The sequence below is a fragment of the Scleropages formosus genome, chromosome 15, assembly GCF_900964775.1.
Source record: "Scleropages formosus chromosome 15, fSclFor1.1, whole genome shotgun sequence".
Lineage (NCBI taxonomy): Eukaryota > Metazoa > Chordata > Actinopteri > Osteoglossiformes > Osteoglossidae > Scleropages > Scleropages formosus.
In genome coordinates this window covers 1,359,234-1,411,914 of record NC_041820.1, presented here as the reverse complement: position 1 = coordinate 1,411,914, position 52,681 = coordinate 1,359,234, and the positions used below count along the sequence as shown (strand labels likewise).

Sequence of the window (52,681 nt, the reverse complement as noted above, 5' to 3'; positions counted from 1 at the left end):
CCGAGCCGCTTCTCTGCTGACCACCTACCACCTCCATGAACCTGCGCCATAGCATCCAACACGGTCACCTCTGTATGTCCCTTCAGTTCCATGCACAGTTACTGCGTAATCTGGTGTTGGACACGCTGACTGAGCTCCGACAGTGACGTGTGTGTATGTGCGTGCGTGTATAAAGCTCACTTTGTTCACGACGACCTTCACGTCACCATGGAGTAAAGCATCTGCCGATGGAGCAGATGTCGAGGCATCGGTGCAGCTCGTCTGCACTGAACCGCGATAAATCATCAGCGACGTCGAATTTTCACTCCTCTCTCGCACGCACACCTTGACGAGAGCCAGAGAGCAGCACTCCTAACCAGCGTGGCCCTGGGCACACAGACCGTCGCACTTCCTGTCACCCACCTTTACGCTTCCTGTGCACTTTGCGCCAGGCTGCCGCACACCTGTCCTTTATGGCCCTCGTCCCCAGGCGGTCGGCGGCACGGCCGGCGCTAGATGTGCGATCTGGTGTCTGCGTAGCGCCGTCCCGCTGAAAGCGTCCCTGTCGTGCGTGCGACAGTCGCCGGGGCCCCATGCAAATACTGTCCATCTGACAGCCAGAAGAGACCGACCGCTCCACGGCGGGCGGCTGCACCACAACTCACAGGTGTGCATCCGCTCGGTACACCACTAACTCTACTTTACCTATTTATAGAGCAGGGTCAGTCTTACTGCATCGATTCAGAGCAAGTACTTTGACCAAGGGCACTGCGGTGGGAATGGGATTCGAACCCAGGTCGCCCCAGTCGCAAGGCAGTGGCTCCAAGCAGCAGGCCACCCACAGAGCGAACCTCGGTTGGTTCCGCTCATTTTGGAACCACAGGAAGTCCAGTTTCCCGACAGCGGTGCCACCAGCAGCCCGTTCGGGCTGCGGTCAGGAGGAGGCGCTGTGCTGGCTGAGAGTACTGCCCCGTCGGACTGGGATGTGGTCTTCGTGACCGTGACCGAATTCCGGTCGGGTTCACACCTGCGTCCTTTGAGCAGAAGGCAGCAGCTCTAACTGCTACGCCACCTGCTGCCCCCAACTGGTAACATACAACATTTGTCATACTTCAAGTGACCTATGACTGAGTGCCAGGGCGCCCAGGATGTGCCTTATTTCCCAACCGGTACTTCCGGGATAGGCTCCGCACCCCCACGACCACTGGACACGGGTCACTCATCATGAATGAGTGCTGAATTTCCAACTGTGCTGTGACACATTAATAGAAAAAGCTTAAGAAACTTCCACTAATACAGAAATGTATTGTCTTCGTAGCGAAAAGCAGCTGAAGTCGGACCCCTAGCGTGGTGCGCGCGCACTGAGGAGGCGCCGCATGCATGTGAACGCGGAATTATAACGATGATTAAAGCCGAATAATGATCGGTGTCCCCCCCCCCCCCGACCGCATTGTGTTAAGCTGACGCCACTGCGTTCGGCGCGCGAGGCGGGCTCGTGGGAGGGGGGCAGTTTCGCAGGCAGATACCGGAGACCCGTCCCGCTGCTCTCACATTCTCACCTCGGCAAGGGCGTTCCGACCGTCGGGGGGGGGGAGCACTCTCGATTCAGACTCGCGCTCGCTTGCCCGCCCTCCCGCAGATCGGAGTCCACGTTCCTCGCGCTGCCTGCGGGACTCGGGATGTGACTGTGGCGCCGCCGCGCGGGGGAAGGAAGCAGCAGGAAGAGCCGGGAGTCGAGTTCGCTCGCGCCGCGGAGGGACACGCGAGAGGGAAAAGGTAAGAGGAGACGCCGGCGGGGCAGTAAAGGAGCGCGGCGGCGTTCGGCGTCTCCGTACTGCGTTTGCGCGAACGCGGATCGGCTGCAGAACTTGGAACTGCGGCAGCCCCTCCTCCCCCCTCACCGCCCCCTCGCCCCCCTCCCACTGCCGCAGCCGGACTGCAGCGCGCCGCCGGGCCGTTTCGTGCTCGAGCCATTCGGGCCAGAAGCCGGTTGTTCTTCCCCACCTCCACCACCACCACCTCCTTCTTCTTCTTCTCCTCCTTCTTCTCCTCCTCCTTCCCTCAGGTCATTGTGCCGCGCGGATGTGCCTGGGCTCGCGCACCTCCTCTCCCGCCGCGGCACACTGGCGTGCGGTGGGACTGTGAGGCGCGTGACGCCACAGCTCGGCGAAACGGAAGGTTTTTCGGTGAGTTTTGCTCCGCTCTTGATCACGTAAAGTTTATTTTTTTTGCCGAAGTTGTGCTGCTCTGTGTCGGCGTGACACCCTGGAAAAGAGGTTTTCGACCAGTTTGGCTCCCCGCCCCGGTCGGTCGGTGTCAGTATGTGAAGTTTTTTGTTAAGTTGCGGTCCTCCGCTCTCTGTCGATATGGCTGTGCCGCGAAAAAAGGTTCTGGTGACTTCGATTTTTCTGACGATGATGTGTAATTGTGAAGCTTGTGAGTGTGAGTTTTCCTCCTTTGTCGGTGAAACAGTGTAAAGTTTTGTTTTTCCCTAAGTTGTTGGGATCTTCTCGGTATATAACGACGGTGGTGAACACGGCTTTTTTTTTTTTCCCTTTTTTTTTTTTTTTTTTTTTTTGGTTAGTTCAGGTCCTCAGTGAAAATTCCTCTGAAAGAGTGGCAGCTATCAATGAAAATTAGTCACTTTTTCTTTAAGTTTTGAACCTCTCTGTCGATCTGTTTCTCGAAAGTTTTCGGTCAGTTTCGATCCTGTCGGTTGCGTTCCCAGCACAGTTGGGCTCGTCGGACCCGTGTCGTCGTCTTCCCCTCTCTGCTCCTTCCTGATGCTTTTCCATTTTTCCAAGGGAAGAAGGAATTTTTCCCCAGCCCAGGAACCACGTCTTCGGGATCAGTTCTTCTGGTGGTGGGACGAAACGAGAATTCTGCAGCAAAAGACAAACTAAACTTCAGCCGTGACTCAGGCGGCTTCTTAGCGGCCTGCCCTCGACGTTCAAGTTCGCTAAGTGTGTAACGACAGATGAGACCAAACTCTCCTTGAATTGTGTCCTGTACCTGCTGCTGTCCTTAGTTTGTAATCCGCCGCTGTTAATAATACCGAGGTTACCCACAATGCCAGTGGGGTGTGTGATGCTGGGCACTGATCTGCCACTCGGTGTTTCACAGGAAATCATGCCACAGGCTTATGACTGTCGCACTAACTTAAAGCAAAGTGATTTACATTTACATGTATTCATTTAGCACACGCTTTTCTCCAAAGCCACGTACATCTCAGAGAAAATACAATTTGTGCATTACATTAGGAGAAAGGGACACAGATAGTTGCAGATGTAGTGAACCTAGTTTGTTTCTTTCTGCTTATGCACCGATGTTTATCGCTCAAGTAGTAGGTGCACAAAATTATCATCTTTTTATGAATGCTACCTCGATTTTCAGCTCTGTCGACTATAATCAGCCATGATAATGGACATTTCTATTTTGCGAAACTTTCACATTTATTTTAGCTGATGCTTTTCTTCAAAGCAAATTAGTGTTAATCTACCTGGAATTGCGCATTACCCAGCTGGTTAGGGGTCCTCCCACCGGAGCAGTTTAGGACGAGTACCTTGCTTCAGGGTATTGCAGCCAGACGTAAGACCCGAACCTGTGGCCTTTGAGTCCAAAGGTGCCATCAGCTCTAACCACTATGCTACCAGCTGCCACTTTTCATCCACATTTGCGATCGTTGCTGTAGGCCTTTCAGTTGCTGGACACTCTGTTCTTGCTTGGCACAATGGGAACTGGTCCAGCAGACAACAAAAAGTTACAGATGTAAGCAAACATTTTGCATATCCTACCAGGCTGTGGGCCAACAGGGCTTCTTTTTTGGAGACGGGTTGCTTACATCACAGTGATCTTCTGTAGAACTGATTGTGCAGCACCATAGGCTCTGTGTTTGCTTAGAGGTATAGGGCTGCTTTACGTGAAGGTTTCAGGATTAAACCTGCCAGGTCTGCAGTTCTGCCTGCAGCACCACATTTGGTGGGGGGGTCGTTTCATACATGCATACTGCTAATGATGTAACTAGGGTTTGTGGAGAGGGTGAGTCTACCTGCTGTTACCTGCCCAGATGCCTGGGTAGACAAGTCAATTGCTTTACAGTCAGTCCCAGCCTCTGCCTCCATCCCCCACCACCGCCTATCTGCCCACACTGAGGAGCGTGCAGGTAGTGTCAGCAGGCAGGAACCATTGGGCAGGAGGAATGTGCCCTTGTTACCCTTGGTTTTATGCATGTTGCTGGCAAATGTGTTGAGTAAAGTTTCATCCTCTTTCACTCTAACGTGCTGTTTTTCATCTTTTGTAATAGTACTTCATTGTCTGGACTGTAGGGGTGGAGGGTGTGAATTGGACATTTAGACTTAGGAAGTTCTAAGGTGTGCCAAAGAGTTTGGTTACCTGGACTTCTCCATTTGGCTGAACTGTGAGGTATGGGGCAGGCTGCCTGTACAATTGGCAATGTGAAGAAAAGGAGCATGCCGTCGGCAGCCGAGGATTTGGAATCCACTGAGTCACTCCGGCTCATCGCTGGCTTGACCCCATGCTAACCATGTTGTCCAGCTGTGTTGCCCATGCAAAGTAATCATTTCCCGTCTTGTTTTATGGGCCTGGCTTCACGTGATTAGTTTTCCATGTGCCAAAGGCATGCATCTGAATGCGAGATGCCGTTTACAGTGAAACCATAGACTGGTCATTATGGGTGTGCTATAGGTGTAATTATTAGGCTAGTGGCTGGTCTCCTGAATTGGAGAGTGCATAAACCACTAGTCCAGGGATTAAATTGAAAACTGTGGTTTTTAACTAGCATTCCTGTGAGGTTGCTTAGGAATGCTCATTGGGTGTGTATCCCCCATCGTCTGTGTGGGTACCTAGAAGGACATACTGATGAGCTGTGGCTCGTTGTTGGAATCTATCTGGTAGATAAGTCGTTTAAATGCAAATGTGGCTCTGTCTGTGGAAGTTGTGGAGCAGTGACTTTCAATATAGCACTACCTGAGGAAGTGAGGATGTGGTGAGGTGATGAATGGCAGTCAGACAGTGTTTGCTGGGAGCTCAACCGTACAGTTTATGGGTCCATGGTTAAGTCTTTTGCATTTACATTATTCATTTGAATTTTTATTCAAAGCGATATACATCTGAGAACAATACAAAGTTTCCCACAAAGTAATTGTTCTTAAATTCTTCTCTATGACAAAATGCATCCTCTTGTTTTCATTGCTTAGGGGAATCTTAATTTCTGTTTCTAACAGTGTTTAATTGTTCAGTTTTTTTATATTACACCATAAATAATTTTGCTCAGAATAACTACATTTATCAAGTTTTAGTTGGACTGAATTTTCATTGAGTTTCTCTTAACATTTTCAGGTTTAACTGTATACAATGTATATATTGTAGTCAAACCTGCATATTGAATAAGGGCCCCCAGAGGGAAGGTCCTAACCTATCTGTCTTGCTGGTGTCTGCTTTTTCTGTGGAGAGTTGACTTGTCCCCACCCTGGCCCGCAGCAGACTTCCTCTTGGCTGTTGAGAGTCCGAGGCGTGGCGTCTGCGTGTAAGTATTGGGCCTTGGGTAATCCATCGCCACGGTGTGACAGTGCTTTGTTTTTATACAGGGAGCCTGCAGAAATGGCTGAACACCCTCTATGAGGACTGTCCACTTTGTCTTAGGTGCTCAGTTTAAGGATTTAAGGAGTCGCATCTAATTTTGGGTTTTGCTTATATTGTAATAGCTCTCTAGAACAATGCCTCTTGTTCTGAGGCATTTGACCTTTAGTGTCACTACATTTACATTTATTCGTTCAGCTGATGCTTTTTTCCAAGGGGACTTGCAGCATTAGGCTACTTACGGTGATTTACCCATTTATTCAGCTGGGCAATTTTTACTACAGCAATTTCAGGTAAGTATGTTGCTCAAGGGTAGTACAGCAGTTGGTGGGATTCAAACTGCTAACCAACAGTTCTAACCACTCTGCTACCTGCTGCCCCAAAGTCTTTGTTTTGCCTTGCTGTGTCCTGTTGACATTGAAAGGCAAAGGAACAGCCCACCTAGCTGCCACACCCCAATATGTGCTTTTTTTTGTCATCAGCCAGTGTGGTTGCATACCTGTGCAGGTCTGATGAAACAGGGTACTTGGTAGTCTTCCATTGTTACCTGGGATACAAAATTTTGTTGACTTTAGTGCTGGTTCATCCTGTAATTTTGCCAAGCTTGCTATTCTCTTTTTGAGTTGGGAGTGTTTGGCAGCTAGGGTTCACCACAGTTCATCACCCCTACTGCTGCTGTTAGGTTTCAGTATAAGAACAGTTCTCCTGACCTAGGACTGTCTGAGTGAGCAGACTTGGCTTATAAGTGTGTTCTGCTTCTCCCATGTCAAAGTGGGTCTACAGCCTCTGTCCTGCCACACCAGAGCTGCTCTGTGGAACATCCTCTCACAATTTTTTTTTTTTTTCCCCCCTCTTTTTCTCTATGAGAAAAAGAATCGGGTCAGATACTCTCACCCAGATGCCCTTGTGCATTTTGTCCAGTGTGCATTGTTCCTTTTTATTTGGCAGAGTTTGGAACAAAATTAGTATACTGACGAGCACAATGAGACGGCCTCCTTTGTAGTAATTATGTAAATCCCGCAGCTTTTTTTTTTTTTACTCCAAGTAATAAAGTAATATTTTCCCCTAGATATACAGGCATGTCAATTAGGCATTGCTGTAGACTGTTTCTTGAGTTATCGTGATGCTCCTTTAGTAAAGGAGTATGGTTTCCAGATGACGGCAGGCCACTCGTGGGTTCCAGTGATTTTTTTCAAAAGGTGTCGTGCGGTGTTAGAAGATAAGTCAGCTCCAAAGAAGTTGGATGTTGTGATATCCATGGGATATTCTCTGTTGGAATGGTAATCTCACCCTCCTCCTCTTCCCCGTTCTTTTCTTCTGAAGGTCCTCATGGCAGGCATGGCTTTGTCAAGCGATAGCTCTCCAGCCATTTATCGGGGCATTGCCCAGTTTCACATGTAGACACTGGTCTGCTAAGTTTGTACACAGAAGCCCTGATGAGTGCAGTTCTTTGCCTCTACTGTCTGCAGTCAGCCTGTCCAGTAGGGGGTGAAAGCTATGATGAACCTTACCCAAAAAGGCATTGGGCCTTGATCAGGCATTCTTGAGGAATGCAGTATAGTTTTTTTAATATAGTTTTTTAAAATGATTTTTTAGAAAGACTCACTGGCTTCTGATTGCTTGTTATCAGATCCAGTTTGGTTTCTTTATAGCTTGGTAATGAAACGAAGAACCTCAAGATAATTGTTCTTAATCAAAAGCACATTGACTGAAAGGAGTTGGTTACTTTATTTTACTATTTAGAAAAAAGGTTTCATGGAAGATGTCCCAGTCCTCCTGAGTGGATCCTGAAGAGCAAAGAGGGTGAACAAAAAATGGAAGACACAATGTGTGTACTGGATATTCAGCTGGGCCAAACAGTCAGGCTTAATGTAAATTTACATCTGTTCATTTAGCAGATGCTTTTCTTCAAAGCAATTTCCAGTGAACACTGTAGTACTTAGCTGACACCTTTTCACCCAGGGTGACTTGCAGTGCTAGATATGCTACCTGCAGGGAGTCACTCATCTATAAATTAGTGAAACAGTGTCGCACGCACGCGCGCGCACACTGAGTGATTTATGTGTCCAAGCTGACACAGATGTGGATTCGCCCTTGAAATGCAGCTTTCCCTGGTACAAATTTTGGGGAAGTCTGAAGTGAACCTCTGAACTCCTAGATGGATACATGACCACCTCAACCAGCATTACTTCCCATGTGCTGGCAATGGATGGTTTGGGTTCAGTTTCTGAATATAGGGGCCCCTCCAGAACTTTTTAGTGTGCAATTGTGCACTTGCAGAAGCCAAACTAGTTCAATTTTCACAAGTTTTTGGGAACACGTCCATCTTTGGCTGTGCTGTGGAACAAATGAAGATGGCCATGGCAGGTATTGAGCTGTTTTAGAGTAGGAACTTAGAACTGTGAGTGTGATAGATTTACAGTCTCTGACTCCTCACAGTTCCATCTTCTGGAACAGACTACATATGACACTCTACATTTTGCTGTTGTCTGGCTGTGTACTGGACTTTTTTTTCCTTCATCTGTCTCCTATTTAGGTTATAAATGAGGAAGAATATTGGGTGCGTAGTGTGGGGAAGCAGGACCACTATGCCTCTTATTTAGTTTGTGTTTGAGGGCCTCATCCATCCACTGTGAAGTTGCACCATTTTTTTGTGGATGTTTTCATTACTGTGGTCATTAGTTTGATGGCATGAGCGCATACATTACAGGCATGCTCATCACAGTGATCAGTCTGTCATCATTATAATCACTGTATACCAAACATCCATAGTTAAAATGAAGTTAAAATTTGGATGACAAGCCAGGACCTCCTGTGGTTAGCTCGTTCTTGCTGTATGGGATGAATGAAGTTGTCAGTGCTGGTATGTTACCAGCAGTGTGTGACCAGGGTTCCGGTACCACCACCTTCTGGCTCACTAAGCAGAAGAGGTAATGGCTTCCTGGAGACAGACAGGAAGTGCTGGGGATTTTTTTTATTATTATTATTATTTCTGGGAGGTGGGAAGGAAAACCTTTCATTTTTTGTCAAAGCTGTGTTGTCTTCCCTCTGTTGGAAGTCTTTCCTTTTTCTAAATGTAAAGGCCCTATGGTCACTTTCATGCCAACTGAGCCTTTTAAATGCTGTGTTAGTGATGACTGCCTTGGCTCGGGCTTTGCTGGGTGTTGTGCTTGGGTCTGTGGACTGGCTATATTCCAGTCTTCCCTCTAGACAATCTGACCTGCCAGAGTGAACATATGTAAGGACATGTCACTGACAGGTTTCCAGGTTGCTGAGGGTGGGTGGGTTGCTTCTGAAGGCATTTCCTGTAAATTGCCCTAGTGCAAGGCTTTTGTGTATTGGGCATTGAGGACAGCCCCATTGCCTAGCCTCTTTGTTTCTCAGGGCCTAAGATCACTCTTTGTGCCCTTCTCAGTACCCCTACATTTCTTGGGATCCTCTACAGAATCCTGTCAAGCAGGACAACCCAGGCTACTTTAGTGTTGCCTGTGCAATACAAAAATAGAGCAGTTTCCCTGAACCACTTTCCCTTACAAGGCCTGGCTAGGTCAGGTGTGCGTGTGCTTACGAGAGAGAGGGACGGCTGAGGCTGGGAGTAGAAGCCTTGTAGCATAGCCTTTGGGTGGGGGGTTTTGCATATTTGGCATACTTGAACTTCTTTCACTATGGTTCAAGGTGCATTCCTCCCCATTGGAAGGTGGAGATGACTGTGTTGAAACATATGCACCCTGGATTTTAGTTCTGGAGTTTATGATGGTGCCCTCTGTAGGACTTGATGGACATTCTTGGTGTCATTGTGGATTGCAGAAAGTTTTCCTGTGGCGCTTCTTTGTGCAGCCAGCTCTGAAACTGTCTGTCTCGAGTTCATCCTTGTCACTGATGAGTGCTAGAGAGCTGAACTGGGGCTTGGACCAGACTCGCATGGTTTACGGCAAGGAGACCCAGGTTCTCACCCTGGTGCGAAAACCATGGATTAGGAAACCAAGTGAGTCTTTGTCTAAGCATCTAACTGTGTTTTTATTGACATGTCGTGCTCAACTCTCCTGGAGGTTGACTCATTGCCGTACCGAAGGTCTGAGCAACGCTTGTATCATACATTGTTTTTTCAGCATGTGATTCTGTGTGTGTGACGGTGCCCAAAACCCTACTGATTTGTGGATGGGGAACATTGTCAAAGTGCTGGATTATTTGCTAAACAATCTGTTAGCAAACTGGTGAGCCTTGACCCATCTTTGCTCTTGAAGGACTAGGCCTTTTTTGGAAGCTCCTTATGTACTGTAACACGATTGCCTCACCAGTTTCACTTCACTTTATTTCAACTTGTCACATTATTAGCATAAACTACCCCGTCCCAACTTTTTTGGAATGTGTTGCAGGCAACTTCAGAATAAACATTTCTTCAAAATACAATGCAGTTGATTAGGTAAAACACAAAATACCTTGTATTTGTATTGTTTTTGTTTGAATACAAGTGAAAGTAAATTTACAAATCAATCCTATTTCTTAGCATTTTCCATATTGTGTCAACTTTTTGGAATTGGGATTGTAGCATCAATAACTAATATAGTAATGTATAGCCATCAACCTTTGTTGAGCACTCTGTCAGTGTGAGAAGAGCATTCTATAAGCATTGAATATGGTTGCCAAATAGAAAACCATGTTGGACTGTTCAGCTGCTGATCTGCTTTAACATCTCACCGTTAGGACCTTGTCTGTTCCTTTCTTGTTCTCTGCATTTCTGGGGCATGTGGCAGTGCAGCTAGCACTAGTGAATGCACAGTGGTGGGGTGTGGGGGCAGGGGGCTGGCCCACACACCTGTATCAACATCCCGAAGCTGGCTTTCATCAGTCCACACGCAGTACTGGCACGCAGGCGTTGTGGGATGGGGGCCAGAGGGGGGTGGGTTCCTTTTAGACATTATAGGAGTCACGCTCTCTTCTGCTAAACAAGTTCTTCTCGGGGAGGGAGAGATTGTGCCAACTGCTTTTAAAAAAGTCACCCATTTTGCCACAGATCTTCTGCAGCATTCCAGCATGGGCTGGGTAAGTGGGGTTTAAGGGCATAACCGTGGTCTTTCATGGTAAAGCTGCTCTTAAAGCCTGTCCTTTATGCTTGGAAGGGTCCTTGTGCTTGTTGGAGGACCGTTGGGTCATTAAGCTACCTACCAGACATCTCATGCTGAAAGCCCAGTGCTCTTTCTGATTAGGTCCTGGGCATCTTTGTCTTTGGAATTAATCCCCCCCCCCCCCCCCCCCCTTAATAATCACATAATATACATCTCTGAGGGGAGAGCTTTTGTGAACAGAGCAGTCTCTGGCTTCTTTTGTTTCCTTTTCTTTCTTTCTCCTAGAATGTCAATCTGTTTTTTTTCTCCATCTTTCTATTTTAAGCCACAAGGAAACCTGAATTTTCTCTCCTGGAAGCACACTAAATGTATAAATATTCAGGTTTTGGTCTGTTTTGTACTAGTGCAGCTGTTGATTGTGTCATGCTTTGGTTTTGCTATGTTTTTGAGGATTTCAAAATCTTTCAAAGCACTGAAATGCCCATAGAGGGTCCTTTTACTGTTCCACGGCCATCTAATCCCTTTGGACTAGAAACATAAGCCTTAGTAGCAAATATAAAACACAAGAAAAACAGCCGTAAATACAGAGACGGCTGGTGAACCGCACTTTCAGCTCCATTTGACACTGAATTTCTTTGCTCTTTTTTCCCCGTTTTCCCTGCTCAGGCATTCCTGTTATAAATAGTTTGGTTGCTGTTTGATCCAGAGTTGCGTTCCAGGTTGGAGATGTTGCTCTTGGCTAAGTCCAGGCGCCCTGAGGGCTGCAGGGTTTTGCAGACGCAGCACAAGGCCTGTGCGCAGCTCGTCTCATAGTATCCATGGGGACTAACCTTGTTCCCCAATTTGGGAAATTGTATTTCATGTTTCTTCGATTGCTGTTAGCTCATGCAGCTCCTTCTCTGCAGTTTGCTGTCAGCAGGTTTGGGATGCAGAGATTAGACAGAGGAGTCACTCTCAGCCTAACTCTGGGCTCCCTGTCTTACACTGAGAGTGAGGACAGTTTGAAAGGGAACATCTGGCTTTCTGCATCCCTTGCAGATTGGATGTCGTCAGTGTCGTGGGTTGAATAAAGTTTTCTCTGAATGATAGTGGGCTTGTCCTACTGTCGTCCCTCTCTACCTGAAGTTCTCTGGGCCTTTAATGATTTGTTCTGACATGCCATTATGACTAGTGTCTTTGGTAGCCGGAGGTGTAATGGGACGCGTTGCACTCAGAGTAAATTGTACAGAGTGTTTTTCTGCCTCTCCCACAAGTAGTGACGCACAGATCCTTTTGTCTCGAGTAATTTGGCGAGAGGAAGGCATGGCCATGCTCTGAGATAATGACTCCTCAGGAATACCAGACTTTCCCAGGTGTGTTTGTGGGACCTGTTCCTTGCATTCACTTCAATTTATTTTTCTTAATCGTTCTGACTTCATAAAACACATCTGCATTTTTTTCAAGCAAGGGTGGGGGGGCTTGCTTGTCACACACACTGCACTCCTGTTGTCAGGAGTGTTTTTTCTATAGTGGCTCAACTTCCATGTCTAAGGAAGGGGCTTGCTGATGTTGCTCTGATAGGGGCAGTGTGATTGCAGACTGCTATGTGCACCTGATTGTAAACCAGACATCACAGGGTAATCACTGATTTCATAATACTCTGTGTGAGACCTACCAGACTGGCACTTCCCATGGAAGGTGCATTGTTACTGTGGAAGACATGCAACTGTAGAGCTTGAAGTAAATGACTCTTTGTAGAGTGATTCTGGAGTGAGTCACATAGCTTCAAGTTGTATGTCTGGCCAGGAGAGAAATGCAGTAGACTGCAGAGACTGAGATCACAGCTGTGATTACTCAAAGTAGACAAGTATCCCCAATGCCTGTGGTCCATTCACTGCCATTGTGCCAATTGGCCAGATGGCACTAGATGCCTGGCCTTTCTTGAAAGATTTAGGAGTCCTTTGCTGTCTTTGGAAGGAGTGGCACATTAGTGAGTTTTGCAAGTTCAGCATGGTGCAGGGATTTTCCCAGAGCATGCATTTTTTGCCTTTCCCATCTCTTCCTCAGCCAGAAGGCACGCGGTAGACACTCCCTTTCTGCACTGTCTGTCTGTGGTCTCCTGTTCTCCATGTTTGCTTTGTGCGTTCCTTGTTCTTGACCTTGTCTCGCAGACACAACAGCAGCATGTTAAAGCTCCACAGCCCTGTGCTAATCACTGACAGGAAGCAGCTCTCATGAAGCAGCATCCAATAATCCTGGATGTAGTGTAGAAGCCAAGAAATGTTCTGTTTTTAAAAAAAAAAAAAAAAAAAAAAGGTGTATTTTGTGACCTCTCCTGATCTTGCGCTTGGTTGAGTAAGGATATGCTAAAGGCATGAGAGAATTTTTCTGTGGACAGAAGCAGAACTGCAGACTTGGGTTTGCACTGCTGTTCACCCTGCTCACTCCTCGATTGTATGTAATGCCCCCATCTGCCGTAATTAGTGGGAAATATTGGTGCATAGTTGGTCATCTCAGACTAATAATGAATAGCCTCCTTGGGGTTTTAAATGCCATGGTGAGCTCAAAATTAACTTCTTTGTAGTTAAAATGCCACCATCATCCCTTAGAAAAAGATTTGCACATGGAAACTGCCCCAAACTGGTTGGACTGGGTTAGCTTGGCATGGTGTGAGAATGTGATGTAGATATGTGTTTGCACAGGGAATGCCAAGGTGATGGGGAACATGGGTGGGTTAGACTTCTAATAAGCAATGTTTCTCTGTGCTCATCTCACTGTTAGAGCAATCCATCAATACTTTAAGGTTGAGATGTTGCAAAGGAGAACCTTTTATTTCAGTCTTTTCTGCCGGTCAGGTGTATTGTCTCATGTATAAAGGCATTCCTTTGTTCTTCATTCCCTGATTTGTCATCCATCTAGATGTGGCCTGTCTTTTACTACACAATTTTCTTTTTTTGTAACATGAAGTTGAACATTTGCAGGTTTTTTGCAGCCTCTGAGGACCTGTTTTTGGAGTGCAGTTGTTGTGAAGAATATCAATCCAACATCTTTTTCCTCTTGCTTTCCTAAGGCTTCTAGTAGCCCTGCAGCAAGTTTCTACATGCATTTGTGTTAATGGACAGTTTCCCCAGCCTTAAGACCAGCATCAGACAGGGGCTAAATAAGGTCAATTTTGAGTTAGTCTGAAAAGAACATGTCATGATCTGGTAGAAGAGAGATATTTGAAAGTACTTTAATGATTTAGCTTTCTGCTGTCTTCCACAAACTCTTCTAAATCACTGTCAGAATTCCCTTTAAAATTTGGAAATAAACTAGATGGACTGTAAATCCCTCAGATAATAGGGCTGCATGGTGGCACAGCAAGTAGTACTGCTGTCTCTCAGCACCTGGGTGGTGTGAGAGAATGTGGGTTTGATCCCCGCTCAGTCTATGTGGAGTTTGCATGTCTTCCTCATGTCTGCGTGGGTTTCCTCCCGCAGTCCAAAGACATGCTGTTCAGGTTCACCCGTAGTGTGTGTGTAACGTTGTGTTCCCCTGATATATATGGATGAGTGATCCATTGTAAGTAGTGTATCTAAGTAGTCTGAGAACTGACTGTTGTTCTTGTGCTAAAACCAATCAAAAATCCCATCGCCGACATAATCTTTGTGACCGTGCTACCAGCAAGCCAGAGTGGCTCAAACTGCCCTCTGTGATTGAACTATGCCCAACCCAAGTTTATATTTGTTTTGAAAGCTTCCGTTGACATTTCCCAGCTCTGTGGATGGAGCCATACAATAGCTCTGTGGGCCTAGAAGGGTAACCTGGGTATCCCCCTCTTATTCCACATGGCCTCCAGCCATTGTGAGTGTGTGACTGTGTGCCTCTGAGGGTGCTTATTAAATTTTAATTTTAAGGAATAATTACAGCTTGGCTTGGTATGAGTATGCTGGAAAGCATCTGGGACCGTGGGCTATTTTGGATTACTCAAACATGATTACCGATGGCTGGTCCTAATCCTACAGTTCTGTGGAGGTTTCTGCTTCAACTGGAGCTGCTTTTGGATCCAGTCATCAGTGCTCCCATCTGGGAAAACAGTCTCATTAGTGAGCTAGTGCTGAGGCTAGTGACATCTGATGGTCCCTTTCCTCTGTTCCCCTGTATAGGCCTGTTGAAGAAAGCATCCCCAGGAGGAACTACAGGTGGACAATTCATGCCACTAGGTTCTTTCCAGCAGAAAGGATGCAGGTTCGCAGTGTTTGCATTTCTGTACTCGGGAAAGAAGGGGGGGTGGGTAGAGCCTTTTTTTTTTTCGGAACAGGAAAGCCAGTTAGAATGTCCGGAAGGTTCTGCATTCCAGCTAGTTACCTCTGAACCTTTGTGAGTATGTGTGCAGACTTCCTCTTGGATCTTGTTCGCAGGGTTTTATGCACTTAAGCTGCTTCTGTTTGCCAGTTGTCTACAAGTTCAACAATGACCATGAAAATGCTCCTCTTAATTTACTTGAGAGGATGGAAGTTTTTATAAACACTTTTTTCCTCCTCCTTAGAAGGCATTTAGGCTGATGTACAGTAGCAAGTCACCCTCTGAGATGTTGAACCTGTCAGTCTGCAGTGCTGTCCCCCCGGTTCAGGTTTCATCTGTCACATGTGGTTAGTCATGTATGCGCTATGGTAGAATTTGAGTTTTGCTGATGTTGAGTTGCTCTGTGTTCTGCTGCCCTAACCTGGCAGAGAATCCTTGCAGCTATCCTGCACTGCAGACAGCTGTCGAAAGTGTGGTGCAGCTGACGTCTTTCCTCCACTCCCTCGTTTCCGTTCTATTTCTCACTTGTTTTCCTGTATATTCCTGTTCTAACCCCTTCCCCCACAGACTACTTCTCTGATTTTGTGTATGTTGTACCCTGTTCCATAGTTGTGTGTGAGAGAGAGTGAGGTCATATAGCCTGCATGACACATCCTCAGCCACTGCAACACCATGACACGCAGTTTAACTTTGAGATGCATCTTGCATGGTTTGTAGTGGATTGGAAGGAAGGGATCTAGAGAGACTGACTGACTAGGGAAAGGGGGGTACAGGGGAGGGGCCATGTTCTTGTTACTCTCCAGGCTGCAGAGACTGATGAGAATCTCAGATCAGGTATTTGCTGTAGCCTGACATTTCCACCCCTTCCCCCACCAAACAAGCACAAACCATGCTCTCACAGCTCCATGTGGTTTTAGATCTGGGCTCACTGCTGTGGTTCAAGATCTAGGGTCCCAGACATGGCAATGTTGGCTTTGCTCCTCAGTCATTCTGATGTAGTCCAGCATCTTATGTTTCCATCACCTCTTTATACGTGTGACCCTGTCTGCCCACCCCGGTTAGTGATGAATTTGGTGCATTCCTGCTGCAGTGTTCCACTTTGATGAAGCCCTGCTCAGCATTAGAAAGGTTGTCTAATCCCCTTGCTTTCCCCTTCCCCTGCAGGATATACACATAAATAAGACCCGTGTCAGGTATTCCATAACACTTTGCTGTTTCGATGGCAAACCTTTGGCAAACCTTTGGCAAAACTAGAGGTGGTGACTGTGAGGGTGTGTTTTGTGATTGTGGGGAGTGAATGGATTGTGGATAGTACTAATGATTATTGCTCTCTTTACAGTAGCTCTACAGACCATGCCTCCTACGGTCAGCATGTTGGTGCATATACAGACTCTCACAAACTCATAAAAAAATGAACACACACACCCTTGCATGTGAGTATGTGGTTTATTCCCCTGTTGTCACGAATATGTTTCCCAGCTCCCTACAAAATCCTATTTAGTTGTTCTAAGCTGTGCTCTAATATGATTAGATTTGACTTCGAGCTTTCATTTTATGCATCTGCTCTGATAGTCCCCCTATAAATGTCACCCCTTCCCCACTATGCAGTACATCTGTACAAGTCAGGATGTGTGACTGGAGAATGAAAGGTGTCGATCACCCCTGAGTGGCCCCGGCCATAAATGCTGCTGCTGTTGCCCCGGTAACCTGGGTGATTACCACTCATCCACACAGCTGCCAGATATAGCTGAGGTGGAGGAGGGGGTACCTTAATTAGATGTTGTGCCCCCCCCCCCCAATATCTCTGAAGACCGATTAAAGTCAAGGGATGATGCTGGGCTTTGTGCTTGCAGGGAGGTCTGTCTCTCTTCTCACCTTTTCTGGAGCGATTGCTGAATTTCCTATACCGTGTGTGTTGCCACTTTTTTTTTTTTTTTTTTTTTTTTTTTTTTAAACATCCAACCTTCTCATGGGACCCTTTCATTGTGTGTTTGTGTCTGGCTTATGACGATTTTGTGTGTGTTTGTCTGTGTGTATGTTTCGGTGTCTGTATCTGTGCTTATCTCTGTGAGAAAATTGTGAGTGTATGCACACTATCTGGTCTCCAGCAGCAGCCTGAAAACAGGAAGTGTTAAGTCCCGAGGTGGTGCAGCTCCTCTGACACTCCATCCCGTGTGAACGGGAGGGGTGAAAAGAAGAAGAAAAAATTACCCAGCTATCTAAATGGGTAAATAATTGTAACCTTAACATTGTAAGTCGTTTTGGAGAAAAGTGTCAGGTAAATGAATAAATGTAAATGGTGGTCAGTGGTGTGGGTTGAGGCAATTCCTGGACTCTGACCAACTTGTCCTGCTGCAATTAACACTCCAGTTCTCACTACTGCAGCCATTTTAAGTCTACTACACACAGCTGTATCACCTGCAATGTTTCATACCCCATCTGACCGCATACCCTGTGCCTTTGTAAATGGTCCTTTAGCCTCTCTGGTTTTATGTATTTACAGGCAGTACCCAGGTTACGAACGTCCGACTTGCGTACATCCCATAGTTATGAACCACTACCAGTAAAGCCTATTATATTAAAAAATTCAAGTTATGTGCAATGGCTCATAACGAACAGGCACTACTTTGTGATGCACATCAAAAGATTGCGTGTCTACAGTGGTTTGTTGGCTCTTGGGCGCATGGACCCGAGGTAGGACAAAGATTTTCTTTTCAGTCGGGCCATGTTGCTGTTAAGTGTCTCGTGTTTGTTAGTGTATTTGGCTTTATTTTTTTGTTTTTAGCCTCATAACCATGGCACCAAAGTGTAAATGTGATGCAAGTGATGGTGATGCATCAAAGAAAACAGTCACGACTGAAACTAAAGGGGAAATAAAAAAAAAAAAAGGCGATCGGAAAAAGATGAAATGCCAACAAACATTGGAGAAGCGTTAGCCTACAGATGGTCAATGATCAGGATAGTTTTAAAGGACTACGCGAAAATAATGGAGCATGTAAAGACATGCTTTTCAGGTTCCCCCATAGTGCGTGATTGACACGTGTGTGTGTTCCACTGATATATGGATGAGTGACCCAATGTAAGTAGTGTATCTAGCACTGCAAGTCACCTTGGTGAATAAGCTGTGTGAGTTGGTAACACTACATGGAGTTCATTGGAATTTGCTTTGGAGAAAAGCATCTGCTAAATAAATGTATGTCAGTGTAAAAGGCTCTGTCCCAATGTGTCTGTCTCTCTATTAAAAACACTGTAGTTACATTTGTCTTTCTATCTCTCTATAATACTGTACTTTTATTCTGTGTTAGATATTTTAGTGTATCTGAAAGTTTCTTTAATGTTTTTCATACATAGAAGGGTACACTATATACCAAGACAAACATTTGACTGATGTTAAATACGAAGCGTACCTAACTGTTCCAACTTATGTACAAATTCGACTTTGACTTAGGAACAGAACTCATTTGTAATTGCCTGTATATGAACACATTTCTATATTTATTCAGCTGAAACATTTCTCCAAGCAACTTAAAATATCAGGTTTGTACACTAGTTAGCAATTATCAATTGTAAGTAATTTTTTCCTGTATCTGTTCACAGTAAGTCAACTGCCTATCCAGATGTTTTGCTGCCCATCCAGAGCAAGGGTACTACAGCAGGAATGGAATTTGAACCAAGGTTCTTTGAGTGGAAGGTGATGGCTGTAGCTGCTGTGTGATCTACCTGTAGCTGTTCAGGTAGGCGCAAAAGGGTCAAATTCAGGACCTATAACTAGACGGTCATTTCATCTTAATCTCAACATGCAGGTAGGCTTAGGAGGCTTAACACTAGAATTTCAGGTAGTTTTCCTTGTTTTTAGTTTCCCACTGAGTGTATGAGAATGAGACAGTTTGATGACCACAAAACCAATGAGATATCAGTGTTTGGTAAAAGATTTACTTAGGTTTGTCTGCTAGAACATTGTCACCCCTCCTGTGGGTCCATGGTTCAGCACCCAGTGTGTATACTTGCATGTGTGTTCACAATCAGCCTGGGGATGCTCAGTCCACATGCTTTCCTGCCAGTGTTCATTGTTTTGCTGTCCACCCAAAAATGGTTTCATAGGAGGAACAAATATTTTCGCTTGGCCAATGAGCCAAGAGGAAGTGCGGCCATTATTGTGCCATTGTTTCAAATGGGAGGAATAAACATCCCTTGGAAGAGGTGGACCAACTGAGGCCTATCTTCCCTGGATCCTTTTGGGCACCGATGAGCTGTGGGGTCATTGGCACCTTAGGAAACAGTGTCCCAGACCCAACTCAGTTACATAATCAGTCATTTATAGGTCACATACCCGCATTTCAGGACGCATGTGCATTGTCTGAAATCCTACCCAAGATGCAAAATGCATTGCTCTCGTTAATCTGGTTCTATTTTAATAATTGTACAAGCCATGCCTCTTCGTTAGCCTTTGACATTTATGCCCCACCTCCAGTGCACATGGTTCAAGTGCATGGTGTCATGTGGCTTATTCTCAAAATGAACCCTTTGCCTTTTACACATGGCCAGGAACAGGAAGGGCAGAACAGTTCCTGTTATTCGAAACCATTTTTCATTCCCTTGGATGCACTTTCACACACCCAAAACATGCTCTTGTTTAGCTATTATGTTTGTGGAATTTGCATCAGCTCCCATTTTAATGGATTAAATTGTTGTGAACCCACCTTAAAATTCAGAAATGTGAAAGTTGAAGCCAAACAAAACGTTTTTGCATTTTTGATTTATTTGTTTAGGCAGGCTGACTTGAAAAGCCTTTTACCGTAATGCCTGTTGAGGATTTCCTGTTCTTATTGGGACATTTCTTTAAATGTTAAGATGTGAGAAAATGTACTCACAAGCTATACATACCCCCATCAAGATGTCTGGGTAACTTTAGCCCTACTGTTGTCAGTTGTTACATGAACAAAATCAACACACAAAGGAATTTTACTGTTGTGGGAACTGACCAAACAAATTTTAAAAAAAAAAAAAAAAAAAAAGTTTGAGCAAAGTACCAGTGCTTTGGCCCAGAATGCACTGAGTTACTGAGCAGCACTATTCCAAGATCGTTATGAAGCAGAACAGAAACTTGCCCACACAAGATGCGCACCCCCATCCCGTGTGTGTGTAGCACAGACGGAGGCACACATTTGTCCACACCCCCTTGTGAGAGAGTATGTAGTGGGGTGAGGTTAGTTGGGTTGATGATGGAGGTCAAGTGTTGAACTGACAAACTTGTCTGTAAGCAGTGGGTGAACAGCTTGCTGTTTCTTCAATTTTCCCTGGCAGATTAGGGCCATAACTTGTTCCAATTGTCCTGTGGATTATACCCCAGCCCCCCAGGAACTATGCCTATTGGTACTAGGCAAACCTATATCCAAGAATTTGGTGCATTTGTCTCTCAAGCCATTTGGATAGTGTTATTCAGCTTCCAAATATTTAACTGTCCATGTTGAATTTTGTTGTCCAAAGTAGTTATTAGAACACAGTCAACAATCTGCACACAGGACAAGCATCCATGGCAAAGGAGTTCACAGAACTGAAACAAGCAAGTAGGAAATGAAACTGTATCTTTGAAGTCCAGGCATGAGAGGGGTTTTTTTTTGGGGGGGGGAGGTGATTTTAGGTCAGGTGTTTCCTGTTGCTTCCCCAGTAGCTGAGTGCAGTTACAACTACCGTACCTCAGGCTGGCCATCTTAATCTGTGAAGTTGATTTATACTTCAGAAGGAATAGACTGTGGCTCCCAGCATGCACCCTGGCACCTTCACCCAGAAAACATGTACTCCATAGGCTGCCTTTTCAGCATCTGGAGCTGAGATACCAGTGTGGTTGCCCAAGGCTTGGGTGTCACACCTCAAACTGTTGGAGCAATGAAAATGCATCTTCAGATGCCACACGATCCCATGAACATCAGCAGCGGTGCAACACAGTGTAGGGCTGTCTGATCTTTGTGGCCAATAAAGAAAATATGTAAATTAATATACATAAGAGCAGTCCCTTGAAAGAAAAGCTTACGGAGCTTATTCCACCGAGGCCTCCTGTGGTCCTTCAACAGTGGAAATGGAGCTGTTATTTATTTCATGCTTGCTATAACCTGTTCTGTGGAAAGCTGCTCTCTCCCAGTTGCCTTTTTGTGTCTTATATTCAGTGTCTGCCTTCATGTAAAGGAGGGTCAGTCCATTGAAAGACCATTCTTCCTTTGTTGCTCTTCCATTTCTCCAAAAGCAGGAGAGGTGGAAAAAGAACCCAGGAAGTGAGCTTGATGTTGAGATTGTTTTTCCTTGGAGAAAGTTGGCTGTGGAATTAGCATCTGGTTGTCACGGTGGCAATGGAAGGGTGTGTGTGTCTTTGAGCCTGGGGCCTTGACAAGGGCCAGTACAATTCAGAGCCCCAGGCTTCACACATCCACTGGCCTGTAATGAGCAACATAACCCGCAGGACGTACTTCACAACTAATGTCAAGTGCAAGGAAACTTGTAGGGTTTTTTCCTACAGGTTTCTTGGAGAGAACAGTGTGTGCTTAGAGTCTCAGGCTGGAAGAGCCAGGAAGAGTCCATAATGATATGGTGTGTGATTGTAACCTCTGTGCTGGAAGCCATTCACTTCCAGAAGTTTTATGTTGGCATGACAGTGATTCCTGGCAGTCTTTCACCCCCACTCTCCCTCAACTTTGCTGTTGCTCCTCTCTTCTTTTTCTCTGTCCTTTTTGTTCTTTGTCTCCCCTGTAATTATAGCCAGTCTCCACAATTTCCTTTCCTCTCTCACTTTCTTTTCTGAACTGCATGTGTGTGGTGGTCTAGATGGAATCAGCACACACCCTGGCCCCTATCCCACTCTCAACCCCCCCCTCCAAGTTCTTTACTCCTTTCCCCAGGCTTTTCTGCACTGTTCTCCTGACAACATTGTCCCACAGTGCTGTTTTTTTTCCCCTTCCAGAGATGGCGATTAGACTAAAAATGAGGTGAGAGGTTAAGTAATGAACTTCTCTTGCAGATTGTAGAAAATGGAGGCAGCGGATTGTGGGAGCAGTGTGTGTTGAGGCCTTTGGTCAGTCCCTTTTGTTTCTGATCTTTATATTGTTTTTTGATTTGATTAAGTGATTCATTTAACAGCTCACTATACTCACTCTTGTAAAGAGTGAAATGGTTGTTGCAGAGCAAAGAAACAGCCATATCTCTCAGTAAATTCATTCTTAAGTCAGAGCATTTAGGTCAGTGAACCATACTGAAACACCACCTCAAATGTGCATTGATCAGTTTGACCAACAGCCTCAGCATGAACCATCCCAAAAGTGTACAAAAATACTTCTCCACTAAGACCCCAGCTGAAATGGCAAAAGGTACCTATTTGACATGGTGGTTGGTACGCAGTGGTTAGAGCTGCTGCCTTTGGCCCTGAAGGTCAAATCCCACCTCCAGCTGTAGTACCCTTGGGGATGGTACTTGTCCTAAGTTGGTCCAGTAAAACTACCCAGCTGTATAAATGAGTAAATAATTGTAAGTAGCTTAACATTGTAAGTTTCTTAGGAGAAAAGAGTTGGCTAAATGTGTGGGGATACCCTTTGTCCCTTTGCAATATTCAGATTGTTGACCCCTTTAATGGTCTCCCTTGTTTTCATCATGAATGTGATACAAGTGTTGACAAAAACTTTTTGTTACTTGGGAGGATTTGTGGTCCTTGTTGTACCAATTGCCACATAGGGTAGGTATGGTCATAACTGCTGTGGCATGAAGCCAGCTGTGCCAAAGTTGCATTGCATGCTTATGTTGGGTTTGGATGCCTCTGCTGGCAAAGTCAGTGTATGTTTTTGGAGCTAGGGTGCCTTGGTGGTTGGAGCTGACTGTATGACCAGCAGTGGGAGGACCCACATCATTGGGGTGCTTAAATTGCTTAGGAATTCTCTTTGCTACATGGCCAGAAGCAGAAGTGCTATCTATATTATTGTGTCCAGTTTCAGTAGCTCCCTTTCCCACCTGCCAAAAGACCCTTAAATGTAGAGATCTACTCTCATTGCCATAATGAATGCATTTCTGTGTTGAGTGCCACTTTGGGAGGGTTGTGGAGAGGCAAGTCCATGGATAGGTTATTGTCTCTGAACGTGTCGTTGAGGTTTTGTTATGGGTGGTTTTCTTGTACTTGGGAATGGTGGATGACCACGGAGGAGGAGGAGTGACATTTGGCAGCCTATTATTACAGACCCAAGAGACCTTCATTGGTGTAGAGGGTCCAGTGCTAGGTCTAAGTGATGTCTGCTTCCTTTTGCTTTTCTTCCAAGTGGCAGAGAGAAGAGGAAATATTAAGTGTGTCATCACATGGAGACACTGACAGAACCCAAACCATGTGTCCACTGGTAACCTGCTGAAAGCAGCACTTTTTCATGCTAATGCTGCTTGTGAATCAATGGAGGCAGCCTCTCAGCAACTAAAGAAAATTAGATCTCAACAACCAGCCTCCTCTCTCTGCTTCTTTCACATCATTTTCCATAAAAGACTTGTTTATGGAGGGACCTTTTGGCTTTATCACCCAGTGGGATGTTTTATATACCCTTTGTCATGTGGTAGAGTAGGGGCAGGTCTAAAGCACTGAAACAAGGAGTAGGCTGTAGTGGTCCAGATGCAATCTACTTGGCAGTGAGGCCGAATAGACTGGGAGGTGAATATTAGGATAGCGTACCTTGGAAACCAATGGACCGGTGACTGGTGTGGTTTCCGCCAGTGCAAGTCATTTAAAGAACAGCAGCTACACAGTATATGATGTTGCTGTTACCGTGACAACAGCTATATGGTAGGTGTCATTGACATGTGCTGCAGTCAGCACAAAATGGGTTGGAATGTCACTGGTGGCAAGGGAGAAAGGTAACAAATCTGTTTTTATTTGAAATGTTTAAAATCATACTGAAGTGAATTGTCAAATTTTGCGCATGTCAGTGTGCATGTTCGGTTGTAATTCTGTACAATATAGTAGTAGGAGTAGGTTGAGATACCCCAGTTGTGATTTGAGGGATGCAGCAGTAAAATACTGTAAATGCAAGTCCAAATTTAGCACAGCACCTAGTCACTTTGCTTCTTTTTTTCTTGCTTGAGGTCTTTATAACAGTATATTTTTCATGCGTAGCCAACTAGGCTATATATTGCACCAGTGGGCGGTAGAAAAAAAAATTTGTGGTCTTTTTGAAGTGGGTCTAACAGCTTGTCTCTGTTTATCAAGTTTTGTGAGAGAACTGTACAACAGCCACTGTACAAGAAGTGGTGACAGTAATATAAGCCAGCCAGTGGTATGAGATTGACTTTAATTAAAAACCAAAGATGGGCTTGAACCTAATAGAGCTTCTGGGAGGCAGAGCTTGTAACTGTATAACTAAATAATACACAGATGTTTTAAATGTGTAAACATGTCATTTAAAATGTAACCAGCGCTTATTTTTCAGTGCTAATGTTTACATATCTGTTTGTTTCAGGTGATCATTCCCCATGTTTACCAGAAACTGTAAGAAAATCCAGTGCTACGCACTTTGGCAACAGAACGAGTCGATTTGGCGAGGCAGTAAGTGACCAAAAAAGGAACAGACATACAGTAGATCTAGCTGTCCTTCCTCTGAAATAAAGAACTGTAAAAACACAACAGGACATGCAAGCATAGCTCTTGCATACAAATGTGGAACTCTCAGAGGGTTGTTAGATTTTATTAAATAAATAAGAACCATGACGGATTACAAAGATACAACAAATCGGCATTTGCGGCACAAGCTCCAAAGCCTCAGCCGGCGTTTGGATGAGCTGGAAGAGGCAGCCAGCAAGCTCCAGAAATCTGAGGATGAGCTGTTGGACGTGCAGGACAAGATCATCCAGGCGGAGGGCAGCAACTCGCCCCTACTGAATGATGTAGATGTGCTCCGTAAGAGAGTGCTGAAAATTGAGGGGAAGGATGAAGAGGTACGTAAAGCTGAGGACCTGTGCCGACTGGTGCGTGAGAAACTGGAGCAGGAGGAGACTCTCACCAAAGACCTCAAGAAAGAAATAGAGAGACTGCAGAAGCGCATGACAGAACTAGAAAAGCTGGAGGAAGCTTTCAGCAAGTGCAAATCAGACTGCACTCAGCTGTGTCTCAGCCTCAATGAGGAAAAGAACCTTACCAAGAAACTCTCTTCTGAGTTGGAGGGACTTAAGGTTCGAATGAAGGAGGTTGACTCATCAGAGTGTCGGCTTGACAAGACAGAGCAGGCACTTGCTACAGAGCTGGAGAAGCTCAAGTTGCTTACTCAGAACTTTGTCAGTGAAAGAAAAAGGTTGCTAGAGAAGCAGAGGGAGGATGAGAAGCTCATCTTCGAGCTGACTGAGAAACTCGAGAGAAACAACCACATCAACTCTGCTGACCAGAGCAGAAATGCTTCCAATCTGCAAGAACGACCCACTGAAACTGGTGATCCCCGCATTGAGGATGACCTATCACCAGGCCTGACCAGCAAACTTGGCCCCAGAAAAAAGAGCTTTGACTTATTAAAAATCTCAGATGATGTTGGCTTGAGAAATAAATCTGAGAATGAAAAGAACAGATCTGATGGCCAGGAGGATAACAAACTTAAAGATTTGTCGCAGGAGATTGAAAGGCTAAAAAATCGCCTGAAGCAGCTAGAACTAGTGGAGGAGGACCTTAAGAAAACAGAGTCAAAACATGAGGATCTTCTGCAGAAGTTCCAACGGGAGAGGAACCGTAGTAGGGCTCTGAATGATCAGGTGGAACAGTTAAAAATTCAGCTCTGCATGGACACTGGCAATAGTGCCACCACTGAGGGCAGGGTACTTGAGAATGGGAAAGCGGAAAATGAGGAGATCAATGTGCGGGGAGGTTTCAGGCAGGAGAAGCCCAGGCACAGGGGGATTGCTGCAGAGTCATCAACTTCCAGATGCAAAACCAGAGAAGTTTCCCCACAGCAGGGGAGAGAGACTAAGGTGAAGAATAAGGATTTGGAGGAGAGCTCACCAAAGTCCACAAGAAGGCCCCTTAGTCCAGCACACAGTAAGAGCAGGAGAGGGTTGAAAATGAATCCTTCCACTGCAGCTGATGTGGGATTGAAGGAAAAAGGCAAGATGGGAGAAGAGAGAACACCTGGCAGCGTTACTTCTGGTGGTACTTCCATAGGAGAAAATAAGAAACCGTCAGTCCTCAGTCGGTACCCCCCAGCTGCAAATGATCAGAAGTCCTGGAAGTCTTCAGTGAAATCCAGTGAGACTGACAAGAAGAGCCGAGTTGAGAAACCCACAAAGAATACCAGCAGTGATCCCGAACCAAGCAATTTGGATGCTTTGGTGGACAACTCAAACAAGGCCACCAATGCATCACTGCTTGAAAAAGATAATGAGCTCTTGGATCAATCACAAGGTCCTCTGGTCATGTCAAGTCTCTCTAAGGCTAATGGGTCATATACAGCCTACCGGTCTCGTGTGTCACCCTTGTTGCCTTGTGACCAGGGCTCAGAGGGTCACTCTTCTGCTTCAGAAACTGAATCAACAGGGTCAAGGCGTTCTGTGGGAGAACTGGAATCAATGCCAGATGTGACTGCAAGTGGCAGGACGACTGTCCCAAAGTACTCTAGATATATGCGTCTTCAGGACTCGCACTCTGGGGGCTCCTCAACAAGGAGCTCCTTTGAAGAAGAGCAAATAAAACCCCTGGTTGCTGAAAACAGCTCCCAAGAGCCCACCCACACACCATCTGGCATAGAGATTCGGAGGGTTTGTAGCCCACGAGAAGCACTAAGATCAAAGGCAGTGATTAAGCCAGCTATTGTGGAAATTGACAGAAAGGAGGTTATGATTTCGGGAGGTGGAGTGGAGCCCTTGCCACCCAATGGGAAGCCAAAGATCTCTACTAAGCCCATCGTGACCAGCAAGGTAACCAGCAGCATCACCATCTATCCCAGTGACCCCAGCTCCTCCAGGACTAGCAGCCGTAGCAGCAGTGTGTCAAGTGAGCCACTGAAGGAGAGGCACACTTCAACTAGTAACATTGTCATCACCTCCAGCGAGCATCACGGCAGCGTCTCTATCCCTTACGAGATCTCCATTCCCAAGAGTGAAATCACCCTCCGGCCTGCCTTGGATGCAAATGATGCAGAGGAGCCAGCCTGTGTGGAGAGACAACTTTCACAGAGCAGCTTTGCCATAAAGTCACCTGAGATGACAACAGTGGCAGATGTCAGCAATGACACAGAGTCCAGCTTTGAGAACAGCAGCCATTCTACAGTCATAGGCTGGAGGAGCCACCATGGGTCTCGGGATGACTGCCTGCCAGAGACAAGGAGTGTGACTGTGAGGAGCACATGGAGGAACAAGGTAGCAGCGTCAGTGGATGAGAGTGGCCGGAGCACCAGGCTGGATGGCTCGGAAGATGAGGCAGAGTCTGCCACTACATGGAGGGCATATCGGGCCACCACCATACTTGATGCAGAAGAGCTGCCAGCAGCCACTGCTGCAGTAGTCACACGGTCAAGCAGGCCAAGTCCTGCTGAGGAGTATATGCGCAGGATCAGTAGTGTGACCTCCAGGGAGCCCCCTGAGCCAGTTCGCCGTAGCCGGAGCTCACTGTCTCCCACTGAAGACCTCAAAAAGGTTGTTGCACATGAACCTGTTAGTGCACAAGAACTCCAGCCATGGAACAGGGCACAATCCCCGGTAAGTACATCATCCCAAGTCCCTCAAAGCATCTGCATAACCCAAAGTATGATCAGTTTAAAAAAAAAAAAAAAAAAAAAACCTTCCCCAATTTTAGGTTTAAACCCTTCATCTTCATAGTGCACAGTGGTAGGAATTTATGGAGTTGTTATGGATTATGGAGTTTTTCAAAAGTTACTTGACTTTGAAAGTTAACCATAGGTAGCTAGTCTGTTAAAGAGGATGCGTGGAGAACTTGGTTATGATGGTTTGGACCAATCACTTGGTTAGAAGTCAGTCAGTTGTTGAGTGACAAGAAGCTTATTGGGAAGCAGTGTCGGCACAGACGGGAGAAGTCACTATTGAAACACCCTTCCCAGCATGCTATGTTAGAGCTCTTAATATTGGATTGAGTGGAAAAAACAGCCCAACCTATATGTTGTAGTAGTAACAGCAAAAGTGTTTGAAAAGTTGGAAGACAGGAGGATATGAAGAAACTAATCTCCCATGGATGGCACCAGAAAAGTAAATTCTGGATGTTTAGTTCCAACTTGCTGCCCACCCTCTTGATCATGCCAACATTATTCAGTTATGAAACATTTTCAATGGAATTTGTGAATAGATTCTGGAGCCATCAGCTAGTTGTCTGGTGAAGCACTGCAGACAGATTCCAGGTTTCAACCTAGTTGTGTTGGGACCTGAGCAAGTTGGAAAAGGGAAGAAAAAATGCTTGATTACTATATGTAATGATGGAAATATAGGCCACATCAGACAGTGTGACAAAGCGTATGGAGAAAAACTAACTTACCTTTGAATGTGTTAACTAATGGGGGCATTCCTAACTAGCTTAGACTGGTGTAGAATTCCACCTTAGAACTGAAGCCTTTACCACCAGGAGTGGCCTGTGCTTTACATTTACATTTTATTTAAAAAAAAAAAAAAAAAAAAAAAACCCAGAGTGGTTTTGGCTTTACCACCAACTACTAATAACCTGTGATAAATTATTTATAACTAAGTTTTAAAAGTGTGATGGAATGGACCTGTACCAATGAGCCAAAGGGCAAACAGAAATCAACAAAGTAGTGTTTGATTTTTCCATAATCAATGGCACTTCATACCTTCTCCTAGCTAATATACCTGAAAGCAGACCTTTTTATTGTACCTCCAAATGGGTCTCATATACTCACAATGCTTCCTAACTACCTGTATTGCAGAGGGGTTCAGAATCATAGCACTTGTGCATGTTGCAGCACATGGACTGATAGGCTCTCGTGTGTGACAATGCTGAATCTGCTGTGGAGAGCCTCATCTGCCCGATTCCTTGGTCATTACTATCCTTCAGATTAGGTAAAATCCTGGCATTAGGATCTAGAGCCTTTGGATTTTGGTTCTTTTTCTTTCACAGAAAATTAAAGTATATCTGGTTGTTTCATTTGTTCTGTACTCTTATTACACTTTGTATGTATTTGCACATGGGGGCTGATTACTCCTTACTGTTCATGTAGGGCAGCTTGTCTGAGTAAAGAGCGGTTCTGTGTGGGGAAGGGGATAGATTTTAAATCTCCATGTCACTGTCAGAGTGTGTGTAATCTTCTTTGCAAAAATTCTTAAATGCAGTTTTTTTTAAATCTACATGTACTTTCCAAGTAAAGGATTACATGATACAGCTTGGAGGTTGGAGCACCTCAGCTGCACTTTAATGACCCATCGTTAATTGAAGGGAAAAATATGTGCAGAAAAAATAGCACTGACTCTGACATTTCACTCAGCATTTTTAAAAAGTAAATGCTCAAAATACCCTGAGATGTGACTTGAGTCTATAAGTTGCATTCTGGGAACTGTAATTCCAGGAACACAATTCCAGGAGAGCCTGAGCAAGCAGGAAAAAAGGGAGGGGGGAAAGTGAAAATGAAAAGACACTGTAAAAACCTCAGAAAGGGAAAAATCTTGCCTGTTCATGTTCTTTGGGGCTGCAGCTTCTGTGTTGTGTGTTGCCAAGCCGGTGTACTATTCCTGGAGTAACTAAAAATGTTGGTCCTGGAGGGGGTTCTTCTGAGGCTCACCTCCTTGAGCTGTTGCTTTGGTTAAATGTGAAACATTTTCACTCAAGTATGAAAGAGAAGCCTGTGGAGGTTTATTCCTGAGCTAACATGTGGCACAGGGATTAGCCAACAATGTCACCTTGCCCTGGCCAGGACTGGATGAGGGGGGCATTGTGGATTATTTCTGAATTTTTTTTTGCACAGGTGTTCAGTGTTTGAAGTGTTCTGATGCTGTCCTTGTCAGTGTTTTTATCCTCTTCACTTGGTCTTCCTTGGGGAAACTGCTGAAATGCACCTTGTGACCCCCTCCTTCCTGTCAGAAGGTTGATGTCCTTTCTCCAGGAATTTGGGAGCTTGCTGTGTCTCCATTATTTGATTGTGACCCAAACAGTCAGCGGGTGCTGTAGTTCAACTTTCTTTGGACAACCCATCACTGGGATAGTATCACCCAGCTTGGCATTGCTCACATCACTGAATGTAACCATGGTCCTGGTTATTCATGAACAAACAGGTACTGCCACATAACTTTGTTTTCCTTAAATTTTCTCTGCAGCATTTCCATTGATCCGGTCTCCAGCTAGATCAATGAATGATGAATGACAAAAGGAACCCACGAGCTCTGGACTGCTGATTGTTGATCAAGTGTTTTACTTATTCATGGGGGCCTTTCTCAACAATTGTGGATTTTTTTTTTTTTTTTTATCAGGCTCTAGAGACTTCCAAGGTCAAAACTGGACGACATTTGATGTTACATGGACAGTAGAATCATCATCATGAATAATGCAACAACCCGCGTTACTGCTTCAGGCTGGAAATCTAATGTAAATAGTTGCATTATGGGGAGAAATGTGAAATGTGGGTGTGCAACCACTGGGGGCACTTCTGGAGGAAGTGATGGGGTGACCAGTTTGCCAGTGTGTTGATGGAGAGAGCCTGGGGGCGCTAAGCAGGCTGGGAAGGCTGGCTTGAGGTGCAGGCCCGGGAGGAAACGGGTTCCTCGGACCGAGAGCATTATTTCCGTGTGTGCTGGTGTTCAATTAAACGTTCAAGATGAAGGCTGCCTCTGTGTCCTCCTTTGCCCCATCCAAACCCACGGCGCTGCATGCCACAATACATTGGCACTCTGGAACAAAATTAGGACTTTTTTTGTACCTCAAAAAATCCCTTATTACCACAAAGCACAATTACTATCTTAATTCAGATGTAGTGCTTTTAGTAAGATGCTGAGTAAAGTAATATTGGCCTCCTGCAATGAAAATTAAGTGAACATGTCCTTTTGCAATAGACTGTTCATCCAGAAGCCTTCTGTTGCTGTGCCTTGGTGTCTTGTTCCAGCAGCGGAGTGGAGAAATGGTGCAATGCTGCGGAGCATGATGGGGAGGCTGTGGGTTAGCACAATGCTGCGATAAGATTGCATGTGGTCAACTGCAAATGTTTAGCGCAGACAAACATGGGTGTGAGATAAATCATAATGAATACAAACAAGGGATGGGGGGGCAGAGGCAGCCAGTACAGTGGCCGCCTGGACATTTTTGCTTTCCTGAAGCGTTAGATAGCATGTTTGTGCTGCACATTATTTTGGGAGGGGGTGGAGCCTCTGCAGCAGGATAGAGTGCAGGGACAGCGGTTTTTGCCTCCCTGCCGCTACGAGGCTCCACTGCCGATGTGGCTAGCGATAATTTCCCATTTGAAACCATTAGCTTCTAAAAATAGCCAGCAGTCAAAATAGTTGGAGGGGAAATGCTGGCAGCTTGCAGCACTCAGTCATCGGCTGTTTTCACAAAACGAGAACAAAGCCATATTGCAATAGGCGTTTTTCCACCCCTCGCTCCGGTGTTGGCGTTTTCTCTTCTCGTCCTCAGGGGACATGAAACAGCTGAATGAATTTCTCCATGTCCTAATAGTCATACCGCATGAATGTTTGGTGAAATTAGTATTTATTTTGGGTAACACTCTGGGAACAGTACTTTTTAATTTGTAAAATGTGCTGTAATCCTTCCTGGACTGTGATGAAGATGGTGTGAGTTCTGCTGGGATGGAAACTGACTTTTGCCTAGAAGTTTGCCTTATCACAGCTCACAAAATCCAATGAAATGCTTTCTTGGGCAGCATGGTGGCACGGCGAGTGACGCTGCTGTCTCTCAGTGCTTAGGTGGTGCAAGAGGACAGGGGTTCGATTCCCGCTCAGTCTGTGTGGAAATCGCATGTTTTCCTTGTCTGTCTGGGTTTCCTCTGGGTGCTCTGGTTTCCTCCCACAGTCCAAAGAAATGCTGTTCAGGTTAACCCATAGTGCGTGATTGACAGTTTGTGTGTGTTCCACTGATGTATGGATGAGTGACCCAGTGTAAGTAGTGTATCTAGCAGTGTAAGTCATTGCGGTGAATAAGGTGTGTGGGCTGATAACGCTACATAGAGTTCATTGGAAGTCGCTTTGGAGAAAAGTGTCTGATAAATAAATGTAAAATTGAAGGGTGTGAGCTCACAGGTTCATTTCTCTGGGTGATGTCTGCACTTCCTGGTATATGGGGGCAGATGAACTCTTTTCAGAAACAGAAAAGGCACTTTTCTCGCGCTCTCCCCTTGTCCATGCCCGCAGAGAGATGGGAATTGCCAGCTTGTGCCTGCCTCTTTTGGCACGCTCTTTCCCGTAACGGCCCTCCTATCTGCCCCAGAGACCTGCTCCCATTAGGGGCAATTAAGAGCAGATGGTGGTGGTATTTAGGGTAGAATTCCTGAGCGTTGTCACTAATTAGTAGCCTTTTAAAGAGTAGAATTACAGACGGGTGGTTTGTATGATGCGAGCACCGGACTGTTATCTGTGGCTGCTGTGGAAATGCTTCATTGTGTTTTGGTATCAAGATCTCCTTTTAAAGGGGCAGGAGAGGGGCTAATTTTGGTTTACACCAGGGTGTCCAGTCTTAGTTTGGCCAAAAGGTCATAATCATTACTGCAAAACAGGTTAGAGGCCTGCATGTGATGTACTGAATCTTAAATGTGTAAAGTAAAAAATTATTGTATTTGGGAGTGCTGTGTTTGTGTGTGTCTATAATTATAGTATGCAACGCAGTTTATAGTATTTATGCTAGGTATAGTGTATATTAATTTACATATCATCTTGCTGGCCACAATATGTGAAGCAACCGCTGCATGTTGGACGCTCCTGGTCTACAGGCTCTAAGACGCTGCCTGCTCTTTTAGGGTGCTGTAGTGTAATTACTAGGTTTTGTGGTAGTACAGTAGTTGTTGTCTCTGGACAAACAAATTGTAGACTGTCTGCAGTATCATGAGTTGTTCCTTTTGTTGCTGTCATCTTTAGGCAGTGGACGACATGGGGGCCTCCCCCTTGCACTCGTGGAGGAAGCAGGCTCCGGCAGAGCCGAGTTCCTCCAACTGGGTGTCCAGGACGGAGACGACAGGCAGGAAGACCGCCTCCAAACCGGAACTGTGGCGTGGGCAACCGGGGCGAATGGAGGGCCGGGGCAGTGGGGGACGACCCTGGAGCCACCGTCATTCGGACAACTGATTCAGCCTCGCACCCAACGGTATCCAACACAGGCACATTATTCAGGTAAAATGACCCCTGTTAATGGTAAACACATTTTGAAACTAAGTGTGATAAACTGGCTTTGATTTGAGTACAGAGTACAGTAAAATAAAAATAATTTGTGTAAATGTTTAAGCTATTTCTACCATTAGGGCACGGGAGTTGGGAAAAATAAACGCAGTGGAAATTCCCCAGCTGTCCCTCAGTTTAATTGCAGAGCCTTGAGCTTGTTAGATAGCCACATGTTAATGAGACAAACCTTGGGGAACTCTGAGCACTGAGTCATGAGTGTGCTGAGCGACAGAGTGTGAGGAACATCGACGCAGCCACCTTACCTTCTTATCTTTCAGAGCCATCCACCCTCCTGCTCAGGGAGTGTCCCTCATCCCGAATGTCCCTCAACGGCTGCGTCTCAAAGCTTGTCTCTCCACATCCGTTTTCTGTAGAAGAACCTGACGTCTCGTTCTCCTGTCATGTCCCCTCCCTTGCACTGACTTCACCCTGCGTTGTACCTCCTTCTGCTTCCTGTCTGCATTGTTTTGTATCCTGTGACCTGACAAGGGAGAGGACTACGCCTTTAAGGGAAAAGGGGAGTGGCCACATGTGGTTGTGGTGGTAATCTGGGCATGGTCAGCAGGCTTTGGACCCTGCACACTGTGCTCGGCCTCATGTGAACATCAAGGGGACAAGTATGTCAGCCTGCCAATGAGGCCAGTATTACCGGATACAGGGAGCGAATTTCTGAATCTTTTTTAATTTATTTTTGTTTTATACTCTTCTCTGGGGTTAGTGGTCAGGGGTTTTTTTTTTTAATTTCATGTATTTTAATCTGACAAATATACTTAATTCCTCTAAAACTTGAGATGATGCTGTCTTATATCATCCTGTCATGGTTTTCCTTTGTTACAGCTGTGTTAGTGTTACAGGAGAGTGGCCCTCATTCATTTCAACGTCTTGTGTTTGAGAGAAATAAGTGGAACTTCTCACAACTGACCGCGCAGCGGGAACGACACGTTTCTCGTTTGGTGTCGTAAAAGTGTGATTGGCCACTCACACGACCTCAGAACAGGCCATCCCGTAGCAGTTGCACCCACATTGGCATTTGCCCAAGCACCACATCGATAGGTATCACACATACTGGCCTCTGTTTACTTATACAGTATATTTATGTATGGAGAGAGAAATAATATGCTTTTTGAAACTACTTTAAAGTTTACTTGACACACTTTACAGCAGGCATGTGGCTTTTTTAATAAGGTTCCTTTGAAATGTAATAAATATGTATGACACTGTATTCACATTAAATCTGAATCCCTTCAGTACTCGCGTTCAGTGTGGATTGCACTTCATTGCTGTGGAGAATCATCTGGGGTCAGAGGTCAAGTATTGGCTGAGGATTGGTGCACTGGTGACTCATGAGCATACTGACACTGGCTGATGTGTGTAAAGAGTGTAAAACTCCCATGATTTCAGATGTCTCCACTCTGCATTCCTGATTTGGCACTGATTGGCTGTACTTTGTGTAATTAGTGCTACGGAATATGGCCAAAATGGATTACCATTTCTGTTTTTAGTGTTTTTTTTTTTTCTTTTTCTCCCCTGTCAGTAATTCGCTCCCTGCTCATTTCCTGCTGGTCAGGCTTGACTTCCTCCCCTCGTTATTTGAAATGTCATTGGTGACAAAAATGTTTGACAAGGACAAAACGCATCACTGTAACGGAGAGGAACCTCTTCATGGCTGTCAATGCTTTGCTGGAATTACTTGGTCACTTCCCTCCAGGTGACTTCCTGTTCCAACTGTTGACATTCTTTTTGAATGGATGCAGCACAGCACGAGCTTCTTTGGCTGTGGACCATTGTCGGAAGACGGTGTGAAATTGGTCTTCTGGCTGCTGTGGGTTCCAGCCTCATGGAAACACGGGATACCATATTAGATACCTGAGTGGGCTCACTGGGAAAATCTGACTCTGTCCCTGTCTGCTTTTTATATTGAATATTTGCCTTTGGCTGAAAGTAGAGGTGGGGGGGGGGTGCAGTGGCGCAGCGGGTTTGGCCAGGGCCTGCTCTGTAGTGGGTCTGTAGTTTGAGTCCTGCTTGGGGTGCCTTGTGGCAGACTGGTGTCCTGTCCTGGGTGTGTCCCCTCCCCCTCCAGCCTTGCGTCCTGTGTTGCTGGGTTAGGCTCGGGTTTACCGTGAGCCTGCTTGGAACAAGCAGTTGTAGACGTGTGTGTGGGGGTTCTGTGTAGCAGGAAGTTGCTCACTAGCCAATTTTGGGGGGTGGGACTGTGCTTCTGAGCCCCTCTGTACCCCAGGGGACCCCTTTGAATTCTGTCTAAATCTACTGTCTGTCAGGTATGTGTGTGTAAATGAAGCTAGAATTGCCCTCTGTGGGGGTGTTGAGAGCAGGCCCCTTATGCCCCCCACCCCTCCAGTGCTGTTCTGTCCAGAGTGGTGAAACAAGCTCCAAATGGCACCGGAAATCTCCAGCACTGCACCCGCACTACAGAACTGAGCCTTCCAACCACTGTCCCTGGTGTCTCCCAGCACTCCCAGCCCTTCTGGTGTCTGGACAGCTGTGCTCTGAAGTGACAGGAGGTAGAATTTCACTGACCTCTTCCCCCCCACTCCCCTGTATGCCAGCAGTCCAACATCCTGTCCCAGAATTTGTCCAGGTTCTTCCCTTTCTATCTTCCCACCTTTGAGTCCTTAACAAGGGTGTGTGACTGAATGAGCAGTGATTGTATGGCCAGTGTTACTGAGCAAACTGTGTGTAATGTTTCCCGACACCCTGAAGGGTCACAGGAAGGTGGTGACCTGACCGGCGGTTCTTTTCTGCAGTGGTCACTGCCCCTCAGGAAGAGGGCTGGGTTGGGTTGTGAGCTGTCCTTAGGGAGGTGAATCACTGGCCCGTGTTTAATGCTGTTTCTATGTGTCAAATTAAGCAACTGCGCTTTTGTTTGTGGCTGCTTACTGGGGAAAGACCCCTCAGCTGCCGCCCTCTTGCTGGTGGTCCCAGCCCCTCCCACCTGCCTCTGATTGGATCATGGCCTGTTTCTAATTACGGTTACTGCTTCATAGCCTCTCGTACGTCTCCCAATGGAAGGACACCCTCAGAACCACAGGCAGGAAAAGTGTTCAACTGAGAGACATATGTGTGGAGACAGCAAGGGTTTGGGTCTCAACACACACCTCTCCCATACTGCTGAGTGCTCAAGACACTGCAGAGGTGGGAGACAGAGCAAGCTGGACTGATGTAGTACCCTTTAGTACACTACTGCGCCCCCTCAAAAAAAAGAAAAAAAAAAAAATAAAACCCACCTATGGTGGGGAATGTAGGTCCATGCTGTCTTTCTCTCTGGCCTCACTGTTGATGGATGTTGCTGTCTGCTTCATTCAGTCTTTTCAATCCCAGCTCTCTCAATTTGTTGCACTGGCCAGAAGGAAGATGGATGGATGTGCAGGAGGCCACACCCACTCATGTGAAGAACATGTCAAGTCTGGTACAAATGTCTTACATATGACCAGGTGTTTAGTTTCCAGCGGCCTGTATGTTCATGTCTTGTGCCAAACTCATTCCGTAGTATGACAGTTTACATTTTAATAGTTTTACTCTCACTGACCTCTGCCCACAGCAGAGTGGGAAGTAGTTTTTTTTGGCATTATTTTAAAAGCTGTATTAGATTTTATTTTAAAAATCTTGTCATTTTGTAAACTGGGCTCTCTGCTTTTAATTTGTGTCTAAAGTGTTCCTGCGGCATCTGCAGAATCTCCTGTATCTCAAGATGACATTTAGAACTGTACTGCAGATCCTAGGTGAGCTGTGTATTAGTTATACAGAAGCAAATAAGATGTATATTTTAAAAGCAGTGCCCTTTTGTGTCATAAGCAGGTATGAGTGTTTCCTGAGGCTCTTTTTCCTCTGTTTATTCCTTCCATGGCTGGACATAGTGAGCTGCTAAAGAATGACAATGGTCTTGTACATACCCATGCCCACCCATGGGTGGGTGCCTCCACAAGCCAGCAGCACGACCCCTGCTCTCAACCTCCTGTGGAGTAGCGGCCAGAGCACTTTAGATCTGAACCTTATGTCCCTCCCCCATCCTGCATGTGGACCTCCCTGCTCTGCATGTAGATCTCGGCACCTGCAACTTGTACTGTACAGCAACTAAATAGTCAAATAAAAGACAGACATTGTTTAAGTCACTCTTGAAGGTGTCTGGTTCTGCTCCGTACTCGTTTCCCCTTTTCCAACATCGAGGACACAGCCTGGTCCTTCTCTCCTTTTATTTGTACACAAAATTAAAGTATAAAGTATCCAGCAAGGATGAATGCCAACTGCACTTCATTTCTAACGTGGCGTGACAAACGCTAAACTGGCTACTTCCACATTCTGCTCGACTAAATCCCAAAAAAAGTATGAATCCAGGCTGCAGTAACATGACTGAACTGAGGACAGTGAAGGACACCGGGGAGCATCTGACATGCTCTCTGACCACTGGCCATGCGCAATGAATGACACCATGGGGGGGGGGGTCACGTCCCTTGCCTAATGCACTTCCACCGCACCGGATTTCTCCATTCGCAACGCTGCGTGTTCCATCCAGGGTGGCGTAGGGTGCGTCGAAAGCACTGCTGAAAAAGGCTCTGCATGTTCAGAGTCAATAATGGCAGCTGATAGCAGGACCTACAGGCTGGGGGAGGGCTGTGGATTGACAGTGGGCGTGGCCTGGCGGGGCAGGGTGTACATGGCACCCAGGAACTGGTCAGCGATGCGGCCCGCCTCCCGCAGACCACTCAGCAGCGCGCCGTGCACAGTAGCCGGGTAGTTGCGTATGGTGTGTTCCCCGGCAAAGAAGAGCCGAGGAACGGGCTGGGGGAAAGCGGGGAGAAACGACACGTCTTACGTTAATTACCCAGAATGCACAGGCGCCCAGGCACACAGGCCCACCCCTCACCTGTGAGGCTCCTGGGATGGCTGGGCCAGGGGTTATGGGCTGGGCCATCAGGTCGTAGTCGTTGCCTGAGGAGCCGGCCGCCACGTAGGAGTAGGAGCCCCGGGCCCAGGGATCCGCCCTCCAGCGCGTCACCACTGTTTCCTTGGGCTGCCATAGCAACAGATACAAACGGAGGCATGAGGACCAAGTGCCACACATGGTCCTTTAGAGAATCATTATAGCAGTGGCCACCAAGAGCCCCAGCCCCACACACCTGGGGCACCGCGCTGCTCCCAAAGATGCCCTTCAGGATGGCCAAGCAGCGGCCCACGATGACATCATCACTAATGTTCTCCATGATACCTGCAGCCTCACCTGCCATCAAGGCCAGCAGGATGGGTGCTGTGGGGGTGTGGAGGATACACAGCTCAGGATAGGGGGTGAGGTACCATAGCCCCTTCACTCAGCTCCACTTTTTAATAGAGCAATTCAGGGCCCAGGGGCAACAAAACACCTACATTTCAGTCTTTAGTGACTGTACCGCCTGCTGCCCTGACCTGCACTCCAGCAGTCGCCATGACAACGACACCTTGCTGCTACTCACCCTTGTATAGATTCCAGAAGAGGAACAGCTCCCCTCGGCTGGCAGTGGTGCTTCCCACATGCCCAAACAGGTTGACGCTGGGGTCCCAAAAGACACGGTCAAAACACAGCACCACCTAGTGGCACGGAGGACATGGGTTAATTTCATTTTCACCACCTTGTCACAAATAAGTTATGAGACACTCATATTATAGAAAAAAAAAAACTGTATCAATGTTCATATAGTCTTAATAAAAGTCCAGGAGTCCAGAGAGCACTGGACAGCAGTTCTGAAGGTTGCACTTAGGGCAGACAAAACAAGCAGCACCAGTGATTCTCTTTGGACTCTCATTAGGGCTCCGATTTACATCCACCGCTGCACAGCAGACCCCAATCACACATTAAAACCATGAGGGAAGGAAGGAAGGAAAAAGGTCAAAGTCCAACATTTCCACAGGTCAATGAGCCATTTTTCATAAATTAGCAGAGCCCCTCATTCTGCGCCACACTTCTAGCTCCAGTGCTAACCCTCTTCACAGCTAGAATTGATGACTGCGGTCAGTGTGTCCAAGTCCTGGCAGCAGTAAACTGAGAGGACAGCATCGCACGCTCAAGGTGAGCCCCCCCCTGCTGGCCATGGTGCAGCACAACACATCACATTGCATAACACTGCAGCACTTCCCTGCTGCAGCTGTGTTAGGAAAATGAAACAGCAGAAGAGGGTGTTGAACGGGGAGGGGCTCTCACTTCTCCACCCCTCTGCAGCTCAGCAGGGAACGTCCTTGGGCTGAGATACCGGTGACCTTCCCGCAGTTAAAAGAACCAAGACAGCACTTGAGGTACCAGAGATGCTGACAAATGACGTTAAAGAATTTGCAAAAGGAAAAGCACCTTCTAGAGGGCAGAACTGCTAGGCAGATGAGGAGGCGTACCTTGTTCAGGTTGCCAAAGCCCATCCTCTGGATGGCCGAAGTTTTCCACTCGGGAAGGGGGGGCACAAACTGCACTGCAGGGGGCTGCTGCTTCATCACCCCCAGAGGCAGTGTGCACAGCACTGCGTCACACTTGTAGATGAAGGTCTGCGTGGTGGAGCGAGTGTTCACTGCAATGACCTCACAACCTGGGGACGAGCCCAGAGGGGGAGGGAGAGAGAGAGAGACTAACTACCTACTCCATAAACCAACCAAATCCTGCATTTGTCACATTTGTCAAATGTCAAGTTACAAGAAAGCAGCTTTAAGGGGAACCGGAACCCCACAGTCAGGTCAGGTCAGGTCAGGTCTGCTGGACTCACCAGAAGCGGTGTACCGGACCTGACGCACAGCTGTGTTCAGCTTGATGTCCAGCCCCTCGGCGAGGGCCACCGGGACGCAGGAGTAGCCATTCCGCACCGTCAGGTGGCTGCCCGTGAATTCAAAGTCATCGTCCTGCAAACAGGCCAGCGTTGGGGTCAGTCGTTGGGGGTCAGAGGCCTGATCCCTGCACACAGACACCAAGCTCAACTGGTACTCAACCAGTGCCACAAACGTACCTGGTCCCAGTGCTTGAGGGACAGGGTAGAGAGGGGCGTGGCATTGGCAAACTCCAGGTTGGCAAAGTGCCAGTCGAGAATCTGTCTGTCCCGAGAGGACAGGTACACGTCGCTGTTTAGAGACATTGCGGGAGAGACAGTGTCAGTGGCCCTTATTGACCCAACATGGCTCTGCCCTGTGCCACACTGCTGTGAGGACACTGTGGTACCAAAGGTTTACCTGGGTGGGTTCGCCTCCAGCTCCTGCAGCTTCTCCTCCAGCTTAGCCTGCGTCTCTGCCAATTCATCGTACTCCTGCAGGTTGAGGTCAGAGGTCAGTACAACACGCAGGAGAGAAGGAGGCCTAAATACCCAACTCCAGACAGACTGTCTGTGCCCATATGACAGTCAACACCCCACCCCGGCTGGGAGGGAGTGACGTGTCCGTCTCCGGCGGCTCACCCCTGCAGCCCCCAGGCGTTTACAAATGGGTGCCGGTGCGACCAGCTGTCCGCGCAGCTGTGTGTATGTCTGTGTGTGTCGTTGCCGCAGACGCTGCCTGAGTCACGCCTTGAAGTGGCTTTTTGAAAAGGTGCAAGAGCAGTGACTCTAACCCACCAACTGTTCCACACAAATCCCAAAATAACACATCCCAAGTTGGGCCTCGGCCCCACAGGAGGGATGTGTTAGGTGCGGTGCCCGACCCAGCTGCACCGGCTCCTCAGTTGGTGCGCTTAGTTGCTACATATAACAGAATGTCTCTTTTGGAATTTTTAAAAATAAGGATTGATTTTACCCATTTTCAATTATCCCCAAAAGTACAACATCCTTGGGGGAATTGACTATTTTGCTGCAGCTCGACAAAGTTTGAGGCCAAAATATAGTTGAATATGAGCCAGAGAAATAACCGTCCTGCTCATCCTCACGGGCACCTCTCCTTTGGCTCCCTGCCCCTCGAACCCCTCACCTTGCAGAGAGCGGTCAGATCACGGTGTTTGCTCTTGACCAGGAACTCAGCAGTGATGTCCCTGGGAGGCTTCACCTCACAAGCCTCCTTGTACTGCTGGTGGAGCTCCTTCACCTTCTCCTTGGTGGCCACCATCTGGGTGATAAAGACAAGATGAGAGAGTGGTCTCACGATGATCGTTCCCTCTCTCAAACACACACACACACACACACACACACACACACACACACACACACACACACACAGCTTTTAATCTGGACAGACCTTATTTAGCACTTCCTTCAGCTCCTCCTGTGTCTTCACTATTTTCTTCCAGTGTTCAATCTGTTCATCCTTCACATGTTTTTCCTGCAACCTGAAAAGGTCCCACCAGAGCTTGTGAACCACACCTTACAGGATGCACTGGAACGTGAACTGAACACGCATCTATGCTGTACCTCAGTTTATTTCTACAAGTAACAGTTGTATCCCGGTACTCACTGAATGACCACCTCCAGTGCCTGGCCCAGTGACACAGGCTTGTTGTTGAGGAAGTTGAAGTCCAGCTGGTGGCTGAGGTAGGATGTGGCCTCAAGCAGGCGGTTGAACTCCTGCTCCACCATCTCATCTTTCTCCTTTGGCACCTGAGATGAGGGACAAACATGTCACTTAGGACCTTCTCCGTGGCGACTGCCTCTGTAGAGACCATTGCTGCTCCTTTCTATTCTTCTTCCTCCATACTTTCTCCAGTCGTACTTCACATCCTCGCTGCTCTACCTGTAGTGATAAGGTCTCCTTACTGAACATCTTTAACAGGGAGATGGAAGAGGAAATGGGGGTGGGGGACAAAGGTGCAAGCAGCCTGATGAAGAACCACTAACAACCTGTTCCCCGATGTCAGCTGTTTGAACCGAGTGCAGCAAAGAGTCAACATGGACATGAACTGTAACGCGTATGATGTTCTGTCAGTTTTCTGACAGTGGTGATAATGAAACAAACCAAGATGCCAAAATCAGAATGGAAACCAAACCCCTCTGAAGGAGAGCACTGATTTAACAACGCGTGGTAAATAACACTGCAGTGCTAACCATGATGAGGACTATGCACTCCCTATGTAAAAATGAGCATTGTGTTCAAAACAAATCAAATTTGGAAAAAAGAATACATACGCTTGTGCACCTCTCGCCCTTTATATGGTGCGGAATCCAACACGACAGACAGAAACAGAAAAACAAAAGAGAAGGGGACAAAAAAAAACATATTAGGTAAACGGTAAAGAAAGAGAAACAAATGTTAAGATTCAAATGCAAACAAAACCAATTATCTCTTAATTTAAGTGAATTTAATTGGACTGAGGGCAGAATGTGGATCCTGCTGATTCAGTGACTGGCTGAAAACTGTAACAAAACACCCTTGCACCACAAAATAAATGGGAGCGCAATTGCACAGATCAGTACCACTGCACTGAATGCCTTGACCCAGAGACACCTCAGCCCTGACCGCTGTAGTTTCCGGTGAGGAACAGCACAGCTCAGGTAATGTTTATTTACTTACATGTTTTACATTTATTTTTTACATGATGAAATCACAATGTATAAAAGAGTGAGAAATAAACATTATTAGACACAACTCTTTCCCCAGCAACAGAGAAGAAGCTGTAAGATGGTGCTTGGAGGCCCCTGCAATAGGCCACGTTTTTACACTGCAGCTCTGAACACTGCCAGTCACATAGTGGCCCCTACTGACTGATCCTACTTAGAGCAAATGCCTGTGCTCACCGCTTGGCCGTTGGCCTCGTACAGGGGGCACTTCTGTTTGATTTTGGCCAGCTCCATGTTCACCTGCTTGCTCACCACCGCCATGGGATTGCCACCTGCGGGGGGGGACCAACAGCAAAGCTTCAGGAAAACAGCACGGACACGTCCCGCAAAAATGTCTACACCGGCAGAACGTGCTCAGTTTCAGCTCCTGATGCTAAAGCCCATCAACCTAGGATCTTAATACTACTTCTTATTCGTAAAGACACTAACTCATTTAGCTGGTTATGGAAAACCACTAATTTGCCTCCTTGGTAGGTAAAGTCCAGAAAAACACAAATATGGAGATGTTATAGTATAATAAGACAACTAAATGTGACTTCCTGAGCCACATTTTGAAAATAAGGAAAAATATTTTTAAGCAGGACTGAAATGCAACCCTGAAAGTAACCTCTAGACACTGTCTCAGCAGTATAAGGGAGGATTGGTGGGCAGGCAGTGCCCCCTAGTGGGCAGCAGAGAAATTAGCAGGAGCACAAGGACCCCCAAACAGACTTCTCACCCAGTCCGGTAACCACCATGGCTCCCAAGTCAGCTACATAGTTCCCCTTGCGGAAGGTGGCCACTCGTCCTCCAACACGGTCCTGTGGCAAACGGGAGATGTGGCACATGATGACAGAGCACAAAGGATGAATTACAACACAAACCATACAGACACAACCACAATGAGAAAGAGCAAACACTCATAAGCCCCAAGGCCAGCAGTTCTGCAAAGCAGCTCAACGAATAACGGGGTTCTCTTCACACGTGCTCAGTGTGTCAATTCTGTCGTGCTGACTTGTGCCACATAAAGAGGGCTTGAGCTAGGCGTTGGGAGAGGAGTATTCTCGTACCCGGGCCTCCAGCACTGTCACGTCCATTCCAAAGCTCTGCAGTTGCCGTGCCGCTGCCAACCCCGACACACCACCTCCAATGACGATCACCTTCCCGGTCTTCTTGGCTGTTGAGCAACACGAACATCAATATTACCGCAGTAAATCGAACTGGAGAAAGGGTTGATGTGCGTAGCCAGCTGCTGCCTCCCTGGGCGTTTCCACTGTCACTTTGCTTAGACGAGCACTCTCCATCCATTGGTTTTTTTTACCATCATGTGCCTAACAATTTTCTTCATTTACAGTGTTTTCACTGTATAACAAGCTACTTACACTGATCTACAGTTGGCAGTTGACAGTAAATACCTTGAACAATGGTACTACAGCAGGAGGTGGGGCCTGAAGCCCTTGATGACAATGTCACAACCAACCACTGTGTCACTTGGTGCACCAGACATACGAGGCTCATTTAGGGTATTACTACTTCTCAAGCATTCAACAAAAGTTCCGTGTTCTAATGAGGAAAATACAACTTCTACAAACTTAGTCTTAAACAGACGTGTCCTGACAGTAAACAGCAAATGAGTAAACGAGCATAGTGTGTAAATGAGTAAACATAGCACAAATCCCAGACATAATGATCCTGGAAGGCATAGTATTGAAAACCCCGTCTGCCGTACTTACTAGGAAGGGGCTTGACTCTCTTGTAGACGCCAAAGTTAATTAGGCCGTGCCTCTCCAGGTAGCTGTGGATCCTGTGCACCAGCATTTTGTCACCTGACAAAAAACATTTCAGACAAAAAGATGTTCCAAAGTCACTGATGACACAGCAGTAGTTCACAGTTGTGTAAAATTCCTACACAGAGTGTGACATTTCCACCCTGTGCGCTATAAATGAAAGAAATGTGAATGAACTCACTGTTATAAGGAGCTTCGAGCTGCTGGACCGTCGCTTCGTACGTCAGCTGGATTTTGGGGTTGTCCAACCACAGCTGAAGCTGCAAGATGAAAAGCAAAGAGCGCACATCACTCCATCCTGCCTCGAGTTCAAAGGGAACCAGCACAGCCAGAGGTTCAACAGTTGGACCATCCGCATGGACACAGCTCGCCTTAATCATTTCTGCTAACATCCCTGCATATGAAGCTGCTCTTGCCAACTGTGCCTGTGTTCATTTCCACGACACTCACCGTGCGGTTGCGGATGTACAGAAACACTTTCTGCGTCTGCTGGGGTCCGCTGATGATGTCAGGAAAGCAGGCGGCTTCCTGGGAGGTCATGCGGTCATGGGGCAGCCGGCTCTGGAAGGCGGCACCCTCCACACCTGGGATGATAAAAAGGATGATGGAAGAATGATAAACTGATGACTTATGACCACACACTGCTGTGGTGTCAAGACCGGTTCAAAAACACTCCACCCCCCTTCACTGCCATCCCCTCCTGCATGAGGGTCCCTTGTAGAGTGACTCACCAGAGGGCTCCTCAGGTTCACTGTCATTCTCTTCCTCCATGGGTGGGGCTGGGGGTGGAGGGACCTGCTTGCGCTCCTTCTCTGCCTTGGCGTTGCGCTCCTCTTCTGAGTAATACTCATCCTCAGAGAGATTGGCCAGGCTCTCGTCCATCTCCCGGTATTCCACCTATGATGGGAGCCACAACAAAGACTCCACTGAAACCCCAGCCCAGCCCAGCAGTGGTCCAGCCCCTCCAGCTGAGAACACTGTCAAGGTGACGACTGACAGGACCGTGGGGCACTTTCACTGCCACGGGAGGACAGATGAGAACAACAGAGGGGCACACGACACGTGGGGTGTTTACTTTCGCTCTCTTCCGTCGACTGGTCCGACGGCCCTCTGCCGAGTCCTGGTCTGCCCCCGCCGAGCTCGGCGTGTGAGAAAGTGGGGGTCCACCCGGCTCTCCGCTGGGGGAGGCCCGCTCCTTCTTCTTCAGAGAGCGGTCACTGGAACCTCCGCCTTCAGAGGCTCCGGCAGCTGAGTTGGGGGGCCCCAGCTGGGCTGATACCGGGGGGTCAGGGGCCCTCTCACCCGCTCCGGAGGTCGTCGATGATGACGAAGACCCTGCCTCCGACTTCTTACTGGACAGCATTCTGCAGGAGAACCGGGGTCTCTGCTAGGAAAAAAAACCAACAAATTTCTTTTTCACACTTGGCAATTTCTTGTTAAAGTCAATTCCTAGTCCCACTTTCACGTCTGCAAAATGACCTCTTCTCATGTTTACTTTCTTCATTTACATTTATTCATTTACCAAATACCTCTCTCTGAAATGAAGTACGACTATGACGTAGTATTTAGCAGAAACCTTTATCCAAGGTAACTTAAGTGTTAGACGAACTACAGTAAACTCCCTGCAACCATTTAGTCGTCAGCGCATCAGAGCAATATAACACACACAAACACACACAACGGGCAATCTACTGAACACTTCACTTAAGAAATGTTGGGTTCACCTACGGAGCGCGAGCAGACGGAGCGGGGAATCGAGCCTATGTCCGAGAGCACGGCCGAGGAGCCATGAGGCACCAGCGCTGCCGCTGTGCCGCCCTACACGCGCTTGTACGTCGCAGACGCAGACACAAAGAAAAGTGAACAGCTGCTCAGACCCGAGTCCATTAAGAGGAGCCTGAATGAGGGACAAAGGACCGTCCATCAGGAGCCGCGTGATCCACACCGCGGGGCCACAAAGGCGCTCCGCAGCTTTACCGGTGGATCCACATTTCCTGTTCAACTTCATTTTTAATATTTTGGTACATTTTCCTGTATTTACAACCTTTATCCCACCACTTGTTTATAAGTTGCATTCAATCAAAAAGGAAACAATCATTTTGTATACTCTATGACATAAGATCAGGCTTCAACTCTATAATTCGTACTGTAAGAGAGAAGTGCTAATATAAGAAGAGTCATTATTTACAGTGACTTCTACACTACATGATTTTGGTGAGCTGTTCAGGAACACGTTACCCCTTCAATAAATCATGATGTAGACAAGCAGAGCGTTAATTTAGCAAAACAGTCCAGAATAATAAATGAATGAATCATTGACGAACGGACTGGTGGTAGAATGATATTATTTTTATTATTATTATTATTATTATTATTATTATTATTATTATTATTATTATTATTAATAATAATAATAATTCCGGTCAAAACATCAGTAACTCAAGGCTGTCCGCAGGAGGCAGCAGCGCTCTGCTCTGCTCTACTCAGTCTCTTCTACTATATTATTATTTCCTATTATATTCTGTTCACTTCACACCGACCCGACGGCGCTCAGTTCGTCTTTCTTCTTCTTCCCGCGCATCACGAGCTCAACGATCCACACATAGTATAGTCACTCTCGTGTCGTGTCGTGTCGTGTCGTGTCACACTTTTCCGGCACCTTCTGGCAAAAGCTTTGCTTCGGAACGTCGCAGCTTCGTCAGTCCGACGTTTCGCTGCTCTCGCACTGTTTTACTGCCCTTTTACTCGTCTTTTACACATGATCATGCTGTCAGCGAGCGGCTCCAGGCAGTCGATGCCGCGCGGCCTGCTGCTCTGCTGCTCCTCTCAGCCGCGGCGCGTCCCTCCCTCGTCACACACAGAACCCGGCAAAACCGCCCCGGTAGCACCGCCTCGCTCCCGGGAACTTCGATTACCGCAACTAACCGTCTCTCCGCTTCTCGAGAAACACCATTAATCCCAAAACTCAACAGCTTCCTATTGTAAAAACGGGTATATTTACCTGCAGCTCCTCGCCGCTACCTGCACAAAGAAAGTGCCCCGCGACCCTTCCGCGTGCAGGCTCCGCCCACTCCGTCGTCCTATTGGATGCTAAATGCGCGCCGCAGCGCTTTTGGCTCTCTGATTGGATAGACATCCTGCTGGTCACGCGCAGGGCGGGACTTCTCAACTCGCGCTTCATCAAGGCAACAAAGGGGGGCGCGCGCGCCTCCAAGTTTGAAGAGGAGCTCGTGAAAAACGGATGAATGCAGTGACGAGGAACAAGCGGCTCGCGGACTCTTTTATTGCCGCTACAGTAACAGGTGAGCGGCCGTCACCTGCGTAATCGCGTCAGAACACTGTACGGCTCCAGCGCGCAGCGCAGCAGGTCACAGGTAGGATCCCATCACTGACGTCACTGCCGGAGCTCGCGGTTCCGGGAGCGAGTGCGCGCAGACCAGTCGTCGAGTCGACGCACCTGGGCAGGTAGCGCAGGTGAGTGTGGAAGGAAGGTGTTTAAAGTTATTAAAGTGTTTGGAGGCGCGTGTTACACACGGCTTTCGGCATGAGACTGATACACGGGTGTTTTGGAGGTGTGTGTGTGTGTGTGTGTGTGTGTGTGTGTGTGTGTGTGTGTGTGTGTGTGTGTTTCTCAGTTCCACAAGTTTACAGGAGGAGACACGGGTGAGCCTCACCCTCGTGACGTGAGGACGTGTGAAACAAACAAACACCGTACTGGTTCGTCCGGTGAGGCTCGTTCTAAAGTCACAGCAGTCAGATTCAATATATGGTAAACCTGTGCATTATTGGTCGTATGATCATGATGATGTACACGGAATTCTTATTATTAAATAAGCCGACAATTATACGTCACCCGGCCGACTGTGTTGAGTTGTTGGTGGTAGATGTAGTTGAGCAGGAACAATTTGCCACTTGGCTTCTACTCACCGTTCCTGTAGAGAAATATAGTCTCCGTGTGTTTAATCTTCTCTCTCTCTCTGTGCTGCCTGCGGGTCCCACGTCTTTGACCGCACACGTATCATGAGTGTGTGTGTGTGTGTGTGTGTGTGTGTTCTCTTCTGTGGCTGAGAGACACTCGCGCTGTCCTGTTCGCGGTCCCATGATCGGCCGTCCTCCCGACAAGCTGTGGCAGCGGTGTGGACGCAGCGAGGGCGAGACGCGGTGAAAACGCACGCCTGCTGCTCTATTTGCCACGCAAACAACGGTGACTCGGTGTGGAACGGCAGAGCCTGGACGGTGGCCTTTGCTCTTTGACGCGCGGAGGTCCGCGCCCTGGTTGACGGTCGGCGTCTCCCGCCGCCTACGGCTCGCCCGAAAAGCCCGCGAGTGTTTCGCAGCTCGGGGCCGCGCCGGCGGGGGCCCTGCGGAAGCGAACGAAATGCTTCGGAAGACGCCGCGAGTGGTGACGTGTCCGCCCTGCTCTGTGTTCCGCTTTTGAAACAGGCTCGGCTGTAGGCGCCGTCCCTCTCGCTAGACGGGTCCTGCTCTCCCAGCGTGGACGTCGGCGCCCCCGAGGATGAAGAACCAGGGGACGACCAACAGGCCCGACAACACGGCCTTCGACCAGCAGAGGCTTCCGGCCTGGCAGCCCGTGCTGTCGGCCGGAATCGTCATCCCCGGTTTCCTGCTCGTCGGCCTGGCCTTCATCGGCATCGGCGTCGCCCTCTTCGTCACCTCCCGGAGCATCCAGGTGCTGGAGGTAAGCGCGCGCTCCTGAATCGTGGCGGCGGCTCCGTGCGTCCGGAGTCTACTCCTCGTGAAACCGTATGGCGGGGCTGCTGCGAAGGGGCACGCTTTACTAGGGTACCTGGGCTCAGCGACCGGTAGTGCTGGTGGGCCGGCAGGTGGTGTCGCGGTTACAGCTGCCACCTCTGGACTTGGAGCTCACGGGTGTGACGGCCACCTCCTGACGGTGGGCGGCGGCTAAGCTAGTAACCCATTGCCCCGCCCCTTGTTCCCGCAGAACGATTACACCGGCACCGGGTCCAGCGTGCACTGCAGCGAGTGCGTGAACCCCAAGACCACCCCCTGCACCTGCCAGCTGAACTTCTCGCTGTCCGCGCTGTTCCAGGTGGGAAGCGAAGGGCTTTCCGCCACTCGCGGTGCCCCCGACACGTGGCGCCCGTGACCTGAGCTGAACGCGCTTCTCTCGCCCGCAGGGACCCGTGTTCCTCTACTACGGCCTGTCCAACTACTTCCAGAACGTCCGCGGGTACGGGTGTCTCGCGATGACAACCAGCTCTGGGGGGACCTGTCCAAGGTGCGTTTACCGCGTCCGCAAACGCGCTCGACGGTTCCCTGTCGGTGTGCCTCCGACCCAGTTATTGTTATTCCGCAGGTCCGGTAGGTCGCTGCGACGGTGCTTGAGAGAATGGCGGTTCGTTCCACCGTGTCACCCGGAGCAGTGTGTCCTCCCCGTGTTTACTTTGTTCCTTCCTCTGCAGAGTCCTTCTTCGTCCTGCGCGCCCTACCAGTACGACCAGAACACCACCATCGCGCCGTGTGGGTCTGTGGCCAACAGCATGTTTAATGGTACCGTGGCGTGGATTTACCGCGTTCACAAGTGTTTCACGTACTGCAAAAATACCATGCTGCCCAGTGGCCTGCATTCGCGGTGAACGCCGGAGCGTTTTGACCTGCTTGTCGTTCTATTGCGACCCCCTCAGACACCTTCACGCTCTACCAGCTGGTTAACGCGACCAGGAAGACGGTCCCCTTGGACGGGAAGGGCATCGCCTGGTGGACGGATTACAACATCAAGTTCCGGAACCCACCCGAGGTGGATGGCTCTCTGGCGGCCGCCTTCAACGGTACGGGGGCTCGGGGTCCGGGCCCAAAGTGGACAGCCGACCTCATGCGAACTGCCGTTACCCGACGTGGTTATTTACTCGTTCGCAAATGATATGATGCTACGAAACGGGTGATCTGTGCACCTCAGTGGAGTTTCTGTCCGTTTCAGGAACGGTGAAGCCTGTGAATTGGCCCAAGCCCGTGTATGACCTGGACCCAACGAACCCAGCCAACAACGGCTTCCTGAACCAGGACTTCCTCGTTTGGATGAGGACGGCGGCTCTGCCCGACTTCTGGAAGCTGTACCGACGGATCACCGAGGGGGAGTACGCCAGCGGCCTGCCCGCAGGCAACTACACCCTGGAAATTCAATACAGTATCCTTGGCTCGAGCCGGACCGGTTCCGACTTGCGGTGCCGCCAGCGGACGCCGTGTGCTCTTTGTGTTTGTGCACAGGGCAGGACGTGGCGCTCTTATGTTAGCAGATCACTCTTGTCATCGTTACTTGCACATTTAGGTCGTTGCAGGTTGCCACTGAGGTTCTTCACCTGGATTTTGCCCAGTACGGTGATTTTTCACGGCGCGTTCAACCGGTTTGACCGGTTTACTTTGGCTTTGTGCCCTAGTGTTGTACCACGGTGTAGTACCTTCTCGTTTTGTTTTTGCTCCAGAAAAATTTCAGGGTGGGTGTAGACCTTGAGTTTTGTTTTTTGTAGAGTTTTTCATCTTGCAGATCTCAAACGCTGCAGTATAGTTGTTTCCATTTATCAGGAAGCACCTTGCACTGATGATCCGGCAGACAGTTCTGTTGTCCCAGTTTGTACTTAACCAGGATCCCTCCCCAAGACTACCCAGTGGCAAACTTTGCTGGCCGCAAGTCGGTGATCTTCAGCAACACCTCCTGGATGGGGGGCAAGAACCAGTTCTTGGGGATCGCCTACCTGGTCACAGGTTCGCTCTGCGTCGTCATGTCTGCGGTGATGCTCATCGTCTACGCCAAGTTCAACAGCCCCGATGAAGACTTCTGACCGGCTGCAGTTACGGTTATGCAGTAGTGTGTTTTGGGCTGATAATATGGGATCGTGTGTGTGTGTGTGTGTGTGTGTGTGTGTGTGTGTGTGTCTGTGTCTGTGTCTGTGTCTCCACGTGCGCCCAAGCCTACAAAGTTGTTACAGGTGTGGACCGAGAAAGAACTGACCCCTTTTTAAAAGTGGTGCATGAATATGTTATTTATGAGAAGCTAATGCAACACTGTTTACTCCCCACTGTCACATGTTTATTATCCTCTCTCGGGTACTGTACATTTTTATGCCCCCCCCCCCTTTTTTTTTTTCTCAGGTTGGTGATGCTTGGAACAAAACTTGAATCTGTTGTTTGTATTGAACTCTGTGTTTAGTCATATCTTGTAACCGAGACCAAACGGTAAGCTTGCACGTAACGCTGGAATGTTCTTTTTCATATATACATACATACATATATATATTACTGTGTGAAGTTGCATTTTAAAATGAACTTGGTCCTTACACAATCACTGGGCTTGACTTCTTTCCTCGGGTTCTCTTCTCATGTTTTACCTTTAAAGAAAAATAAATGTGGTTTTTATGCACTGATTTGTCCTGTTTTTGGTGTGATGTTTTCAGAAACCATTTAATGTGAGAGTCCATATTGAGGACCACACTCAGATCTGTGTTGAAAATGCTCTTTTTTTGCTCCTGTTGTGGTTAGAACTGCTGGCTTTGGTCCCAAAGGTCACAGGTTTGAATCCCCCCCCCCCCCCCCCCCAAACAAGGTACTTTAAATTGTCCAGTAAAAAAAATAAATTCCCCAGCAGTGTAAATACCTAATATTATTTATCTAACTTAACAGCGTAAGAAGTTTTTGGGATCAACAGCACAATGAGTAAATGTACTTGTGCCGTATTTTGTGTGTGTGCTGTTGAGAGAAGGATTGGGATGAAGCCCGCACATTTAACATGTGCGCACACGCAGAAGCCGCTTGCTCCAAGCAGGGTCGCGGCGAACCGGAGCCTAACCCGGCAACACAGGGCGCAAGGGGACACACCCAGGACAGGACACCAGTCCATAAAAAGGCGCCCCCAGCAGGACTCGAACCCCAGATCCACCACAGAGCGGGACAGGCCCAAACCCGCTGCGCCACCGCTGCTCATAGATGGTCCGGTCCATTTCAAAATCGTGAGCTTCTGCACACGCTTCTCGCCCAACTCTCTTCTGTCTCATCCGGAGAAAGAGTGCGGAAGAGCTCTTGGCCCCGGAGACTGAGCCGTGCGGCAGTAGGAATGGCAGGGGGACTCTGAGCTGATGAGAGGTTTGAACTCTTCACTTGTAAAGAAACCAGCAGGTTTCGCTGTTGCTCTCGTGACTAAATGTGTTCCGCT

At 47.5% G+C, this 52,681-nt stretch overlaps 3 protein-coding genes and 1 long non-coding RNA gene across 11 annotated transcripts; 3 read left to right on the top strand and 1 right to left on the bottom strand.

The window, feature by feature from the left end:
• The first annotated feature begins 862 nt into the window (after positions 1-862).
• On the top strand, positions 863-35,231 carry luzp1 (leucine zipper protein 1). Of its 6 annotated transcripts, XM_018731994.2 has the most exons (8): positions 863-1,755; positions 2,045-2,165; positions 14,768-14,849; positions 16,246-16,339; positions 18,504-18,640; positions 24,380-27,593; positions 32,931-33,182; positions 33,509-35,231. In XM_018731994.2, the coding sequence occupies exons 6-7, from the start codon at positions 24,624-24,626 to the stop codon at positions 33,135-33,137; spliced, it is 3,177 nt and encodes a 1,058-aa protein (XP_018587510.2). In that variant the 5' UTR covers positions 863-1,755; positions 2,045-2,165; positions 14,768-14,849; positions 16,246-16,339; positions 18,504-18,640; positions 24,380-24,623; the 3' UTR covers positions 33,138-33,182; positions 33,509-35,231. The 6 variants fall into 6 exon arrangements, with proteins under 6 accessions (XP_018587510.2, XP_018587533.2, XP_018587526.2 ...); XM_018732017.2 differs by lacking the exon at positions 14,768-14,849; XM_018732010.2 differs by lacking the exon at positions 16,246-16,339.
• Positions 35,232-35,332: 101 nt separating this feature from the next.
• Positions 35,333-37,361, top strand: LOC108922822 (uncharacterized). Its single transcript, XR_001965168.2, has 2 exons — positions 35,333-36,970; positions 37,106-37,361. It is a non-coding gene; the product is annotated as an uncharacterized LOC108922822 (long non-coding RNA).
• Positions 37,061-48,919, bottom strand: kdm1a (lysine (K)-specific demethylase 1a). Of its 3 annotated transcripts, none has more exons than XM_029258453.1 (21): positions 48,424-48,919; positions 45,572-45,883; positions 45,228-45,393; positions 44,947-45,080; positions 44,678-44,756; positions 44,443-44,535; positions 43,780-43,886; positions 43,449-43,530; positions 42,908-43,002; positions 42,299-42,316; positions 41,631-41,773; positions 41,415-41,505; positions 41,151-41,285; positions 40,425-40,498; positions 40,205-40,316; positions 39,968-40,100; positions 39,606-39,793; positions 38,696-38,810; positions 38,366-38,493; positions 38,113-38,259; positions 37,061-38,027 (listed from the first exon to the last, which is right to left on the bottom strand). In XM_029258453.1, the coding sequence occupies exons 1-21, from the start codon at positions 48,595-48,597 to the stop codon at positions 37,842-37,844; spliced, it is 2,712 nt and encodes a 903-aa protein (XP_029114286.1). In that variant the 5' UTR covers positions 48,598-48,919; the 3' UTR covers positions 37,061-37,841. The 3 variants fall into 3 exon arrangements, with proteins under 3 accessions (XP_029114286.1, XP_018588686.1, XP_018588697.1); XM_018733170.2 differs by lacking the exon at positions 48,424-48,919 and adding an exon at positions 47,498-47,781; XM_018733181.2 differs by lacking the exon at positions 48,424-48,919 and adding an exon at positions 47,498-47,758 and having other exon boundaries at positions 45,572-45,880.
• On the top strand, positions 47,724-51,888 carry tmem30b (transmembrane protein 30B). Its single transcript, XM_029258454.1, is given in 9 exon segments — positions 47,724-47,970; positions 48,940-49,195; positions 49,460-49,567; positions 49,656-49,710; positions 49,713-49,756; positions 49,941-50,028; positions 50,163-50,306; positions 50,456-50,662; positions 51,133-51,888. Coding segments are annotated over 8 exon segments (1,011 nt in total). The 5' UTR covers positions 47,724-47,970; positions 48,940-49,012; the 3' UTR covers positions 51,315-51,888.
• The last annotated feature ends 793 nt before the right edge of the window (positions 51,889-52,681 follow it).

Coding starts and splice junctions, on each gene's coding strand:
- luzp1 (XM_018732034.2), top strand. CDS start 24,624: ATGACGGATTACAAAGATACAACAAATCGGCATTTGCGGCACAAGCTC. Junction 27,594..32,930: donor GGAACAGGGCACAATCCCCG/GTAAGTACATCA, acceptor TGTCATCTTTAG/GCAGTGGACGACATGGGGGC.
- kdm1a (XM_018733170.2), bottom strand. CDS start 47,677: ATGAAGCGCGAGTTGAGAAGTCCCGCCCTGCGCGTGACCAGCAGGATG. Junction 43,003..43,448: donor CATGGTGGTTACCGGACTGG/GTGAGAAGTCTG, acceptor CCCCCCCCGCAG/GTGGCAATCCCATGGCGGTG. Junction 41,506..41,630: donor GCACTGGAGGTGGTCATTCA/GTGAGTACCGGG, acceptor GGACCTTTTCAG/GTTGCAGGAAAAACATGTGA.